Genomic DNA, 63,082 nt, shown 5'->3' with positions numbered 1-63,082 from the left:
CAACCAAGAATTGAAGTTATAGCCTGTGGTTAGTGGGTTTATGTTTATTGCCACATATTAAGTGTTTAATGTGGATTATGTACTTACATTCTAACGAGACACCCACCACATAGTGTAGGAGGGTGTGCATATAAGTATTGAAATCCAAGATCCTTTGTATCATCCATTCCCTCTTTATTAGTTATACTAGTTTTTTACGCGCATTACGCGATTGGGATAATGCCCAATATTTTTTTTTTTTAAATAAGTACTTTAAAGTATATCAAAGCAAGATTATATTTGAAATTGTTTATGCATAGATAATTGAATGTTAAATTTGCGTATTTAAATATGCAATTCTAAGTTACAAATGCAAGATAATATAGTCAAGATTGATTATAATTGTCAATAAAATAATTGTATAGGTATGGTTGAAATCAAATATGGGACATAAGAGAGAGCAAATAAAAATTAGGGCATAAAATATTAAATATATACTAATATTGAAGAGCTAACTTCTCATGCCAAACATGGACATTGCGACATATTTTTCCACTTCAATTTGTTGTGTGATTTGAATACTATTTTAAGCAACAAATCCCCAAGTAGTTAATATAATGGGAAAATTGTAAAAAATGCCCCTCTATAATATGCCAATTATCAATGTCACCCATAAATTATGAGTGGTGTAAATGTTGCCCCTCAATTATCAAAACGGTGCACATATAGCCCCTCCCGTAACGGACACGTAGTTCCCCGTTAGTGTATGACATCGTTAAGTTGGAGTAAATATGTAATTTAGTTGTTTTTTCCCTCCATTGATTCGAAGTACCAGCGATGGACAATGGTGGGGAACCACAGGTCTGTTACAAGAGGGGCTATATGTGCACCGTTTTGATAATTGAGGGACAACATTTACACCACTCATAATTTAGGGGTGACATTGATAATTGGCATATTATAAAGGGGCATTTTTTACAAATTTTCCTAATATAATTGGCTTAATTATATATTTTTTTAATATTTTTTATTTTTTAAAAACAATTATTATTATTATTATTATTATTATTATTATTATTATTATTATTATTATTATTATTATTATTATTATTATTATTATTATATATGTATACCTTAGGTCATTTTATATGTTAATCTAAACAGCAAATTTTGTCAAATATCTTTTTACCAACCATTGATATAATTCGCTGGTCAAATTCGCTAATATAATCTGCTAACACTAACCGCTAACTGCTGATTATCAAACAAGGATATTGCGAGGTAGTTCTCAATTCAATTTGTTGTGTGATTTGAATACTCTCTTTGTCCACAAATCTCATCAAGTAGTTAATTTGATTGACTTTATTAATTAATTACATTTTTTTAATTTTTTCATGTTATTAATAAAAAATTTGGTAAATAAATATATAGCATTATTTTGTATTATAACTTTGATATTTAATTAAAAAATAGTGCACAATAAATATAATAGACAATGTAGTGAATATGATGAGGATACGATATATCTGAATAATCAATAATGAGTCTGTACAAGAGTATATATAGTAGTGAATAGTAAACCTATTACAAGACGAATACTAATAATAATAGGTAACGAATACTAATGATGATAGAGTCCTAATACTCCCCCTCAAGCACAAGGTGGACTAGCAACAACATTGAGCTTGCCACATAGAGTAGAGAAACGCGGACCAGGGAGAGCTTTAGTGAACACATCAGCCAACTGATCCTTTGTAGAAATGAAGCTAACCTGCAACTCCTTCTTCGCCACTTTGTCACGAACAAAGTGGTAATCAATTTCCACATGCTTCGTACGAGCATGGAAAACCGGGTTGGAACAGAGATAAGTCGCACCCAAATTATCACACCAGAGAGTGGGAGGAGCAGCCAATGACACTCCAAGCTCGTGCAACAGAGAAACCAACCAGGTGACCTCCGCAGACACATCAGCCAGAGCCTTGTTTTCAGCCTCTGTAGACGAACGAGCAACCGTGCGTTGCTTCCGACAAGACCAGGAAATCAGATTGCCACCAAGAAAAACCGCAAAACCACTAGTAGACTTCCTGTCAGCTGGATCACCAGCCCAGTCCGAATCCGAAAAGGCATGAACCGCAACAGAGGAGGAAGGACGAATAAAAAGACCAAAGTGCAGAGTTCCTTTTACATACCGTAGAACACGCTTGAGCATAGCCCAATGCTCAGTGGTTGGAGAGTGCATATGCTGACAGACCCGATTCACGGCAAAAGAGAGATCCGGACGAGTAACAGTAAGATACTGTAGAGCCCCAGCAAGACTGCGATACTGCGTGGGATCTGCATATGGAACCACAGAATCAGAAGAAGGTCGGGACACAGGAACCGGAGTAGCCAACGGTTTACAGTCCACCATACCCGCACGGCTCAAAATATCTCGCATGTATCGCTGCTGAGAAAGAAACAAACCACCATCCTGGGAGACCGTCTCAATGCCAAGAAAAAAAGACGGAGCACCCATGTCACGAATCTTAAACTCCGAGGCTAAGTCAGTAAGAAGCCGAGTAACACACGAAGCATCAGACCCCATAACAAGGATATCATCAACATAGACAAGCAAATATAAACAGACAGAGTCACGAGTATAGATGAATAAAGAAACATCAGTCTTGGAGGGTGAAAAACCAACCGACACCAAGAAAGCATGCAACCTATTGAACCACGCTCGAGGAGCCTGCTTAAGACCATAGAGTGACCTCTGTAACAAACACACATCATCTGGCCGTGACTGGTCTTCATAACCGGGTGGCTGTCTCATGTAAACTGTCTCTGCAAGATTACCATTGAGGAAGGCGTTGTGAACATCCAACTGCCGAATGACCCAACCGCGAGAAATGGCTAAAGAGAGAAGAAGCCGCACGGTGGTGGGTTTGACAACAGGACTGAAAGTCTAAAAAAAGTCCTGCCCAGCGACTTGATTGAAACCCTTTGCGACCAATCGAGCCTTGTGCCGCTCAATCGTGCCATCGGCCTTGCGCTTCGTTCTGAACACCCATTTGCACCCCACAACATTCATGCTAGGTGACTAACCAGACGCCAAGTGTGATTCTGGAGCAAGGCATTAAACTCAAGATCCATGGCCTCACGCCACTCCGGATACCGAACTGCCTGAGAATAACAAGTCGGTTCAGGAACAGTCATAAGAGCCACATGCTGCGTCGGTCCTTGAGAACAGGTTGCCATAACATGAGACCGAGGTTGAACAGGCTTCGCCGTACGGCGGCCTCGCTTGGGCGCAGTAGGAGCACCCGAGACCGCCCCTTCCGGAGCCGTGGCAGTCACGGTGTGAGAATCTGAACAAGCTGCGGCAGCCCCGGAATCTGCGTCCAACTCCAGATGAGGATCAGGTCCAGTGGGACAAACATCGGAGCCAACACCAACCCGAACGGCACCAACACCCCACGGCTCAACTGGGCGAGAGCTAGAGACTTGAGAAGGCATAGAAGAAGCAAACGGATATACGGTCTCATCAAACCATACATGACGACAAATGAATACCTTGTTAGTAGCAGGATCTAAACAACGATAGCCACGAAACGAAGACGGATAACCAAGAAACACACACGGGGATGACCGATACTGCAACTTGTTACGATTGTATGGGCGTAACAGAGGATAACAGAGACAGCCAAACACACGCAAGAAGGAATAAGAAGGATTAGAATGATGCAAACGATAATGAGGACTGACATTGTCTAGAACTCGAGTAGGCATTTTATTGATGAGATAGACCGCAGTCTCAAAGGCATAATCCCAATATCGCTGTGGAACCGAAGCCTGAGCCAAGAGAGCCAAACCCGTTTCCACAAGGTGACGATGCCGACGCTCAACTCTACCATTCTGCTCATGGGTATAGGCACAAGATTGCCTATGATTGATACCCAAAGAGACAAAAGTACGGTGCAATCGTTTATACTCTCCCCCTAAATCAGATTGTATAGAGACAATCTTACGACCATATGAACACTCAACTAGTGACCGAAACTACTCGAAGATAGCATACACATCAGTTTTTAATCGCATAGGATAAAACCATACATAGCGTGTGTAGTCATCAACAAACAAAACAAAATAACGAAAACCATTGACAGAAAGAAAAGGCGCTGGGCCCCAAATATCAGTATAAATAAGCTCTAAAACATGAGACGTAGTAGTATTGACACGAGGCAAGGGAAACCGAGATGATTTCCCAAGCATACAAGCACGACACGACACCGAACTATTACTAAAACTAGAATCAATGGAACACGAATTCAAAATCTGCCGCAAGACATGAGGATGAGGGTGACCCAACCGACCATGCCAAACGTCAGAGGAGACACGCGAAGCCACTAACGCAGCGGGACTCGAACGAGAAACAGGCCAAGAATAGAGACCCCCCGAAGCCTGCCCTCTATACAGAACTTCCCTGGTTGAACGATCCTTCACAAAGAAACAATCAGGGTGAAATTCAAAGAAGACATTATTATCACGGGCAAACCGTTGTACAGATAATAAAGACGCAGAAAGCCCAGGAACAAAAAGAACATCAGACAACCGAAACAGTGTTTTAGAAGAGGCTACCAAAGACGAACCAGTATAAACAATAGGTAAACACTTACTGTCACCAACACGAAGATGATCCGGACCGTTATAAGAGACCGTCGAGGACATCAAAGACGGATCTGGGGTGGCATGGTTCGACGCACCAGTGTCGGGAAACCATTGATGAGTGCTAATCGAAGCCGCATCGTCCACAGGATACGCAACATGCGCTTTCGGCCCCGGAGCTCCATCGTACCGGCGAAAGCACGAAGCGGCCGAATAGCCCTCGCCGGAGCAGATCTGGCACTGGACAACCCCGGCACCGCCCGAACGGCCTCCACCTCACTGAGCCGCCATGGCGACCGGAGCAGCAGCAACATCACCAGCATCATCGGCACATATAAAAGCCTGCGAAACAAGAAAATCGGATAACTCGGGCAGAGACACCGGAGCACCCCTTGTGAGCGACGCCACCAAAGGACGATATTCGGACCGCAAGCCTCGGAATATATACATATTCTGATCCTCTAGCGTCACCGGACGGCCGGCAAGCGCTAAATCCTCGATAAGCACCTGCGCATGGCCAAGATAGTCCGGGATCGAAGCATCCCCCTGCCGCAATCCTTGCAACTCGCCCACCAACCGGAGGGCACGAACCCGTGTAGTCGAACCAAGAACCTGTTCGATTGCCAACCACAAATGCTGAGAAGTGGACTTACCGATTGCGAGGTGCATCATCTCGTCGGACAAGGATGAGATTAATAAGGAGAGCACTGCCTTATCTTGACGGAGCCATGCACTCCGAGCAGCGGAAGGCGAAGCCGACGAAGGCACGGCAGGAACGGCTCCCTCGGCAGGCGGCACGGCAAGCGCGGTGATCGGCGGACATACCGAAGTACCATCGACAAAACCCAACAACCCTTGGCCATCCAGGAACGGAAGAAGCTAAGTAGCCAAAACAAAAAATTGCGGGATGTCAACTTGATGGAGACGAAGTGATGCGCCGAAGAGAAAGACACCCCCGACTGCAGCGGTGCAACAAGCACGGCCTCGAAAACGGTCCGTTCAGAACTACCAACAGAGCCGTCATCAGATCCGAGGTGCGCCATGAGAGAGAGGAGAGAGAAACCTGCTAATACCAGATGAGGATACGATATATCTGAATAATCAATAATGAGTCCGTACAAGAGTATATATAGTAGTGAATAGTAAACCTATTACAAGACGAATACTAATAATAATAGGTAACGAATACTAATGATGATAGAGTCCTAATAAATATAATCAATTAATGAATTTGAATGTAAAGAATTTTTACATTGGAGAAATATAAAGACAATATAACTAATAAAGTTATTTCTCTTAATTAATTTATTGATAATGAATAATTTCTTTTTAATAAAGACATTGTAGGAACAATGTAGCGAATATAATCAATTGATGAATTTGAATGTAAAGAATTTTTATATTGGAGAAAAATAAATACAATATAACTAATGAAATTATTTCTCTTATTTATTTTTTTTTTTGAAAGTTACTGGTTCTATTACATTGTAGTATCTGTTCATATACTTTCTCAACCTACTGAAACACAAAGAACCAATAACGCCTCCACTAAGGCTCGAACTCATAATCTTCCAAATGGAAGTCCAACCCGGGTACCATTAGACCACATAGTCCGACCCTTATTTAATTTCTCTTATTTAATTTATTGATAATGAATACTTTTTTTTTTTTGAATAAAGACATTGTAGACACATAATTCTAAATTAAAGAAATGCATATGTATTATTTTTGTTGTAACTACTAAATTATTATTATTTAATTTAATAGGAGTAAAATAGAGTACTAATTATGCCAACTTTAATTGGGATGAGGTTCGAACCTAAGACCTTTCTTATTGAAATTAATGAGTAAGTTAACGGTGAACTAACAGAAATTAACGGAAAAGATAATATTTAACGGAAAAGTTAACGGATAATCATATTCATTAAGGATAAATTAGGAAATCATAAGGAAAAATTAAAATCTGATCAATCTGAGCCATTCATTTGATTAAAAAATTTGACCGCCATTTTTTCTACCCATTATAGGCCTATATAACTCTCTTGGGCCCTTATTAGTATATATATATAGTAGAAATTATCTTTCAAAAAACATCTACTTTGCAGTTGTAACTCTTCAATCCATAATTTTTGGCTCTTTATACCATTAGCCGGCCTCCATGGTGACATAGTGTGGACTCTGATCGATGTGGTTCTTAGATGGGTTTTGGCAGTGTGAATAGGGACGAGGATGGAAGTTTCATTGTGGCTAAAGGTATTCAGTTGAATGGAGTGTTTTATCCCAGGGAAGCAGAAGGAGCAGCCATCAGAGAAGTCTTAAGCTGGATTAAAAAGAAAAATCTTAATCCTTAGAGTTATTAAAAACCTATTGAGTGAGTTTACTCATGTGTTTTTATCTTTTGTCAAACGATCCGTGAACCGACCAGTCCAGACTATAGCTAGGTAGTCTGATCCGTTTCTAAGCTTAAGGATGTTGACATATCATGGTGTTGAGCAAATATCAATTAAGAAGAAAAGAGTGGAGTAAAAGATTACATCACATTCGAAACACTATAAATCTCACGTGTCATTTTATATTTACACACTTTACCAATCTATCCTTGCCATATCTTATACTCCATATTATTAATGTTTTAACGTATCTTGAAAATATTTATTTCCACTATAAAACTTTGCTTTTGTAAAATAAATTGATAAGTAGTCAACATACCCTTAACGGGAGTGTTGAAAATCTTACTTAAATTCTCTAATTAAGTATTTTAAGTTTTAACCGAGACCATCACCCGGTTGGACTCATCAAAGTCAATGAATCAAAATGGGCCGATGGTAGTTGAGCCAAGTTAGCCCAACATATAAATATTTAGTTGTTATACAGTGGACCATGGTGCACGTTGCTAGGTGCACCATGATCGTCAAATGAAACAGTAGTAGAATTAAAATGATATTCCAGTATTGTTATAATGAAATTAGTGTGTGTGGAAAATGAAACTAAAATACAAAGCTCATTCAACAACTTATATTGTCAAATGAAAATGTAATATAATTAAAATGATACTTTAGTATTGTTATAATGAAAATACAACTAAAATTCAGAGTCATAGAATAACACACACACACACACACACACACACACACACACACACACACATATATATATATATATATATATATTGTCAAATCAACCTAGAGACTTGAGTGTAATTAAAATAGTACTTTAATATTACTGTAATTAAACTAGTGTGTGGGGAAAGGAAACTACAAAATATAGCTCATGCAATATGTATATTGTCAAATGAAACTGTAGTAGAATTAAAATGATACTTTGATACGGTATTGCTATAATGAAACTAGTGTGTGTGGAAAATGAAACTAAAAAATAGAGCAATATTTTCAAATGAAACTGAAGTGTAATTAAAATGATACGTAGTACTTATTTCATGGACCACACTACTACATGCAGCATGGTGCACAGTAAAATTTGCAGGCCATAACTATAATACTCGGGAAATTTTACTATGGACCATGGTCTCCAAAATGGTGTCGTTTCTTTTAATAAAGATCTTAGATGATATAAAAAGCTTCAACAAATATTGGAAGCCCAAGTTCGTCTTTGTGTCTACCAGTCTATCTTTTCCTTTTCAAGTACCTTTGGGTGGGTACTTTTGCAAGCATAGGATCCCCGCGGACATGGTCGAGCTCGTTGACTACCTTAGGTTGTTTGTAGGCAATGAAGCCCTCATTAGCACTAGCACTTTGGTTACCGATGAGGCTTTGGCCAAGCTCGGTTTTAGAAAGGGTCCTCCTCCTCCTCCTTGGGTCGTAGTGACAGAGCCCTCTTTAGGGGAGGAGGATGACTCCGAGGATGACCTAGTCGTGCTACACGAGCCTCACTTCGAGCACTAGGGTTTGAACCTTGTTCAATCCCTTCTTCTCTTTGTGGCGTTATGTTTTGCGCTTAAATCTCATTTGTAATATTAATATATATGGTCGAGCCCTACGAGTCGTGTGCGGACATGGTTCACCGTTTGAAAGGTCGCGGTGCTGCCAAGAGACAAAAGACGGGTAAGAGTAGCCGAGCCCCTCTAGCAGCTCGAGTCCCTTCCTTGCCCTGGCCGGTGCCTTCATCTCTTCATGGATCTGGTGGTCTCCAACCATCTCGGTCGGAGACCCTGTTTCTTCTTCTTTTTTTTTTTTAATAATTCTTTTTTAAATTTAGATAATTGCATGTTGGTAACCTACCACTGCAGGTCACTTGGGAAAAGTTGCATGATTTTATAGTGTTCAGTGGCATAATTGCATTTTTTTTTTCATTCAGTGGTCTAATTGCATTGTCAGGTTACGTTTAGTGGTCAATTTGAACCTTATTCCTTTTATTTTGTATGTCGTTGTTGTCGAGCTTAGCCATTAGGTCGAAGTATCTATGCCTTGGACTCACAGCTCTTCCGTTCGGTGATAGGCGAGGTCGGACCTCGTATCGTCCCTAGGGCATTAGCGGTTTTAGGTCGAAGTCATTCGACATTGGCCCGGAGAGGCAGAGACCTTAACCGTGAGGTCGGTCGAGCCCATGGGGAGGTCGACCGAGACCGAGAGGTTGGCCGAACTTTGATCAAGTCCAACCTGCCCCTTTCCCTCTTTCAAATAGTAGTAAAATGAGAACTTGGCGAAGTTTTGCTACTTTATTATGAAAATAAACCTTAAGGGGTCGGACCACCTTACAAAATTATTTTACTGGTAGTATCAAAGCAATTGTTCTAAGTTCCACACCCTCTCTATTACTTTGCCTTTCGGTGTCTCCAATCCGTAGCTACCCGGGCGAACCACGGCAGTAACTACGTATGGACCTTCCCACTTCTTGGCGAACTTTCCCCCCTTCTTGAGGTTGACTTGCTTCTCATTTCCTAAGGACGTAGTCGCCGACCTGGAAGTGGCGGGGTCGAACTCGCTTGTCATGATATGCTTTGGCTTGGCGTTGGTAGTTTTCTATGTGAACCACCGCAGCTTCCCTCTTTTAATCAATTAGGTGGAAGTCGGCTATGTGGTGCTCATCGTTGAGTTCGGGGTCATATTCCTCGATTCGACGGGATGGTATTTCCACCTCGCACGGGGCACGGGCCTCAAACCTGTAGGACAGTGTGAGGGGGGTTTCACCTGTGGCCTTCCTTGGGGTGGTGCGATATGCCCATAAGATAGCATCTTGCTCTTCCACCTAATCTCCTCCGGCTACTTCTAAGTTTTTCTTTAAACCATCCCCTATGGTGCGGTTGTCGTTCTTTACTTGCCCGTTTGCTTGCAGGTAAGCGACCGTCACATGACTATGTACAATGCGCCATTGGTCACAAAATTGTTTGAATTTCTTACCTTCGAATTGACGTCCATTGCAAGAGATGATTTGCAATGGGACTCTAAAATGGCACAAGATGTTCTTGTACATAAACTGTTTACACATGGTGCTCGTGATACTGGCAAGGGGTTTCGCTTCCACCCATTTTGTGAAATAGTCAACGATGACGATGACGATGAGATACTTCCTTTTTCCTAACCCCATGGGTAGGGCCCCGACTATGTCGATGCCAAACCTTGAGAATGGAATTACCGAGCTGATTGGGGAGTAGGTTGCGGTGGGTCAGCCCGGGTCGACTTGGAACTATTGATAGGTCGAGCAACTCAGTGCATAGTCCGCACACTCCTTGTCCATGTTCGGCCAAAAATATCCATGAAGTATGGCCCTACGAGCCATGGTGTAGGCTCATTGGTGTGCTGAGCAAATACCTTCGTGTATCTCCTCTATGACCGAACTTGCTTCATCCGGGTACAAGCAACAGAGGAGGGAACCATTGTAGGAAATCTTGTAAAGGGTTTCACCAATTAGTATGTACGTTGGAGCTCTCCTTGTGACGGCCTTGGCTTTGGCCTTGTCCGCGGGTAGAGTACCTGTTTTCTTGTACTCCATGAGGTGGTCCAACCAGCAGGTAGGTCGCCTATGTATGGGGACGATCGGGTAAGCTTCCAGACTTGACTTCGTGAGATCCTCCATCCGAGCTATTTTGGAGATGTGTTATGGTGCTCCTAGGTTGAGTTTGGAGAGTATGTCCGTGTATACGTTTTGATCCCTTGGTACTTGCAAATTCTCGTAATGGACTAGCCGACTTAGGACTTGAAGCACCACATCACGGTACCGCCTCATCCTCTCCTCGTTAGCCTCAAACTCGCGTGTTACTTGGTCGACCACGAGCCTGCAATCACACCGCACCTTCAGTTTCTCTACTCTCATGCTTAATGCGAGTTGGAGACCGCATAGAAGTGCCTCGTACTCAGCTTCGTTGTTGGACAACTTGAAGTGGAAACGAAGGGCATAATAAGCTCGGAACTGCTCCGGGGTCACGATTACCACTCCACCTCCACACCCCTTGACACTTGAGGATCCATCCGTAGATAAGGTCCACCATTCCTCCTCCTCGCTTATGGCTTTTTCGGTGGCCTCCCGGGTGGTGCACTCAATTATGAAATCGATGAGCGCTCGCCCCTTGATTGCCAGTCCAGGCTTGAATTGGATGTCATATTGGCTTAGGTGCATGGACCATCTTACCAACTTGCTGGCCGACCTCGAGGCCCTCAACACTGCATTAAAGGGTTGATTGGTGAGGACGTGTACGGGGTGGGCTTGGAAGTAGTGGTTGAGCTTCTTGGTCGTGGCGTCTACTGTAAACATCGTCTTCTCCGTGGGTGAGTATATGAGTTCTGCACCTTGGAGGGTCGGCTAACATAGTATACGGGTCGTTGGGTCCCCGCGTCATCCGAGACCGGCATGGAACTGATCGCGGCCTGTGAGATTCCCAAGTACAAATATAAACCCCCCCCCTTTCTCCGATTTAGATAGTGGGGGTAGGGACATTAAGTAGGTCTTGAGGTCTTCGAAAGCCTTTTGGCACTCTTCTGACCATTCAAACCCCGTGCTCTTATCGAGGACCCCAAAGAAATGCTTAGACCACTCAGCCGACCTCGAGCGGAACCGACCAAAGGCCGTTAGTCGACCATTGAAGCGTTTGACCTCTCTGAGGGACCTTGGAGGTTCCATCTCCAATATGGCATTGACCTTGTCAGGGTTGGGCTCAATGCCCCTTTTGGAGACCCAGATATTTACCCCGTGGACTCTAAAGGTACACTTCTTAGGGTTTAAATGTAAATCAAACTGTTTCATTATGGAAAATACCTCAGAAAGGTCCTTCACGTGGGGGTGGGCCTCGGAGCTCTTCACTATCATGTTGTCGACGTAGGTCTCCATATTCCGACCAAGGACCCGCTTGAAGACCTTGGCGACCATCCTCGCGTACCTGGCACCCGAGTTTTGGAGCCCGAAGGCCATAACCCGGTAACAAAATAATCCTTCAGGGGTTATAAACATCGTCTTCTCTTCGTCCTCTTCGTGCATGAAGATTTGGTGGTACCCCTGAAAAATGTCTATGAAACTTATGAGTGCACAACCCAACGTCTCGTCCACAAGTTGATCCATATTGGGTAACGAGAAGGGGTCCATCGGGCACGCCTTGTTGAGGTCGGTGTAGTCCACACACATCCTCCAGGTAGGTGGCTTGGGCGCGAGGACCACATTCGCATGCCAATCGAGATACAAGACCTCTCTTATATGCTCAATTTTGAGGAGGGTGTTGACCTCCTTTTTCACGAACTCTCACCTCTCTGCGAAGAGGTACCTTTTTTGTTGTTGAACCGGCATAGCTGCGGAGTCTATCGCCAACTTCTGGGTGATGACCTCTCGATTGAGTCTTGGCATATCCTCGGGGCCCCATTCAAATACCTCATCGTAACTGCGGATGACCTCGATCATCGGACCTCTGAGGTCGGCTGGGAGCCTCGTTCCAACCTTTACCACCTTATCGGTTGGGCAAAGGTGTGGACCTGGAGGTCCCTCTTCTCGATTTGGTGGCAAGCCCTTAGGTAGCAGCTACGGTCCCCTCGAGCAACACCAACTCCTGTTGGGGTGGGGAATGCTGCATAGAGATTACACACCTAAGGTCTTCCAAGGCGGGTCGGCCAAGGATGATGTTATGGGCACAGTTGATCTTCACCACCACGAACTCTATCTCCCACCTTTTTACATGGGGTGGAGTGCCGACCTCTACTTCAAGGTTGATTGACCCCTCCGTCTCTATGGAGTCCCCCGTAAAGCTGGATAACGGGGTCTTTACTTGCCCTAGCTACTTCCTCGATAATCCCAACTTTGCGAAGGTGTCATAGTACATGACATTCAATGAGCTACCCGTACCCACCAACACTCGATGGATGATGACGTGGTTGATTTCCATCTTGATTACCAATGCATCGCAGTGGGGGAGAGTTCGTCCGGGGAGGTCATCATTGTTGAACGTGATGGGTTCCCTTCTCGACTTCTTGTCATGCGGGGGTCGGATGACTTCTCCTACAAAGAGGCTTCGTGCCCACCTCTTCCTTTCAGTCGGCATATCTCCCCCTTCTGGTCCACCAAAAATTACGTGGATCGCCTGCTTCTTTGGTGGGTTGTCAAACTTCGTCTCCTCTTCTTTTGTGAGCTGGCCGAGCTCCCTCTTGCGCGTTCCTGAGATGTATGGTCCGAGGCCACCCTTATTCTTCCAAATGTTACTAGGCCCTTGTCCCTTGTCCTTACCCTGGTCTTTTCACGAACTGACCAAGGTACCCCCATTGGATGACCTCCTCGATTTGCCTCTTGAGGACCATACATTCGTCAGTGTCGTGCCCTGGCTGACGATGGAACCGACAATATTTGTTGTGGTCGGCCTTAGGGGATATCTGCATACACTCCTCAGGATACTCTACAATGTCGATATCCTCCTCGTGGTCCAAGATGGTACTCACGGGTTGTGTCAATGGGGTTAAGTGTAACACCCCCAATTTTCATACGTCTGAGCCTAGTATTAAACATACCTTTAAAGGTAGAAAATGCGGAACAAAGCATCGGTAACATAAGTACTAATTACCCAACCATACAACCAAAAGGAGATGCTACTTCGTAGTCACCCACAATATGATAACTACACGGAAAAGTAACTACACATCAAAATCAAACGTTCATAAGGGGCCCACATAACCCATGCAATCTAGAGTCTAATATAAGCTCCAAAACATAACATAAGGCTCACATGCCTAAGTGTCAAGCACTGCAAAACATAGTAAAGGTAAATTGAACTGCTCATGTCTAACATCAAGATAAGTTTAAGAGGTTTGACAAAACATCTAGAACAAGAACCAAAACTCTATACTACGTCTAGCTCCGTCTAAACGCGCTCAGCAATCACCGGTTAAACCTGAAAGGGGTTAAGTAAAAGTATACAAAAGTAACCCGTTGGCACGAATGCTAAGTATAAACCACTCTATCCTGTAAAATACATATACATATAGATTTGAAAAATTGATGGTTTTACGCATAGCACATTTAAGCCAATCAAGATCATAGATTTAGGACAAATAGATTCACATGTATATAGAAATACATAAACATTAGTAATACTTATCCATAAGTATAAAGCTCACATGCACATGTAATTCATATACAAGCACTTATGTAATCATACTCAAGTTTATGAATATATTCACTACACACTTAACAAGATAGGATCCTCTTAAGAAAACAGTATTTCATAGATATATAGATAATAGTAATGGAGGGGTCATCATAATTCTCATGATTCACAATCGTCTCATCATACATCAATCTCATCGTATCATAACGGTGGGGAAGTAGGGACTTCACCATGCGTGATTGAACCTATCCTGGCTCAGGAATTCTCGACTGTCCTAACAACGACTCGCCCACATATCTCATAAGTAACAAGGAAACGGGATCGCTACCTTTAGTGTGCACACCCCCTAACTAGGATTCCAAGTGCAGCGAAATAACTCAAGCCCCAAAGCAAACCCAGAATGATTTCTACCAGGCCACTTTAATACATTCTTCCGGGAATTCTGAACCAGGTCTCATCATAACATATTTCCAGGAATTCTCAACTGGGTCTCATCATAATATATTTCTGGGAATTCTAAACCAGATCTCATTCCACCACAACATTTCAAGTAACTGGAAATCCGAGCACCATCTCCAAAATATAAGATTTTCCTCACATAATAGTATAACACAACATAGCATACAAGTGGCATAATATTTCAAAATGGGTTTCATTTAAAGCTAAGACCATATTCAAGCTACGAATCATGCTCGTGTTGAGAAAATAATTTTTTGTGCATGCAACACATAACACATAGCATCTTAGGACAAGTCCCTGAGTCTCACGGATCACCAAAGACCCGCAAAACACAAGGGGCAGACTCGCAACAGTGTGCACTGTGCCGCAAGCCCTATGCCGTGCGGGCTGGGCGACAGGCCTCGTGACACTTGCCGCCCACCCGCATGGCATGGCGAAGGCGGCAGGCCCCTTGCGGCCTGCCGCCTCGCCTGCCACTGGGCACGCAGGCCAGCCGGCAGGTCTCACGAGACCTGTGGCTGGGCCCACGCGCCTTCGGGTAGAGACGAGGCAGTAGCTTCGTTTAACCTGCTCTGTTCCCACCTATGGCATTTTGCCCTTCTCCAACCTAATGCATATCTCCAAAATATACAACCATAGTAAAACATCAACAATACAACATCTATCAACACATCTCACACATTAAACACTAGAATAATAACATTTCCCAATCTCAAATATCATCAACAACAACACAAACACATTATCAGAAAATGAGAGAAACTAAATAGGTTTTGGATGTCCATGGGTTATACCTCAAACTTGATGTTCCAAAAACTTGAATCCCTCCCTAAGCCGCAAAGATGGTTGTCTTCTACACCTCCTAGATCCCCATAACCAACCAAACCAAACAAATACATACAATGTATCATTCACATGCTCAAGAACAGACACACACACACACACACACACACACACACACACACACACATATATATATATATATATATATATATATATATATATATATATATATATATATATATATATATATATATATATATAACTACATCTATTTTAGCTAGAGAGGAGATGAGAGATGACGGAGAATCTCAGGAAATGGAAGAAGAGATGGAGAAATCTTACTCTAAGTGTTGTCTCTTGCCTCTTAGCTTTCTCAGTAGAAGGAAGATGAAACGAGAAGGGATTGAGAGGCAAGAGATGAAATAGTAAGTATTTATACGTAGGTCACAAAGCCCTAGGTCACTCATCAGATGACGACGACAGCTCACTAAGGGCATTTTAGGACATTTTGGATTTTTAACTCGAGTTATAATTTTGGGTCAAAAGTTGGGTTAAATTCGGGCGAGAATATAATATAATAGATATAGAAATAAGATAGGTTTATTTCGAAATTAAGTTTGGAACGAAAACTTAGCTATCAGGTTCATAGGTTCCTCTCAGATTAACTTTTGGTTTGACTTTTGGGTAAAAGAATATTTTTCCCCAAATTGAGTTTCGAAAACAAGGTATATGAATAAACTTTTGGATTTAATTATTCAACATAAAGGTTCTTGAATAATATTTTTAATTGTAAAATCAACTATTCAACTTAGGAACAAAATATTGGGAAAAGATTTTTACTAGTTTGTATAAAATATGCTCAATTTGGAAGAAAAATTTTGGGTTGAGACATTAAGCATCATAGTGGAGCTAGCCGAGGGGGCTCGCGCCGCGGCGGTCTTGGTGCGCGGCGGTCCTCTTGGGGTTGGGACGCCTTATCTTTCTAACTCTGTCCTTTCTCCCCCTCTTTCATCCTCCTCTCCGCCACCTCGGCGTTTGCAAATCTGGCCACACAGTCCATCAACTCCGTGTAAGTCTTCGGCGCGTACTGGATGAGGTCGCGGTGAAATGCACCAGACCTAAGGTTGTTTGTGAAGATTGGGATGACCGACTTGTCATCAAAGGGATGACCGACTTGTCATCAAATTTGGCAAACCCCATTGCCTCCCTCTTCCGCTTTGCTCAAGTACTCCGCCAGGGTTTCTGTGCTCTTTTACTTTAGGTAGCATAGGTCCGCGAATCGCTTCTTCCTTTGCATGTTGGTGGTAAAGTAAGATAAAAACCTCTTAGTTAGGGTGACGAATGTGGAGATGGACCCCTTCGGTAAAGATCCAAACCAATCATAGGCCTGGCCGTCCAAGGTCGTAAAGAAACCCCAACACATGATGGCGTCATTGGCTCTAGTTATTATCATGGCAGCTTTGTATCTGGTAAGGTGAGCTCGAGGGTTTGTCGACCCCGTGTAAGCGTTGATGGTCGGGAAGCGAAAGCCCTTAAGCAAGGGCTCGGCCATGATGTCATTGGTGAATGGCGTGTTTAAGGTATCTTGAGGCTCAGGCGATTCATCTCGTGCCTCGATCTTGTGTTGGAGCTCATCGATCCGTCTTCATAATTTAATTTTATAAATTCGGTTTTAAGAAATTTCAAAATAGCCATTTTTCACTCTATCAAAATTTTTGCGATGAAATCGGTGTTTGAATAAATTATTTTGAGTCTCTTTTAAAAAAAATTCAACACTGGAAATTATTTTAGATATAAAATCCTAAATCCTCGGGGGAATTTTGAGAAAGCCAAACTAAGTGGTTGTCTAGAAGTGATTTTGAGAAAATGCATCTTGACCGCAAAACTATTTTAAATCCCAAATTCTAGTCTTGGTCCATGAAGTTTGGTAGACCACAAAACTTCAAAACCTTTTGTTTGATACTTTCCCAAGCTAAGTCAAATTACCAAATTGCCCATCCACCAATCATTGTTGAGCTTCATAGGGTTTAGTGCCACTATAAAATGAGATGTTTTTAAGACTTAGCCTCTTGATTCCCAACCTTGTCTTCCCCACCAAGCTCTCTGCAAACTCAAAGAAGAAATCAAAGTATGTTTAAACATTTCCATCCATCCATTCATTCTTCTCCTAGCCTCTTGATTTCTAAGCTTCTATCTCTGAGTGTTTCGCTCCTAAGGCTTGTTGTATGGTTTGATTGAGGTGTTTAGGAGGAGAAGGGGGTAGTAGCTGACTTGGGAAGAATGAGGAATCCTAACAAGAAAAGAAACTACAAAAGGTATACCCCATGGACTCCCACCTCTTTTAATAGACTCTGTGAAGTCAAGTTTGATGATGAAATGCTTAGAAATGCTAATTTTGTTGTGTTTAAGCTAGTAAGTGATCTATTGTTGATCTATGATGTTTTGTTGAAGATTTGGGGGTGTTAGAATGTTAGAAAATGCAAAACAGATGAAAGATGAACTATCTGGTGCACAGGCAGTGTGCACCAGATAAAATCACGGAACTAGTCAACGGCCCTAGGCAGGGACCGTTGGCAAGCTCTGTGAAGAGGCGGCCCTAGGACACGACTCTTGGCTAGAGCCGTGACCCTAGCCCGCCGCTTAGCGGTTCTAGGCAGCGGGGCTATTCAAGCCCCACCATATGTACCGTTAGGCCACTCCAGTGCAGTGGTCGGGCCCTTTGTGGCTCAGCTACATGTTGTTTCAGACCGGGACTCGCAAGTCCTTGAGGCTCGGACACTTGGGATTGTCACAACGCACTAGTAGAATTTGACTTCATTAAATTTGGAGTAGAATTGAGTATTTTATAATAGAAAGTTTGTTGAACTAAACCATAGAAGTTGTCTGAGAACATTTACAGTGATAGAAAATGTGAAGTATTTGGTTTTAGTTATTTGAATGAGAAGCTTGATAATTGTTTGGTTGTTAGTTTGAGAAGTATGATCATAAATGTTAAATTGTGCTTGAATAGCATGTCTAAATATCCATTAAAGGGTTATTAAGAATTTTGCCAAGTATTTGAAGTTGGAGTATGTACAGTACATGAACCTTGTTTTACAATGAAGTTCAAATATTAAAGATGAAGTGTTTTATGAGTTTAAAGAGCATGTTTAATGTTTGATGAATGTTTGATAAGATGTTTTGCTAAGTGTTTAAGTGATGAGCATGAAATAACATAATGTTTACTTGACTTGTAATCAAAGGGAATTTGAGATATTTTATATCGTAAAGGGCATGTTTGGCATATCATGAATTAAAGTGCATAGGTGGCTCTAAGTAAGCCTAAATGTCCTTTCCAAAAACTTATATATATTATGGAAAATCATCTTCTAGTTACATTGAGAAGTTGCATGATATTTGATTTCAAATTTGCAAGAAAAGAGAAGTAATTGTGAAATTGTGTGCATGAGATTGCATAAATAGAATTGTTGCATAAGAGAGAAATGCATGAGATATATCTATATATATTTAGTGTGAGTAATCCGATGTTTTGGAGGCCCATTAGGACTATGTCCTTTCGGAAGAAAGGAGAAAGTAAAGAAAGAAATAGACATTGTGATCCTTTGTGAAGTAATGAGGTCGATATTTCTGAGTTACTAGGTTGGAAACTTCTCGCCAGGCTTGGAATCCTGGTCAGGGGGTGTGCACACTGATAGTTCGATACCTGATTCCACAGAGTTTGAGATAAGAATCAAGAGAGTGGTTCTGTGAACGAGATGAGTATTAGGCCGGTTAGATACCGAGCCTAGATAGGTTCCATTCACATCATGGTGAAGTTCCTACCTCACCCACGAGTAAAAGTACAGAGAGAAAGCGAGTCAATGAGACTCTAAAGAAAGAAAGAAAGCGAGTCAATGAGACTCTAAAGAAAGAAAGAAAGCAAGTCAATGAGACTCTAAAGAAAGAAAGAGAGCGAGTCAATGTGACTCTAAAGAAAGAAGAGAAAAACGAGTTATTGTGACTCTAAGAAACCTCGGTTGAGCAAGTACTCCTTGTTATCAAAGAAAGAGTGTATATGTATATCTATCTATACTAATACTAAGCATCATGTTCATCTTATTGCATGATTAAATGTTTTGCACGTGTTGCATGCTAGTAGTATAAGAAGTATGATATTATTGAGTTATATGATAGCATGAGATTGCTTATTGAGATATATGATAGCATGAGATTGCCTATTGAATTATATGATAGCATGAGATTGTTTATTGAGTTATATGTTAGCATGAGTTTGCTTATTGAGTTATATGATGGCACGAGAGTGCTTATTGTGTTATATGATAGCATGAGTTTGCTTATGGAGTTATATGATAGCATGAGATTGCTTAGTGAGTTATATGATATCATGAGTTTGCTTATTGAGATATATGTTAGCATGAGATTGCTTAAATAAGCTTAAGTATTTGATTAACTATCAAACAGATTGAGTAAGATTAGTCTATATCGCCATGATAAGATAAGTATTTGTGCAAGCATGATTTTACTAATAAGCTAAGTAAGTGAGAAAGTATACCTATTTGATAACTAGGTTGCAAGCATATAGAAAGTCAGTTGAACAAGTGTATTTATTGATTAAGTGATTGAGAAGACTTGATCTAAGTATGTGAAACTTGTTTTTTTTCAAAAGTATATATTGTAGTACTTTACATGGTTGAGTGGTGGTATACTTAGCTTCGTGCTAACGGGTTGTTTTTCTACTTGTTGTTTGTTAACCCCTTTCAGGTGGGCCCAGTTCATGAGAGCGACCGAGTTAGACTAGATTAGCGTAGTGAGCTAGTTGTAGTCTAAACTCTATTCCTTTTTGTTATTTTTTTTGAGGTTATGGTTGTAGACTTATCCTTTTGTTGGTGTTGAATACACCAGGGTTTCATTCCCCAAGTTTATTTTCTATATTAGTAAGTTAATAATGTTTAGATCCTTTTTTGCATGTGCAACCACCATGTATGGTGATTGTGGCGGTAACACATCTTAATGATGTTTAGCAGCTTTCTTTATGATATTAGTAATCCTTTTTAAGAATCATATCTGTTAATAAGGTTTAAGAAAAGTGGGGTGTTACAGTTATGGATAATATGCTTGTTATGTAATAACAAGGCAAGATTATGGATAATAGGTATGTTATGTCTCAATAGAACATGAATGAGTGTGTGTGAGGTGGGGGGGGGGGGGGGTCTCAACAGCCTAGGACCGCAACCGACGCCGCAAGACTCAGACAACGCGAGGACCTCGTCACTCGGGTGGCTGACCCTAGACAGGGTGGCTAACCTCGACCGAGGCGGTCTGCTTTGGCCGACCCCGTGGCCAAGCGCGGAGCTTGGCTATCCGAGTCGGCCAGGTCCGGGTCCAGTGCTCCGAACTTGGTCCGCTACATGTTGTCCCGCTCCGGGTCCATTTGTAATTATTCCATCATACCCAATTGATTTTTCATAGCAAATTATATCATGGATCAGAGTCTACCTTACAGTGTAGACTATGGTCCAAAATGAAATTTAAAATATGTATATTCAGTTAACATAGTATGTACATGTCAATGAATTGACGGTACATAATGTGTTAATTGTATTATATACACATTTTATGAGTTGAAAGTATATAATTTATTAATTGAAGATATGTACCCCATAATATATTATCTACCTATACATAATTTGAATTTTAACCTTCTCCCAGCTCTATGTAACCAATCACAACTCTATCTGATCTCTTCTAAATAATAAACAAATGACATAGTTTCGATATGTTTTTTGTCCCCAAAGTAATAGTCTCACGGTTAAAAGATCAATAGGCCACTCTTGGTGAGAATTAAACTTAAAATTTTGTGGTTACCAAGTTAACAATCCTACAAACTTGATTGACATTGCTCTAAATCAATTGTTATACAATGGACTATGGTCCACACATCACTGTGTGAACCATGATTCTTGAATGAAACTGTAGTAGAATTAAAATGATACTTTAGTGTTAGTATCATTAAACTAGCTTAATTATTTTCAAAAAAAAAAAAAAAAAAAATAGCTTAATTAGTGTGTGTAGAAAATGAAACAAAACAAAATAGAGCACATTATTGTCAAATAAAACTGTAGTATAATTAAAATGATAATTTAGTATTACTATAATGAAACTAGTGTGCGTGGAAAATAAAAATAAATCTAGAGCCATGCAATACATATATTGTCAAATGACCTGAAGTGCAATTAAAATAATACTTCGACATTACTATAAGAGTTAATTCCACTAGAGGTCCCTTGTTTTTGGTAGCAATTCCAAATTTAGTTCCAGACTATTATTTTTGTCATATAACATCCCAGACTATTATTTGTTGTACATTTTTAGTCTTTCTCAGGACTTTTCCTATTATTAGTAAGGTCATTTTTGTCTCTTCATATTTTTCTTTTGTTATTTTTTCGGTTTCAACCGGTTTAATAGGTTGAGGACTTTACTAAAAAATCGATTGAAAAATATGTTTACTAAAAATCATAGATTACCTACCGTCCTAAACCGGTTGAAACCGAAAAAAATAACAAAAGAAAAAAATGCTCTTACTAAAAATAAGAAAAGTCATGAGAAGTACTAAAAGTGTCTAAAAAGTAAAAATTAATAGTCTGGGATGTTAAATGGTCAAAGTGATAGTTTGGGACTAAATTTGGAATTGTCATCAAAGACAAATAACCTCTGGTGGAATTAACTCTTACTATATATAATTAAACTAGTGTAAGTGGAAAATGATACAAAAAATTGAGCTCAAGCAATAATATATATTATCATCAAACGAAACTATAGTAGAATTAAAATTTCGTTCAAAAAAAATAATAGAATTAAAATTATATTTTACTATTGCTATAGTGAAACTAGTGTGAGGGGAAAATAAAACTAAAAAATATAGCAATATTATCAAATGAAACTAAGTGTAATTAAAATGATACATAATTCATGATCCACGCTCCTACATAGACCATGGTCCACAGTAACAATTGTTATACCATGGACTAGGATTAATATTGCATTGTGAACATGATACAAAAACTTTGTACCTTCAATTAACAAAATATCAAGAAAAAAATATAAACGTTTCATAATTACTTGATAATATATTTACAAAATATCAAGAAAAAACGTTTAAAATTTTTTGAGCAATAAAGATAATTATAATAGATTTCCCTACGTACCACTAGCAACCCCGCACAATATAAATATATAATCTCAAATTAAAGTCTCTCTCTCCCTCCATCTCCATGCAGGTGCTCTGATCCTCTATCTGTTATAAGGTTAAATTTTCTATTTCCCTCCCAAAACACTTCTCTTTAATTCAATCTCTTTTTTTAAACTCTCTCTCTCTCTCTCTCTCTCTCGTATTTTATACGTTTCTATATATAAACACCCAAACAGATCAGAAGCGGTAGGGGGCAATGGAGCATTATAATCCAAGAAGCGTGGAAGAAGTTTTCAAAGAATTCAAGGGTCGAAGGACTGCCTTACTCACAGCTCTCACTAAGGGTACGTATTACTTAAATCAAAAGAGACCATTATTACTTCATTTCAATTCATTCTACCACTTAATAAAGGAATTGAATGGGGTTTTTCTTCATGCATTTTTCCAGATTTTGATGAAGTTTATAGGCAGTGTAACACTCCAGGTAAAGCTTTCTTTTTCTCTTCTTGTTCATGCTATGTTCTTTGAAATAATCTTTTCTTTTCTTGATGAACAAACATTCACGTTCTTGATTATATGTTTTAGTAATTTGGCTCTTCAGATTTGCATATGATCGGTAATTCCTTCAATATATATATATATATATATATATATATATATATATATATATATATATATATATATATTATAATGCATGCATGCATGGAAATTAAGAATTGAAATGTGTTAAGTTTGGGGTTGTAATTGCAGCTCAGAATTGGAAGCTTTGCCTTATTGGACATCCGGGGGAACGATGGGAAGTGAATTTAGCAGAAGAAGAAATGGATGCAATGCTTCCTCAACCCCTTAGGGGCATTAACTTTGGTCAAGAAAGAATGGAGAAAAGGGAGTGGCTCACTATGGTTGCAATTCATAGTGACATATGGCTACTTCGTGTTGCATTCAATTTTAGTTCAAGATCTGGCCATAACAAAGCTGATAGGTATTTTTTTTTTTTTTAAAAAAATTGTTTTATATTGAAAAGGGAAAGATCGAATTGAATGAAGTAATTTGATAAATTTTCACTGATCTGATGTTACAGGAATCGACTTTTCGATATGATAAATAAACTCCCTACAATTTTAGAAGTTGTGTCCGGGAAAGAAAAGGAAATAGTGTGTGGAGAATGCAATGAGGGGTATATAGTAGGTGACTTGTGGAAACAGTGTTTTGAATGCGAAAGCTCTTTCCATTTGATGAAATGCCTCAAATTCAACAAGGATAAGCGTCGTCATCAGCAATTTGTATGTTCTTCGTGTGCACTCGAACCATTAGCCAAAAGTGCCGCAGGGGAATCCACAAAAATGGGAAAATTTTGAAGTATATACACAAAAATATATAGGAGAATATTTTAGTATACTGATATCCATACAAATATATATGGAAGTTGTAGTAGTAGAAATTTTCTATTCAGAGAATATTGTCTGATTTTTTAGAACACTTTGTATAGAGATAGACAAACTTGTGCGTTGAATATCTGCCATTGCTCTAGCATGGTTCTGGTCTAGTTCCTTGGTTGGATTAAAGACACTTTCATGCATCAGTTCTGGATTTATATATCTTGATATATATGGAGGAGAAATGTTAGAAATTTATATAGTAATGGAGATTAATGTTTTGGATGGATTACCATGAAAATTTAATTAAATAATATTTAGAGTTCTGGGGTTATAAATATTATTTTAGTTTAGTAGAAAGTTATTTGGAGAATATGATTAATACATACGGTTGAAATCGAAAAGTACTCAATTCCAGAATCGAGAGGTTAATATCCGTGAGGCGTTGATTTTGAATTGTAATTTCCGAGAGGTTAAATTAACCATTCGGATGATGAGTTGGTTTGCCTACATTCGGTTGGCTAAAGGTAATAACTCGGATGGGTTGTGTGCTAATTCAAGAATTGGTATGGATTGTGTTCTAATTTAAGAATTCGGATGTATTATTTACATGCATGCATTCGGATGGGTTGAATACATTCACATAGCCCTCGGATGGCTTATGCACATCAACAATTCGGTTCAGACGGTTTGTATGATTCGTATGTAAGATTTTCCCTAATAATATATATTGTATATTATATACTAGTAATTCACCCGCGCGATGCACAGGAAAAAACTTATGTTATTATAAATATAAATAAAAAATAAAAAAAATAAAATATTTTAAATTGTTTAATATAATAATATTTTTGAGCTTCCATTGATTAAGTATTTTTATTTTTATAGAATACAAAATTAAAATTAAAATTAAAATTAAAATTTTGTATGGTTAATATAATCTCTATTTATGTGCATATTCAAATAAACTTATAGAGACAATTTACATAATTACATTGATTTATTCTTAATTGTATTTCATCTATATTATAATTTTCACAATACGAATACTAACTAGGATAATTACATTTGGATAGCAAATTTCAAATTTTGTATGAGTAAATTTAAACTCTAATTGAACACATTTTTTATATGATTATATAATATATAGCTATTTTATTTTTCAAATGTTGTGTATTTTTTATTTTTTATTTTTTTATAATAAAGGATGTTGTGGCATTATTGTAACATTAATTACTTCCCAAACCATATAGCTTTATTATAGTTAAGATTAGGGCCTTAATTAAGTGGTGTAAGTTGACTAGGCTTATTAAGTGGTCTGGTTGGACTGAATAACTAGAAGTTGTTAGTCAACCAGACTCTGTGTCTAATATAATCCTGGATTGATGGGATACAGAATGATTGATGTTAGCACATTCAGTTACGGTACTCAGACTGCTCAGATACCAATACATCATCTAGGGTTCTGAGTCAAGTCTGAGGCAAAACATGGCTAACGGTCTACCGTTGAGAGGCAACACAACATGAACATCAACTATGGCTGGAGATACACGGCTATCGCTTCTGCTCATACGAGGTCAGATCTCTCGTATACTATTGTTCAGTATTAGTTAGACTATTTAGATCTAACATCGTATAGTACATTCGGATGGATTTTGTACATTAATAAATCGGTTGGGCAATGTGCAATTTAACATTCAGTTGGTTATTCCGATTAATATTCGAGTTAATTATCGAAATGGTCCCTTGACTATAGTAAAATTATCAATTTGGTCCTTGACTAATTTTTTTGACCAATTAAGTCTCCCAATTTTAAAAATCTTAACCAATTTGGTCCTTCATTTATTTTGCCGTTAGACATCCGTTAAATTGAGACCAAATTGATAAATTCACTATAGTCAAGGGACCATTTCAGTAATTAACTTTATGGGTGGGTAATTCGGTTCGGTAACATACCGAACAACCGACCGGTAATGAATTCTTGTGTATCGAACGGTTCGGTAAATAATCGAACCGAACCGAACCGAACCGAATTTTTTGGTAAAAAAAAACTGAATCGAACCGAATACCGTTTTGATTTTTTAAAATATTATAATAATAATAATAATAATAATAATAATAATAATAATAATAATAATAATAATAATAATAAAACAAACGAATTGTTCGGTAATAATAATAATAATAATTTTTACTTGCTTTTTTGAAGGTCAACCAATGGGTTGTATTCATAGATAAACTGAAATAGAGTCAGGTGGGACATCGTCCCAGTACATCGCAGCAGAAAGCATAAAAGGTGTAGTAGCTAAGGTATGGGCTAATAAGTTCTGCAATCTAGGAATAAAAATAACAGAGCAAGAATTAAAAGCATACATATAAATTCTGCAACTATCTATGGCATAGCCAGTGTATGAACGAGATGGGTTGTCCGGTGCGGATAGGTAGCACTGTAACGTATGACAATCCGTATATAGCTGTATAGATTGTTCACCTCGGGCCCTTAGCCAAGAGAGAACCTCTTTACATGCAAACGCTTCGACCATAAGTGGGGAAAAACAACTCAGAATAGGCGCGCTGAAGGCCGCTATAAAATGATCGTTGGCATCGAGTAGGACCGCCCCGACCGTAGCCGAGTTTGTTCCCTGGTGATACCCGGCATCCACATAACACTTCCTCGGCCTTACTATATTCGGTTGGCAATGGCGTGAGGCAGCATGTGGTGTGGCGGAATTTGGTTCGTCGCATGGTGACTCGGCAGTGGCGGTGCTGTAATAGTGTGGCCGTGAGACTGCCTTTAACACCCCCGATTTTCAACAACTTTTAAAACCAAATTAAAGCTTAGAAAAGGGATAAAGTCTATTTATTAAGATTAAACAAGGCGGAAGGTAACTAAACAAACCGGAAGGTGCTATGCCACACCTATATCAAACATAGGTGCACAGGCAGATACTACAACCACAGCAGTCTAACAACTCAACTACTTAGGCTCACAGGCCTCAACAACTATTGAAGGAAGAGATTAAACTATCTACAGGCCACTAGCGCGCTCTCCAAAGCTACCCAACCTGTAAAGCAACAAATAGAATTGGGACGACGCCCGATCAGCGAATAATGCTGGTAACCCACCAATACATGTGAAATATCATACATAGATAATATATACATTTGTAAAGCCTTTTGCGAAACGGAATACATATATATAAGTTCAAAACCAAGAGTAGGAGTCAACACAAGACTCAAAAACTCACAACAAGATAAGGGAACTCATCCCAAGACCACAAAGGACAACAACAACTCACAAGGACGGCTCAAGGTATAATCTATCATCACACAATAGATTAACACCCGACATGCACAACTCAAGAGAATAAGGACACAACCAATGGCAACACATGCCTAGGCAACACATGCCTTTGTGACAACACATGTCACAAATAGAGAAACTCAACAACGGCTACACAAGTCTTCATGATATCACCCATCACGAATTGATATGCCTTCTTTATGCCTGGTTCCAACCTTATGGCTACCCCCAACCTTATGTCTAGTTCCAACCTTTACCTCCAGGACCCCTGTACACCAAGTCCAACCTTTTCCCTCCGAGGACCGTCGTCCCCATCCGCCAACGACCGCCAACAAAACCACCCCAATTCATAGTACACGAGGGTACCGATCACACACACGGCAACACATGCCACCCAAGAAATACGTGAACCTTACACAAAGGTCACAAACTCCATAATCGCGTCATGGCCACCACGAGGACCACTGCCGTACGTTGGTGACTAGTGTCTCATACCACTAATCGTGCAATCCAGGTACAGCCACACACACCATTCCACAACAGGAATCAATCAACGGATAATAACGAAGATATGAAACCGTACTCAATCAAGGAATCAGGGCCGTATTTTAAATTTATGTGGTCCTGTTCTATTAAATAAATGTGGCCCTACCAAAATCACAAATTTTAAAATTAATGTATGCAAGTTTCGAACCTTTGACCTCTAAGTTAAAATACAATAAATACACATTCTTACCATCTCTTCATTAAACCTTTTAAATTCAATTGAAAACTTTTAATATTTATTTCTAAACTAGCTAGGTAAAAATTAAATATTGGATTTCTAAAATTTGGGGCCCCTCTAAAATTGGGGGCCCTGTGCGGTAGCCCAGCTTGCACAGGCTAAAATCCGGCCCTGCAAGGAATGGATCACAGTCCAACAACAACGATGATTAACACAAGTCATCATCAACCAATAGGAAGGTACAAACAACACACATGCTAGCATTTAAACACCGAACTAGCATGCTCATCAAACGGGTAAACCGAAAGTAGTTCCGAAGAACACACAAGACTCTTCACGGTTCAACGAAACACAATGTTGAACACTTAGCACGATTCAAGACACCAAAACCTACATGGATTCCTACCATATAGTTCTAGACATACGAAACATCAAGAAGACGCTCAAATAGTTCCACAAAAGAACAACGGGAAGTCAAAAGACCAAATACCGAGTCAAAAAAATCACGGGAAACAAATCCCCAAACAACACCATGATGTTCCCCGCGGGTGGACCCACGGGTAGGCCCCTATCCGTGGTTCCACCCGCGGGTACCAACACCCACAAGCCACGTTCCCCGCGGGTGGGGCGGCGGGTAGGCCACTGTCCGCCGTTCCGCCCGCAGGTACACTACCTGTACAAAAATAATCCCTTCGGGGATTTTCAACTCCGAGCTCAAATTCAAGTCCAAAACATGCCAAATCTCACCAAATACAACAAAATGACTTGAATCAAAGGAATAGCCAAGCAATGGCATACAAGAACCCTAAACACAAACTCTAGATATGCATTTTCACAAGACAATGCATAAACACTCACATTTCATAGCAAAACACATGTAGAATCTAAGAAATCATCATATAGGTAAGCAAAATAGATTTTGTAGAGCATGGGTTACCTCATTCGCTTAACATTCAAAAACAACGCCAACATAGGCTAGGCTCAACACAAAAACCAAGCTACCGGAAACCTGTGGATTAAACCAGATCTCCAACTAATTAACATGAGTACTATACAAAACTAACTATACTCATAAGGGGAATTAAACCCTAGATCTTTCTTTAATTACCCACAAGCTCAACCAACCAAACTAAACATATTATTGTTAATTAATCACAATTATTAAAGCAAAAGCTAAGCTAGACAACTAAGCATTAAAAAGACTAATAAACAAAACTAAATTATTAATCTTATGGGATTTGAACCCTAGACAACCTCTAATACTAAACACCCCCTTACCACTACACAAAGCTACAACTTAATAACTTTACTTAACAACAAACTAACTAAGCTAATCTAAACAGCATCAACCAAAGGGGACCAGCAGCTTACCATCTTCTCTTCTTCGTTTCTTCATGCAAGGCCGCGGGTGGAACACGGGTGTTGCCACCACCCGTGTCTGCTCTGCTTCACCGGAGCTACCACGACGCCGGAGGAGGAACTCATCGGAGGTGCTGTTGCTCTGCTCGAAGGGAGAAAGATCACCGCCCCATGCTCCGTTCCGTCGCCGCCGATCCACCATCCACACTGCCTCTGCCCGACTTCCATCGTCCAAGAGAAAAGAGGGGGCTGCCACTGCTCTGCCCACGCCGAGACTGCTCGCCGACCGGAGGAGCCAAGAGAGCATCACCGTCGCTTCTTCGTCGGAGCTCTTCCCGGATCACCGCCGCGTCAAAAACAGAGAGAAAGATCACATCTTTGCCTTGCGTTGTCCAAGTCGGTGTGCTCTGCCCGAGATTACAGCTTGCCGGAGACCGAAGGGTAAGCAAAGGAGAAGAAGAGTTGTGGTTGTTGTTGATGATGGTTGGTGTTGCTTCTTCTAACCGCAAGGAAAGGAAGGAGAGGAGGTTGAGATGATGGTTGTCGGAAAAAGGGTCACGGTAAGGGTTGGCTTTGTCTTGGCCTAAATGAAAGAAAGAGGACGGAGGGAAGGGTGCCGGTTGTTCGTTCACGCCAAAGCCGAGAGGGAGAGGGAGGGTGATGGGAGTTGTTTGGCTGCCGGATGATTGTAAAAGAAAGGATACAATACATTACACACACACAAGAGATGGTAGGGTTAACTTCTTGGATGGGTTGGGTTAGGAAGTTGAGTTGGGTAACATAGGTTGGACTTAAACACTTTAGGCTCACAAAATATTAATACTTATATTTATACATATATATGGGCTCAACTTGGATATCACTAATAGCTCTCCATAGGAAGGTTTTCCATTTGGGTGGAATTTTTAACTTCCATAGAGTGGTCCAATTGTTAAATGCTCCATCATTATTATTCTCATAATTTCCAATAATGCATCTATAGCCATTCTTGACAGAGTAACAACAATTCAGATCCCCATACCAATACCACATATCATCATAATTTGGAGAGATCCGAATTTTTAGGATTTTAGGTATATCAACTGGCAGGAAAATATCAGTGAGAATATGTTGGTCCCATGAACCAGTATCCTGGTCAATTAACCTCTCAACCCTTGCTCCAGCTAACTGTGGCGGCATCTCAGTTTGAATCATAGGATTCTGTTCATCCTGTAGCCAAAGGTGCTCCCAGATTAAGGTAGATTTTCCATTTCCAACTCGCCGTCTTACCCCACTGCATATTAAATTCTTAGCTACCATAATACTGCGCCAGCAATAGCTGGGATTATTTCCTAGATATGCCTCAGAAAATATATCCTTAGGATAGTATCTGGCCTTATAAATGCGCGACACCAACGAATCAGTGTTAGTAAGCAACCTCAATGCCTGCTTACTTAGCATTGCCAAATTGAAAGCCCTCAGATCCTTGAACCCAGGCCCCCATATTTTTTCGGGATGCATAATCTATCCCAAGCCTTCTAGTGAATTTCCCGGTAAATTCCTGATCCCCACCAATAGCGGTTCATTACCCTTTCAATGGCTGTGCAGACGGATGTAGGTAGTAAGAAAACACTCATTGAAAAGGTAGGCATGGCTTGAGCTACACTTTTCAATAAAATTTCCTTATTACCAGCTTGAGATAACAACTTCTTGTTCCATGAACCAATTCTCTGCCTGATCTTATCTTCAATATAAGCAAATGCTGCCTTTTTATTCCTTCCCACAAATGAGGGCAGACCAAGATACTTCCCAAAATTGGGAGCTGGGTTTACCTCTAAAATTTGTGCCACAATATCCCTCTCATCCTGCCCTGTGTTTTTACTGTAGCAAATACTTGATTTATGGTAGTTGACCTTCTGCCCAGACAAGGTCTCATATACGGATAAACAATCTTTAATTGCAGTGGCTTCCTGCACATTTGCTTTGAAAAAGAGAAGGTTGTCATCAGCAAAAAATAAATGAGAGATAGGAGGAGCACCTCTAGCTACTCTGCATCCATGTATTAAACCATTCATCTGTGCCTGCTCAGTAATACTGAAAGCCCTTCTGCACAAATAATGAATAAGTAAGGGGATAAAGGGTCCCCCTGTCTTAGCCCACGAGTGGGTGTCACCGGAGTACTACGAGTGCCATTAACCAAGAAATTATATGATACTGTAGTCACACACAGCATAATTAATTCCACCCATCTACCATCAAATCCCAGAGTTAGTAACATTTTATGGAGAAAGGATCATTCCATACGGTCGTAGGCTTTTGCCATATCAAGTTTGAGAGCACCCCAGCCAACAACCGCACACTGCTTCCTATTCAAATAGTGTCCCACGTCAGCTGCTATGAGTATATTATCTGTGATCAATCTACTAGGTATAAAAGTACTCTGAGACTCGGAAATAATAGTCTGCATCAAAGGTTTCATTCTATGGGTAATCATCTTGGCCATAATTCTGTAGATTACATTGCTCAAAGCTATTGGTCTAAGATCAGAGACCACCTTAGGGATATCTTTCTTAGGTATCAACACCACATCCGTATTATTCAAATCATCAGGAAAAGAGCGGGTATTTAGACAATTAATTATGAACTCCGAAACATCCTTCCCCACTACATCCCAGAAGTATTGATAGAATCCAGGGTTCATAGTCATACCATCAGGGTCAGGCGCCTTATCAGGGAACATAGCAAAGAGAGCATCCTTAACTTCATTCATCTCAAAGGGTCTTAGTAACGAGTTATTTTGTGTCTGGGTGACTCGTGATATTACATTATCAAACAAAGTATTATCACTCACAGGGTTTCCTGTTTTGAAGATTCCATCAAAATACTCTAAGATAATATCTTTCATATCCTCCCCTTCCATCCACTCCCCATTATCATTCATAAGTTTAAAGATTGTATTCTTTTTCTTACGGTGAGAGGCATACCTGTGGTAGAACTTTGTATTGGCATCCGCATCCTTAAGCCAGTGTTGTTTGGCCCGTTGTTTCCAGAAGGTATCCTCCTGGATCTCCATGTGACTCAGAACCTCCTCCAGGCGCTGGAACTCAGTTAGGGAAGCTGGGTCCGTGCGCCCTCTGAGACGGAATTGGTCCTTCCGTAACTGTGCAATTTTCTCCCCATACTTATGATAACGATCACCTCCTCATCGGACCAAATGATTACCACAATGTGTTATGCAATCTTGGACCCCTTCTGACCTTCCTTCTTCCCATGATTTCTCCACCACATCCCTACATCCTTCATCATGTAACTAGGCCATCTCAAAGCGAAACCTCCTCCTTCCCTCACCCCATCTACCAAGATTGCGGATTTCTAACAAGAGTGGTGAGTGATCAGACTCCTTTGTCAACAGATTAACTACTCTTGCTTCAGGCACAACACTACACCAATCATTTGTTGCTAGGACCTTGTCTAGCCTTTCCTCAATCCAATTTGGCGTCCCTTTGCTCTTCTCCCACGTAAACTGATATCCACTCATAGGCAGTTGAGACAAACGACATTGCTCAATAGTCTCCCCAAACCCGCGAAGAAGACTATTCGGATGCGGATTACCTCTTCTTTTCTCATATTGGTAAAGAAGATCATTAAAATCACCCACCATCACCCACGGTAGGGTTGATTGCGGTGCTAGTGACTTCAACAACTCCCATGCCTCTGTACGCCTATTACGTTCTGAATAGCCATAATAACACGTCATACGCCACTTCGGAAAACCAGTCATAGTCACCTCAATATCAATATAATTTTTAGAATAACTAATAAGCCTTGTTGTGTTATTCTTCCGCCACAACAAAGCGAGACCTCCCTTTAATCGAACACTATCAATATTAAAAAGACCATCAAAACCAAGATCAACACGAATACGTTCAGCATGTATCCGTCCTACCTTAGTTTCCATTAAAAAAATAAAATCGGGCTTCTTACGCGACACAAGGTCCTTCACTTCACGAACTGTTCGTGGATTGCCCAAGCCACGACAGTTCCAGCTGAGGATACTCATGATGACGGGCGGGTCTGGGAACCAGTACCCGCCATGGACAAGTTTTTTGGAACAACCTCAGTCATTGAAACATCCTCCTCACCCTCATCTACATGTACCACATCCCCCCCCCCCCCCCCCCCCTTCTCGACGTCTCTTCATCGAAGCCAACACAAACGGCTCAAGCCCCCGCCGGCTAGAATTCGAATCCACCGTAGTGGTGGCAGACGGTCCTCCCGGCAGTACAGAAGCCATGGTCGCCGCCACTTGCACTGGCTTACCATCCTTATCCAACAACCACGGCGCCCCTACTTTTCTTGGTCCCCTGCGGTGTCCGGCACGAAGTTCATCAGAATAGGGATACTTATCCAACGGAATAGCCGCTTCCCGGGCCTTCAAAGAGTACTTATGCAAGTGCCCCATCATACCACAGAAAAAACAGAAGTTATGCAATCTTTCATACTTAAAGCTTACCCAACAGGTCGTCTTATCACGTTTTAAGAGTTTCATACGGCGTTTGAGTGGCTTTGTAACCGGTATGGAAACCCTAATACGGTAGAACGTCTTCCTGGGCGCATTTGCGAATCGGTCATCAATCTTAATGAAGCTCCCTAGGAAGTTACCAACCTGCTCTAGCATCATATCTGACGTATACCCTAACGGAAACTCATGGACCTAAACCCACATATCAACAGTATCCAGCGGTACCGTAATCGGTATCACACCATCCTGGACTTGTTTGCAAACCAGTATGTGATTTTCAAACGACCACGGACCACCATCAAGAACAAGCTGCATATCGGTCTCGTGATAAAAAATAAACAAGAATAGGCCAGGTTGTATCTCAGTGACCTGAACCCCCCTGACTGGCTGCCATACCGAGGCCATAACCTGGCTCATGTATTCCACTTTGATGATTTTTGAAGTCAAAAACCTTCCTACCAGACACCACGTCGGACTGTCCGGCTCTCCGCTACCCTTCTCAACCTGTTTCACCGGTTCGGTTCGGTTTTTTACTGAACAATTCGGTTCGGTTTAATTTTTTACCGAACCATTCGGTATACAAGAATCCATTACCGTTCGGTTGTTCGGTATATTACCGAACCGAACGGTTTGGTTCGATACAATTCCGTTCGAAAGAACTGAACCAAATTGCCTACCCCTAAAGTTAATTACTGAAATGGTCCCTTGACTATAGCGAAATTACCAATTTGGTCATAAGTTAATGGATTTTTAACAGCAAAACAAACGGATGACCAAATTGGTTAAGCTTTTTAAAGTTTGTAGACTTAATTTGTCAAAAATAATAATCAAGAACCAAATTGGTAATTTTATTATAGTCAATAGACCATTTCGGTAATTAACTCTTAATATTCGGGTGAATTATATATGTACAGTACGTGGTTAATGACTTAATGCAACCTTTTTGCATTAAGGGGCGTTTGGTTCATGTTATATAACATAACCAAGGTAATGTGACATTCCAAAGCTAATATTCCTATATTTCGTTCATATTATCGGAGCGAATCAAACATTCTCTCCACATAGGATTTTGAAGGGAATGTGATTCCCTTACATTTCTTAGGTTATGTAAGATAACCTTGATATTTATACATTTTGCCATTTTAATTCTAATTATTAAAAATATATATTTTATTATTATTATTATATTATTATATTATATTATATATATTTTTTGTAATTATATATTTTTTATTTTATTACGTTATGTTAGAATATAAAATAATTTTGTTTATCAAGTTCATGATTTTAGTTAATATTTTAAAATCATGTAATTATATATGATACCATTATCTTATTAATTTATTTTAATTTTTAAATTTATTAAAATATATAAAATAAATAAATAAATAAATATATATATATATGTTCTAAACCAAACATGATTATATTACATACCTCAATTTTAACCAAACATAGGAATCTAACATTCGTAGGAATCTCACATTCCCAGCAACCATTTTGCATGAAATTCATAATATATGAATGTACATTTTTATTACGAAAATGTACATGTTGTACATGATTTACGAAATTATATTTTTCCATGACTGATATATCATTCAAATATATCTTTAGTAAGTTGGAGTTTTATATATATTGTCGATTGTCGATAACTTCCATGTAACATCTCCTAACAGTCAAAATATTTCGTTAGTTATATTTTGCACACTTTCGTTAGAAAATTTTGCGTTTGATCGATATGATATGCTATGCATGAAAACAATAAAGCAGTAAGTAAAGAGATATGGAGAGAGAGATTTTATAGTGGTTCGGCTGTTAACGAAGCCTACTCCACTCTTCTTTCACAACTTGTGAAATGGTTTGCACTATCACTCATAGTACAAACTACTTCAAACTAGCTTTCTTGATGACTAAGCTGGACAATCACTTGATAGGTTTTTCAACTCCACGAGTTTACTCCGCCTCTCTCAACTTCTTCCTAAATTGAGATGTTGGAAAGATAGTCTGGTGTTTCTCCAACTGGTTGAAGTCTTGTCTTGATGTCTGAATGGATCTTCGCTTGAAAAAATGCAAGACTTCTTAAGTTGTGAAGTATGGAGATGGATGAGCTTTTTGAAAAACTTCACATAAACACTGGTTGTGAAAAGCTTTTGAGAGATGAATAACTGTTTGAAGAGCTTTTCTTTTGATAGTAAGAGTAGAATAACCAGCACCTTCTTCAATGACGAAGAGAGGTATTTATAGGTGGAAAAATTCATCCGTTGGAGAGAGATGAAGATTTCAAACCTAATAACCAGTGTGTATTAACTAGCGGGCATCAGCATTTAATGCACTTGTACTATGTAGCTGTTGGAGCCAAAAGTATCATGACTTTTGTCCTTGTTCTCTAACAAGATGGTACAAATCTATTAATGCTTCTTGTCTTTTGTGAAGATCATTCCCAGGACACTTTTTGTCCGAATGATTTGTCCATCTGAGTCATAGACAACATTCTCATTGCTTCACTTAAATGAATTGAAGGTTGTCTTCTACAAGTCTGTCTTTTGACTTGTTCACTCGGAGACGTTGGTCGAAAGATTGACTTTATCTTTCGTCCTTTCTCTTTGACAAGAGATCCTTTTTGTCAAAAGAGGTCTATCCGAGACTTGCTCAATCCATCTTTCGCCTGGAAGCAGCTTTCGATCACCTTGTCACCTTCATGTCTTTATGTAGACCTATTATTCTAGACTCAAGAAGGATTCGTACACTTTATGATGTGAATCAATCGTTGAGTTACAATAACTCTCGTTTGTCACAAGAGACCTATCTTATGAAAAGAAAAGTAAGGGTTTACAATCCTAAACAGTTTGGTATCATCAAAATCTAATTACACTTGTTCCTGACAATAAGCTCACAGCTACACAAACTACTCTTTACAACATCTATCTTGAGATTGGTACGTACAAGCTATACTCGCTGTTGTAGTGACCTCTGAACCGTTGAAACCAATCTGAGCCAACTCCAATCAGTAGAACATAATAGATGATGAATGAATATTTAACCAAGTAATCAATTTGGAAAGTTTCCTCTATATTATCTCAAGACGATTCAGCAATCTGTAGAAGAACTCCATGCTTTATATAATAAATCCAAAAGCCCTAAACTTTCTAAAAGAAGATGCTATTCATACGCCACTTTCAACTTTCAGCCATTCCTTACTTTTCCTATTCAATTTAATGCACACCACTCCTTTTTCATTTCACATGCAATTCCAACGCCACAAAAAATACCATGCATAATCACTTAATTAGCTACACTAATTAATCAAGACCATATATATACCATCTTCAATTCTGAATAGCATTACGGACCAATTGCTTGAAGGCTTTCAATTGATTTACTCTGTACCATGTTCACACTTTTGATAGATGATGGTCCATGGTTCATATAATAATTTTAAAATAAATTCTAATTATTTTGACAATTAAATTAATCAATATAAAAGAGTTTTAATGTGTATCATTTATACACCAACAATCAACTTGTACTTGTAATAGTCTGATTATCTAGTGGAAAGTTCATTCTATTTTACTTAAAGTTTACTTATGTTTACTCTAGGAATTATCTAAGTGTTAAACTCAAATTATGCGCTAAAAATTAATGAAAAAGTTAAAATGTACAAAGTTTATTTAAATCAACCAGAAGAAATGAGTATATATAGGTTTTGATTTTGATGATACCAAACAAGTTAGAAAATTAGGTCTCAAAAATTTTATTTTAATTATAGAGCTATATGTTCATAATTTTCGATGTTCATATATCCAATTATAGAACTTTGTATTCACAAATCACATAACTATATGTTCATAATTTGATAACTATACAGTTTAAAAAATATGAATTTACAGTACATAAATTATGAATCTACAGTACATAAATTATGAATCTGCAGTATAGAAATTATGAATCTACTGTATTTAAATTATGAATCTACGATTTAGAAATTATAAATCTACAGTATATATTTTATGAATTTACAATATAGAAATTATGAATCTACAACCATGCCCACCTTACAAGGTGGGCATGGTTCCACATCATAACGCTCCTAAATATGTAGTACCAAATTAGATTTCTAACGAGACACCCACCACATAGAGTAGGAGGGTGTGCATATAAGTATTGAAATCCAAAATCCTTTGTATCATCCATTCCCTCTTTAGTTATAAATCATCTTTCTAAAAACATCTACTTTGCAGCTGTAACTCTACAATCCATAATTTTCAGCTCCTTATTACACCATTAACCTCCATGGTGACATACTGTGTGACTAGGGAGGAGAATGTAAGTTTCATAATGTATACCCTGGTCTGAAACGAAATTGAAATTGTGTACATTTAGTTAACATAGTATGTACATGTCAATAAACTGAAGATACATAATGTGTTAAATAATATTATATACATAATTTATGAACTGAAAGTACATAATTTATTAATTGAAGGTGTATTCTATAATATGTTCACTACATATACATAATTTGAATTTCGTGGTCCGTAGTATAACTGTATAACAATTGATTTTTAACCTTACCTCACGTCTATGTAACCTATCACAACTCTATATATCTCTTCTAAATCAATAAAAGAATGACATAGTTTTGATATGTTTTTTGTCCCCAAAGTAGTGGTCTCAGAGATAGAAGATCAATAGACCGCTCCCAATGAAAATTAAACTTAAAATTTTGTGGTTATCAAGTTAATTAACAACCCAACAAACTTGATTGGGGAAAAATACTTCTCTTTTTTAAAATTAAAGTCCCTCTCCATGCAGGTGCTCTGATCCTTATAAGGTCAAATTTTCTATTTCCCTCCCAAAACACTTGTCTTTTTTAGAACTCTGTGTGTCTCTCTCTCGTATTGTATACGTTTCTGTATATAAACACCCAAACAGATCAGAAGCGGTAGAGGGCAATGGAGCATTATAATCCAAGAAACGTGGAAGAAGTTTTCAAAGAATTCAAGGGTCGAAGGACTGCCTTACTCACAGCTCTCACTACAGGTACTTAATTACTGCTCCATATTGCATGTTTAATTACATACTTTAATCAAAAGAAACCATTTTTACTTAATAAAGGAATTGAATGAGGTTTTTCGATCTTTATGCGTTTTTCCAGATTTTGATGAAGTTTATAGGCGGTGTGACATCCCAGGTAAAGCTTTCTTTTTTCTCTTCTTGTGCAAGATATATATATACATGCTATATATATATGTTCTTTGAAATAATCTTTTCTTTTCTTGATGAACAAACATTCACGTTCTTGATTATATTTTTCAGTAATTAGCCAGGCTCTTCAGATTTGCGTATATATGATAATTCCTTTTATATATATATATATATATATATATATATATATATATATATATATATATATATATATATATATATATATATATATATATATATATATATATATATATATAATGCATGGATGGATGGAAAGAATTGAAATGTGTTAAGTTTGGGGTTGTAATTGCAGGTCGGAATGGGAAGCTTTTCCTTATGGGACATCCAGGTGAAGAATGGGAAGTGAATTTTGCAGGAAGAGGAATGCATGGAGAGCTTCCTCAACCCCATAGCGGCATTAACTTTGCTCGAGAAAGAATGGAGAAAAGGGAGTGGCTCACTATGCTTGCAATTCACAGTGACATATGGCTACTTGCTGTTGCATTCTCTTTTAGTTCAAGTCTTGGCCATGACAAAGCTGATAAGTATGTTTTTGATATATTGAAAAGGGAAAGAATTGAATGAAGTAATTTGATAAATTTTCATTGCTCTATCAATCTGCTGTTACAGGACTCGTCTTTTCAATATGATAAATGAACTTCCTACCATTTTAGAAGTTGTGTCTGGGAAAGCTGTGGAACCACCAAAACACAACCCAAAGCTGCTCAATGATGACACCCAGCAGCCAAAGGTATAGGATTTGAACAAGTATAAGTGATGAAATCTTAGCTTTTTGTCTTAATTTGAGTATATATGTATGTATGTATGTTTGGTTTGGATTTCAGAGAAAATGGTCAACACCACAGCCAAGAAATTGGAAAGACGAGGCAATAGTGCGTGGAAAATCATTGCTTCGGCCGAGTGGTCCAGCAGCCCCCGCGATGGCTTCCTCTCAGGCCCGGGTCTTTCCCGTTCAGTTTGAGGATCCTTCAACACTACTGGCTTCTCATAGGCAGATTGCAGCTTCTCTTCAGGCTACCATTACTGGTCTGGAGAATCTCTTGGGTACCCACTTGAATGAAATAGCACGATTGGAAGGGATGGCTCGAATTCTTGCCAACAACCGCACCTCGGATTCTCACAATGATGCTTCCACTGACTCGGACTAGCCCTCTCTATTATGATGTTCGCCATTCATTGTCAATTTGTTTGTTCTTTCCATTTGATGAAATGCCTCAAGTTCACCAAGGATAAGAATATTTTAGAAACATGCTGTTGAAGTTTTCTGTCAAATCAAACTGTGTTTTTTTTGGAAGTTTTCTATTCAGAGAATATTGTTTGATTTTTGAAAGCACTTTCACATTCACTTTTAAATTTCAGACCGCTTTGTTATAGGATTATATGTTCATAATTTTATTACTATATGTTAATAACTGTACATTCATAACTCCATAACTGTACGTTCATAACTCTATAATTGTACATTCATAACTCCATAACTGTACATTCATAACTCCATAACTGTACATTCATAACTCCATAATTGTACATTCATAATTTTCGAAGCTCTATGTTCACAATTTTAGAGCTCTATCTTCATAATTTTATCACTATATGTTCATAATTGTAAGTTCATAATGTCAGAGCTCTTTGTTCATAATTCGATCAATAACTGTACATTCATAATTCCATAACTGTAGATTCATAACTCCATAACTGTAGATTCATAACTCTATAACTGTACATTCATAACTCCATAACTGTACATTCATAATCTTCGAAGCTCTATATTCACAATTTTAAAGCTCCATGGTCATAACTTTATCATTTTATGTTCATAATTGTAAGTTCATAATGTTAGAGTTCTGTGTTCATAATTTCATAATTGTATAACTGTACATTCATAACGGCATAACTGTACATTCATAACGTCATAATTGTACATTCATAATCCAAAAAAAAAAAAAAATAACGCCGTTAACGGCAAAACACGCGCGATTTTTTTTTTTAACTAAATGACGCGTTTTTTTTGAAAAACGACGTCGTTTTGGGCCCGTGTCCACAATGAATTGTGGACACGGGTCCAGGGCATAATTTGCCATAAATATTTCAGCGCATAACTATAATACACGGCAAATTTTACATAACAGTGTGACCATGGTCCAAAACGGTGTTATTTCTTTTAATGAAAAGAAACGGCACATGTTCCGTGTAACTAGTTCTGTTTGTATAACATATTGTGTTTCATTTTATGTACATTGTAGTTTCATTTCAGCCCAATTAAAGTTTCATTTTGTTTCAACTACAATTTCATTTGACATTATACATACAGGAGCTAGTGAGACCTGTTATTGAATTTCATTTTATACAGATTGTAGTCTTATTACAATAACTAAATTATAACTTAGTTCAGCTATGATTACATTGGACAATATACTTTCAAATATGTGAAACTGCAATTCAGTTTTATTTTATATACACTGCAGATTCATTTCAACACAACTAAAGTATCATTTTGATATAACTATAGTTTCATTTGACAATATACAATTAATATGTGAGACATGTTATTCAATTTCTTTTTATACATATTGTAGTTTCATTTCCGGAAAACTAAAATATCATTTCAATTCAACTATAGTTTCATTTGATAATATAAACAAGAGTAAAAGATATTTTTGGTCCTAGACTTATAGTGGCACGGACAATTTTAGTCCTCCTTAAAAAAATTAGACAATTTATGGACACTGTTATTGTGATGAGGACAATTTTAGTCCTCCGTCAATATTTCCGTTAGATGCCCCGTTTGAGAGGGGGTAATTTCGTCTTTTCAATTGTCTGATTTCGTCAATCTTGTTCGAGTTCACTCTACACATCTGTGCTTCGAGTTCAATCTTCTTCCTCATCAGTTCTTCGTCATCTCCTTCGCTCTCGTGTTTCGACGTTTGATCATCATAGTCGATTCATCTCATCACAACTCTCTCAGTTTACTTGTCAGCCAAAGTATTCTAATTTTTATTTTTTAGCTATAAATTACGCGTTAGCTATGGAAATCCAATTATCACATCGAACCCTAGGATTTTAATTCTCTCTAATGCCTTCTTCTTTGCATTTTAATTCAAATTTCGTTAGCAATTTATCTATTATATTCCGTAGTTTATTTCAATATGTATTTCAGTTTTCTGATTCGGTTCCTGCTAATTTTTCCATCGGTTTGAACTTTGTCGTCAATTTTGATTTCTAATGCTGATGATCGAGGCTCGTGGGGCATGCAAGAAGTGTGGGCGAGTTGGGCACCTAACATATCAGTGTAGAGACTTCTTGACTGTTAAGGAGGACAGTGGTAAAGACAAGGATGAGAAGGGAATCGAGGCAGCGGTTTTGTCTAGGTTGGAGAAGTGGAAGGGGAACAGAGATAAGAAGGGTACTCGAAGAAGATTGACGAAATTATCCCCTCTGAAATTGAAAGAGAAATTGCTGAGAAGTACGACTCTGAAATTGAAAGAGCAATTGCTGAGAAGTACGACTCTGAAATTGAAAGAGCAATTGCTGAGAAGTATGGGAAGAACTCGAAGAAGATTGACGAAATTACCCCCTCTCAAACAGGGCATTTAACGGGAATATTGAAGGAGGACTAAAATTGTCCTCGTCACCATAAGAGTGTTCACAAATTGTCTGATTTTTTTTAAGAAGGACTAAAATTGTCTGTGCCACAATAAGAGTGTCCACAAATTGTCTGATTTGTTTAAGGACCAAAATTGTCCGTGCCACTATAAGTCTAGGATCAAAACTGTCTTTTACTCTATAAACAAAATATGCAAGACAAATTATTCAATTTCGTTTTAGTAATTTCATTTTATTTTGAACACACCAAAAATAAGTGATTTGTTAAAATTTAACGACGATTGTTTCTTTTACTTGTAATAGTCTAATTATCTAGTGGAAAGTTCATTCTATTTTACTTAAAGTTTACTTATGTTTACTCTATGAATTATATATCTAAGTGTTAAACTCAAATTATGCCCTAATTAAAAATCAATGGAAAAGTTAAAATTGACAAAGTGTATTTAAATCAAGGGTATAGGTTTTTGGCATCATTAAAAAAAAAAAAGGAGGAAATTAATAGGAACGTTGTATTTTAGATTTTGATAATACTCAGGAAAAGTTATACGTACTTAGGAATGAACTATATTACCCTAAAATGGCCCGTTTGGTTCACGGAATAGGCCGGGAATGGTATAACATTTCCAGCACGTTTGGTTCACGGAATGAATTTGGAGGGAATAGAAATGCTATTCCACAGGGAATGGAATAGGTAAGGAATAGAATATGAATTGTATTATGTTGTTTGGTTGGCTGAAGGAATAGACTTTAGTAATTGTATTCCAGTGTTTAGTTGATTAAAGGAATAGAAATGGAATAGGTTTTAAAGACATAAATACCCTTATACAAAATAATAATAATAATAATAATAATAATAATAATAATAATAATAATAATAATAATAATAATAATAATGAATATGATTATAATGAGAACTCAGAGATTCAATTCAATTAACCAACAGATAGGATTACACGAGAGTATATCTCAGTCTACTTCTAACTACTCCTATCTAATAGGATACAGACAGTAGACTTATTCTAGCCATAGAAAACTAACATAGGTTATATAAATTAAATACAATTAATAACAATAATACTCACACACCCCCTCAAGCACACGGTGTGAGCTGCACAACGTTGAGCTTGTCTCGCAGAGCTATAAACCTGGGCCCGGGCAGCGGCTTGGTGAAGACATCAGCCAGCTGATCTTTAGTCGAAACAAAATTGACCACAAAGTCCCCGCTGGCCACCTTATCACGGACGAAATGATAGTCGATTTCGACATGCTTCGTCCTGGCGTGAAAAAACTGGATTAGCACATAGATATGTTGCGCCTAAATTGTCACACCAGAGAGTGGACGGCTGCCCCGTGTGTAGACCCAGCTCACGGAGAAGAGAGACGACCCAAGTTACTTCCGCAGCGACATCGGCTAGGGCCTTATATTCGGCTTCGGTCGAAGAACGAGCGACAGTCCGTTGCTTCCTGGATAACCATGAGACGAGATTATTCCCTAAGAACACTGCATATCCGCTAGTACTCTTCCTGTCAATAGGGCAGCCAGCCCAATCCGAGTCGGAGTAGGCATGTATGGCAGTAGTCGGGGAAGAACTGAGACGGAGTCCATAATCCAAAGTGCCCTTAATATACCGTAACACCCGTTTTACCATGCCCCAGTGATCAACGGTTTGCGTATGCATAAACTGACACAACCGATTCACTGCGTATGAGAGGTTAGGACGAGAAATGGTGAGGTACTGCAAAGCCCCTACAATCCGACGGTATTGTGTGGGATTATCGAACGGCTCATCAGACGGAGTAACAGACTGTGTCGTGGATGCAGGTGTTGCGAGTTGCTTGCAGTCAACCATACCAGCTCGGTTCAATAGATCAGACATATAACGTCGCTAGGATAGAACCATACCGCCTTGAGTATCCACGGTCTCAATGCCTAAGAAAAACCCTGGCTTGCCAAGATCTCTGATCTTGAACGCAGTAGCAAGTCGGCATAACAGAGAGTTGACTAATGTCGCGCTACTCTCCATCATGATTATGTCATCTACATACACAAGGAGGAAAACCTGACACCTATCCAAGCTGTAGTAGAACAGAGAAACATCCGTCTTCGATGCACTGAACCCCGTGGTAAGTAAGAAGTCGTGCAGTCTTTTGAACCATGCCCGGGGAGCCTGTTTCAGTCCGTAGAGAGATCGTTGCAAGTGACAAACATGATCGGGATGAGCCGGGTCCTCGTAACCGGGAGGTTGATTCATATACACTGTTTCGACTAGATGACCATTTAAAAAAGCGTTGTGCACATCCAGCTGCCGGAGGGTCCATTTATGGGTGATGGCCAACGAGAAAAGAAGCCTTACAGTTGTGGGTTTGACTACTGGACTGTAGGTGTCGAAGAAGTCTTCCCCTGCTACCTGATTAAACCCTTTCGCCACAAGGCGAGCCTTGTACCGTTCTATAGAGCCATCCGCGGTACGCTTGGTGCGGAATACCCACTTACATCCTATTATGTTCATCGTAGGATCCGGTGGGACTAAGCGCCAGGTGTTGTTATGCAGTAAGGCATTAAATTCCTGATCCATCGCATCCCGCCACTGTGGATGTCCAACTGCTTGGGAGTAACAAGTTGGATCAGTGGTGATTGCAGTCAAAGCATGAAACTCTTCATGAGTCCCGTGTGTCATGCGACGTAGACGCATACCATGTTCCCGTTCTTGCAGCTGTGCCCGTCCCCGACCCCGACCCCGAGGCCGGCCCCGTCCCCGAGAAACCGGGACAGCGGGCTCAATGGCCAATGGCGGTATTTCTTGAGCTTTTTGCTGGGGGTCGACGTCATGCGGTGTAGGAGTGTTGGCACTGACCGCTTGGCCAATGTGACCAGGTATTACGGGACTAGCTGCCTAAGGTATTGGCTGAGGCTCAACTGCTTGTGGTGATGAACCTGTGGCAAAGGGAAAAGTAGACTCGTCAAACCGCACGTGGCGACAGATATAAGTCTTCCCACTAGTTAAGTCCATGCATCTATATCCTCGGAAGGAGGGAGGATACCCCAGGAATACACAAGGTGTTGAACGAAACTCTATTTTATGACGGTTGTAAGGCCTTAGGTGTGGGTAACACAAGCATCCGAAGACACGGAGAAATTGATATGGGGGTAACTTTTTGTATAGTCGGTAATATGGACTCTCGAACTGTAAGGCTGAAGAAGGTAGGTAATTTATTAGGCATGCGGCTGTTTCAAACGCATGATCCCAGTAGTGTTGTGGGACAGCTGACTGGGCGAAAAGAGCCAAGCCCGTTTCGACAATGTGTCGGTTACGGCGCTCAACCCTCCCATTTTGTTCATGCGTGTAAGCACATGATTGGCGATGATTAATCCCAAGGGTTTGCAATGTGGTATGCAATTTGCGGTACTCACCCCCTAGATCTGACTGTATAGACTTGATAGAGCGCGAGAACTGTCGCTCTACCAACACACGAAACAGATCAAACATTTTATAAATGTCTGATTTTACCCTTAATGGATAAAACCAGCAATAGCGTGAATGATCGTCAACAAACAAAAGGAAATAGCGGTAACCGCTAGACGAGACAACTGGTGCAGGACCCCAGATGTCTGTATACACCAAATCTAGTACATTTTTGCTGGACTCACTTATCCTATCTAATTGAAAACGAGAGGACTTACCAAGATGGCAAGCCTTACAAGACCCGAAACTACTTTTATCATGAGAAACTGAACAATGCTGTAATATTTTATTTTGCACAAGGCTATGCGGGTGACCAAGTCTGGCATGCCAGGTTGTGGGTGTTGCCCGGGAACTGACGAACGCAAATTGACTCCGAGACACAGGAAGCTTGTACAGACCTCCAGAAGTCGGGCCTTTAAGAAGCGCCACCTGGGTTTTGGAATCCTTCACAATAAAGTAGCTGTCATGAAATTCAAAAAATACACTATTTTCTTTAGCGAATTTTTGAACGGACAATAAAGGAACAGTTAATTTTGGGACATGTAATACATCAGATAGGAATAATTGTTTGGAAACAGTGGGGATTGATGCATGGCCAACATGTGAGATAACTAAACCTGTACCGTTTCCCACCCGGAGCGTATCCGGACCATTATACTCCTCCGGGGCTGTTATCATGCCGCCATCTGGGGTGGCATGAGCCGTGGCACCCGTGTCAGGATACCATGTTTCGGCCGAGACGGATGTGCCCGGGGCCTCGCCGGACACTGCAACATTGGCCTGCGTGGGCGGTTGAGTCGTGTACCGTTTATAACAGTAAACGGCAGTATGACCCTGCGCCCTGCAAATTTGGCATCGTGGGACCCCGCGTTGATTTCGGCCACCCCTCTGATTTCTGCCGCCTCTGCCGCCTCGCCACTGGGACTGCCGACCACCGCCACCTTCTGCACTGCTCGGAGCGAAGCCGCTGGACTGGGGGCGTCCTCCGCGACCTCGACCAGAATAAAAAGCAGCTAGCGCTGCACTGCCAGTCTCCGGAAAATCGTCCGCCAAGATGAAATCAGCGGCCTGGAGATGATCAGCAAGGTGTGGCAGCGAGACAGGCGCATGAGCGGTAAGGGACGCCGCGTACACGCGATACTCCGGCCTCAGACCACGCAGAACATATAGATTTTGTTCGGCCATGGAGAGAGGTTGTCCGGCTTGCGCGAGTGCTTCCACCAAAAGCTCGGCTCGGTCGAGATAATCGCCCGGGGTGGAGTTACCTTGTCGGAGGGCTTGAAACTGCCCCAGCAAGCTCAGGCAACGAGCTTGCGTGTTGGAGCCGAGGGCGGTGCAGATTGATCGCCAAACATCAGCAGCGGTATCCCGACCAACCGCGAGATGCAAAACCTCGTCCGACATCGAGGATATCAACAATGGAAGGATCGATTGATCCTGTAACGTCCATGACTTATACGCCGGATTGGGAACGGTAGTCGTAGTCGTGGTGCCGGTGCCGGAATCGCCAGACACGGTGGTGAGAGTGGCGGGCGGGCATGGGTTGGTTCCATCCACAAAACCAATTAAATCTTGACCTCTAAGGAATGGTAATAACTGAGTTCTCCAAAATAGGAAATTCCTAGAGGTTAGTTTCATAGAAATAAAATGGTGAGCTCCGGCGAGGGGGTTGGAACTCGCCGGAGATGGCCCGCCGGCGGCAGAGGGGGTACGGTCGGAAGAACCTGACGACATGGGTAGGGAGGGGGAAACGTTTGGGTGGTGGAGGATCGTTGTTTAGGCTGATACCAAATGAGAACTCAGAGATTTAATTCAATTAACCAACAGATAGGATTACACGAGAGTATATCTCAGTCTACTTCTAACTACTCCTATCTAATAGGATACAGACAGTAGACTTATTCTAGCCATAGAAAACTAACATAGGTTATATAAATTAAATACAATTAATAACAATAATACTCACAATTATGATATACTGAATGTTATATATATTGGTGAGCTGTCGTAGGCTCCCAAATTAAAACCTTACAAACGTAGTAGCGGAAGTAAGGATCGATCCCACGAGGAGTAACTAGTTTAACTTTTGTGCTCAATTAAAGGTAGGGGGGTTTGGAATTTGATGAGAATAAAGATTAAATAAAAGAGAATTTAAATAAACAAGAGATTAAATGAATCGAATAAAGCAACGAAAATAATATATTGAAAGCACTTATAATAGAAAACCTTGGTTAGTAAAGATCCACCACCGGAATTTAACACTGATCATTGATTAATAAAGTAATTATTATGTAGCTGAATATTTGTCGTGAAATTATTTCATTTCTGTTTTCCCTTAGTTGTAGGTAAATAAAGCACAAGCGGTTTAATTACCCCTAACTACTAAATAACCTAAGACAAGCGCTATAGATTTAATTTAATAGCAGCAATAGGAACTAGGAAAATCGACAAACTAAATAACACAAGCACAAGCGGTTGCATTTAATTTAGGAAAATATTCTTCCTGAAATCAATTATCACTAAGCCGTCAATAATTAACCTCAGTTGCTACTGAATATTAGAATAATTTGTAGCACAACATCTAATATAGCAAATAATTATATCAAATAACTTAGAAGAATATTTAATACCCAAATGCATAAAAATTATATAATAAAATAAATAAATAATCTTACAGCGTAATGAATCCGGGGCTTCAATTTACTAAACCAAATTAAAAGAAATTAGCCACGAATGGACATTGATAACAACCTTAGAAAATAGTCGAGAGGGGAAGAATAAACATTCAACAAATGAAATTCTTTTACTATTTATACAATTCTTGATTTATTTTCTTCCACTAACTTCCTATGTTTGCGCCATGATGAATCTTCGGACAAGCTTCGCTCGAACTACAGAATTGGTCTTCATCCTTTTATTTCGTTGCTTCATACATGTGCTGCGTAGGGGAAGAAACAATAAAGTAAAGGTTTAACATATTACTTGCATGTATGCTAGGTTGATTTGAGTTTGGAAACTTATTTAAATAATATATATAATGCATATGTATATACTAGTACGTAACATGAACTAATTATAAATAATATGTATAAATATATTATATATTATATATTATATATAAAATGATCTAATTATTAGATAATACTAAATAATTAATGCAAAATTATTATAAAGATGTACGTAAAATAAGAGTGTAAAATATGTCTATCAAATTCCCCCACACTAAAACATTTGCTTGTCCCCAAGCAAAAATATTATTTGTGAAGTAAATTATAAAATGAAATTCCCAAAACTCACAACATATCATGAACAACAATCTGAAGCACCCTGCAATTAATAAGATAGCACCCCTGTCTGAAAATTGAGAAAACTAAATAAGTAAGCCCTCACAGGAATATCACTCATCACTCAAGTGTTTGATGGGTATAAATTTCACTCAAGTTCATTCCTATAAAATTGCTCTACCATAGGTTTGCATATCTTCTCAATCACCACTACAAGAGTCATGCATGACACAAATCATAAGGACTTTCCACAGGTTGTAATGGGGCTAGGGTTAAGGTAGGGAATATTTAGGAAAGTAGCTTAAACAAAAGCTTTCAAACTAGAGGAGCAAATAAATACAAATAATCCAAGATACTTGCTCAACACCAAGTATAGAATGCTTCCTCAGTATTACCAGAATTTCCCTTTCATTTATTTAGAAGTAACTTCAACTCAAAATCAATTGCTGATTCTTTCTCATTTTCTCATAAATTTTCAGCAATATTTTTCTTTTTCAAACATATATTCTCCATTTTTCCATTTTTTCATTTTTTTCAATTTCCATATTTTTTTTTTTGGAATCATGAATTGTCTTCGTTTTCTTTTTCATAGAAGACCAGTGACAAATCGGCAATGAAGATACAACCCACCTCATTCCCCATCATATTAACACAAGAAAGTGACCTCCCCCACACTTCTTCCTCTTCAAGATTTGCTCCACTAGTTATTCAGCTGGGTGAAGGCATTATTTTTAGATATAAAAGGCTTGTAATGTGGTTCAAAATAAAGAAAAGAATGGCCATAAAGCTCAAAGTGGTTAACAAGGGGAAATAAATCATTGGACAAACCGGTTATTTGGCTAGTGAGGCTCAAGATCAAATAATGGCCTTAATCACACTTGAATCATGCATGGTCTAATTAGCTTTAAAAGAGAATCAAGGCAAGTTCTAGAGAAACAAAATTATGGAAGAAATCACACAATAGAAAGAAAATAAGACCGAAGTGTCAGTCAATGGCTCAAAACACTCGCATGTTTATTGCTTACTTAATATAGCCACTACATATCAAACAAGAAATACTAACAAACTAATCACATTTTGCCAAACTATTTATTCAATTACATTATGAATTTCAGGAAAGGAAAATATAATTTTTTTTTCAAAATAATACTTATTTTGCATAAAATACTAGTAAAATATTTGTGAAAATTTTTGAAAATTTTGACACAAGCAAACAATTAATAATAAACGTAAATCCCCTCCCCCACACTAATTACCAACATTGTCCCCAATGTTGAATAAAAAAGCACAGAAAAAGGTTATTAAATGTAACATAAAGATTAAGAAAAAAAAATAATAGAACAAACTCCCCTTCTAGTTGTTCAGACTATTCAAAATAGTTGGGATCTTCAAGAAGTATGTCGGCAACATATTCAACTTGAGCCCCTTCATGGTAAGGTTTAAGCCGATGGCCATTAACCTTGAATATCTTTGAAGTCTATAAACTTTGAATCTCTATCGCCCCATGAGGAAAAAATATTAGTGATAATAAATGGACCAACCCAACGAGAACGTAACTTACCTGGGAATAGCCGAAGACGTGACTGGAAGAGGAGGACTTTTTGTCCAATTGAAAATTCCTTTCTCAAAAGCATCTTGTCATGGAATGCTTTTGTCTTTTCTTTGTAGATTCTTGAATTCTCGTAGGCCTCATTGCGAATCTCCTCCAACTCAGAAAGTTGCAACTTCCGGTGTAGGCCACTTTCATCAATGTTCACATTAAAGCTCTTGACAGCCCAATAGGCTCTGTGCTCCAACTCAACGGGAAGGTGACAAGCTTTCCCAAACACAATGCGATAAGGGGACATACCATTAGGTGTTTTGTATGCGGTTCTATACGCCCACAATGCATCATCTAATCGCAAACTCCAATCCTTTCTGTTTGGGTTGACTGTTTTCTCAAGGATTGACTTCACCTCTCGGTTGGATACCTCTGCCTGCCCATTAGTCTGTGGGTGGTAGGCAGTTGACACCTTATGGGTGACATGGTACTTCTTAAGCAATGCTTCGATGGTGCGATTACAAAAGTGAGTACCCTGATCACTTATTATAGCTCTTGGGATGCCAAACCTGGAAAAGATATTAGATTTGATAAAATCTGCAACAGCTTTAGAGTCATCAGTCCTGGTGGCTTTAGCTTCCACCCACTTCGAAACATAGTCAACAGCAAGTAAAATATAGACAAAACCAAAAGAGACAGGAAATGGGCCCATAAAATCAATACCCCAAACATCAAAGACCTCACAAAATAGGACCGGAGTTTGTGGCATTTCATTTCTCCGGGATAAATTACCGGACTTTTGGCAAGCATCACAACACTTGCAAAATGAGTATGAATCTTTAAATAAAGTTGGCCAATAAAACCCAGACTCCAACACTTTCCTTGCTGTTCTCTTAGCACCAAAGTGACCGCCACAAGCATAAGAATGACAAAAGGCAAGGATTGAGGCAATTTCTGTATCAGGTACACACCGCCTTACCACTTGGTCAGCACAATGTTTCCAGAGGTACGGTTCATCCCATACATAGTACTTGGCATTACTCCTGATTTTATCTTTTTGGGCTTTAGATGAATTATGAGGAAACTTGTTGGCAACCAAAAAGTTGACTAAGTTAGCATACCAAGGTAAAACCACAGTCGCAGCCAATAAGTGCTCATCAGGGAATGCTTCTTGCAGCGGAGGTTCAGGTTCAATGTGTACCAACCGACTCAAATGGTCGGCCACAAGATTCTCTGACCCCTTCTTATCTTTGATCTCCACATCAAACTCACTTAAGAGGAGTATCCATCTTATCAATCTTGGTTTGGCTTCCTGCTTTTTCATCAAGTAGCGAAGAGCTGCATGATCAGAATAAACTATAACTTTGGTGCCCAGCAAATAGGGCCTAAATTTTTCTAAAGCAAAAACAATGGCTAAAAGTTCTTTTTCTGTAGTAGAATAGCTTTTCTGAGCATCATTTAAAGTCCTAGAAGCATAATAAATAACATGGGACGATTTCCCGATCCTTTGGCCCAACACAGCCCCTACTGCGTGATCACTTGCATCACACATAATCTCAAATGGGTAGTTCCAGTTAGGTGGCTGAATGATCGGCGTAGACGTCAACAACTCCTTCAATTCGTCAAATGCTCCCTTACATTCTTTGTCAAACTCAAAGGATGTCTCTTTCTGCAACAGTTTGCACAAAGGTAGGGCTAGTTTTGAGAAGTCTTTGATAAACCTTCGATAAAAACCTGCATGTCCAAGAAAAGAGCGGACTTCCCGCACACTAGTGGGATACGGCAAAGATTCTATAATATCAACTTTAGCTTTATCAACCTCAATCCCACTAGATGAAATAACATGCCCCAAAACATTACCTCGATCAACCATAAAATGACACTTTTCAGAATTTAACACAAGATTACTCTCTATGCATCTTTTCAAAATAAGTGAAAGGTTATGTAAGCAGGAGTCAAAAGAGTCGCCATAAACTGTAAAATCATCCATGAAAACTTCAATCATATGCCCAACATAATCAGAAAATATGCTAACCATACACCTCTGAAAGGTACCCGGGGCATTACAGAGGCCAAACGGCATGCGTCGATATGCAAAAGTGCCGAAGGGACATGTAAAAGTCGTCTTTTCCTGGTCTTCCGGAGCGATTGCAATCTGGAAATAACCTGAATAACCATCAAGAAAACAAAAATAAGAGCGACCGGCTAACCTTTCTAGCATTTGGTCAATGAACGGTAAAGGGAAGTGATCTTTTCTTGTAACAGCATTCAACTTCCTATAGTCTATACAGACCCGCCACCCATTTTGAATACGAGTGGGTACAAGTTCATCATTTTGGTTTCTAACAACTGTAATCCCTATTTTCTTAGGAACCACTTGAGTTGGGCTAACCCAATTGCTGTCTGAAATAGGATAGATTATCCCAGCTCCAAGGAGTTTGAGGACCTCTTCCTTGACTACTTCCATCATGGGCGGGTTTAGCCTTCTTTGTAGTTGGCGAGATGGCTTTGCTTCTTCCTCTAGAAGAATTCAGTGCATGCAAGTGGATGGACTTATCCCTTTGATATCTGCAATTGTCCACCCAATGGCAGATTTGTGTTCTTTTAGCACTTGGACAAGTTTTTCCTCTTCTATTGCAGAGAGTTTAGTTGAAATTATGACTGGCAATGTTTTATTTTCTCCTAAGAAAGCATATTTAAGGTGGTTAGGAAGAGGCTTCAATTCAGGGATAGGTGCCTGCACGACAGATGGTAACAATTTTTTGATAGAGACAGGTAAAGCCATATAAGAAACATTATTTTGTTGGTGCAATTTAGGACAATGATTCAATGATGCAGTAACTTCATGTAAATTATCACTCAGAGAAAACTCATTATTTCCTTTTTCAAGGTGTTCACAAATAACAACTTCTAATTTATCTTCACCATTAAATTCAAAAACTTCTTCAACCAATGAATCAATAATATCAACAGAATAAGCAGAGTTATCACCCCCAGGGTGTTTCATAGCATCATAAATATTGAATGTAACAACATTACCATCAAATTCCATAGTAAGTGTACCACTGTGAATATCAATTTTTGTTTTTGCAGTTTTTAAAAATGGTCTTCCTAACAGAATAGGTGCAGAATGATCATTATTTTCCATATCTAGCACATAGAAATCAGTAGGGAAGATTAAATTATTAACTTGCAACAATACATCTTCAATTACTCCCTTGGGGTATGCATTAGACCTATCAGCCAATTGGATAACTACACTAGTTTCATTCAAAGGTCCAAGTTTTAAAGAAGCATACACTGAATATGGCATAACATTAATAGATGCTCCTAAGTCTAGCATGGCTTTCTCAAGTTTAGTATCGCCTATCATACAAGGAATAGTAAACATACCTGGATCCTTGCATTTTTCAGGAAGCTTGCTTTGAATCACAGCAGAAACATTCTTACCCATTAGCACTTTCTCACCCTTTTTTGACTTTTGTGTCCTTTTTGTTGTACACAACTCCTTTAAGAATTTAGCATATCTAGGAACTTGTTTTATTGCATCAAGTAATGGAATATTCACTTCACAATTTTTGAAAGTTTCATATAACTCTTCATCTTTCGTTCCTTTTATAGATTCTGACAAAGCTTGCGGGAATGGGGGAACTGGTTCATAATTAGAAAGATTGGGAGACTTACCTTGAGAATTTTCATTGTTGCTAGTTCCCTCTTTTTCTTGGTTCACTGACGGAGTATTGATCGCAGGGCCTTCAATTTCCTTACCACTCCGCAACACAATTGCACTTGCATTTTCTCCTGGATTAACCACCGTTTGAGAGGGTAGTTTGCCAGAACTCTGTGCTTCTAACCGACTTACCGTAGTTGCTAGTTGACCCATCTGTCTTTCTAAGTTTTGAATACTAGCATTTGTTTCTTGAATACTAACTCTTGTCCCTTGTTGGAATAGTTGTGTTTCTTGTTGAAACTGCAAAGTGTTAGTAGCAGGAGATTTAACAATATCTTCTAGATTCATACCTGAGCTAGAGCTTTGGACCGGCTGTTGTCTTGCAGGAAATGGTTGTCTATACTGCTGAAAATTGGAACGATTCTGAACAAACAGGTTCCCTTGTGAGTTCCCATAGCTAAGGTTTTGGTGATCCCTCCATCCAGGATTATATGTATTGGAAAACGGATCATACTTACCTTGAGGTTGTCCAGGAAAACCTCCAGTCATGTCGACTTGTTCAATAGGTTCTTCTTGAAGAGTTGGGCAGGCATCAGTTTGGTGCCCAACTACCGAGCAAATTCCACATGCTTTTATAGTTTGCATATTGCATACATCTAATTGATGAACAAGAGTAGTTAAACCAGTAATTTGTTGTTCAAGAGCAGAAATATTTACCTCATTCACTTGCTTAGACGGTTGGACAAGTCTATTGCCAAACTGTTGAGAATTTGCTGCCATATTTGCAATTAGAGTTCTCGCAGCGTCCGGTGTCTTGTCAACTAAAGCACCACCGCTTGCGGCATCAATCATGCTTCTATCCATTGGGAAGAGTCCTTCATAAAAGTATTGAATGAGTAATTGATCACTGATTTGATGGTGTGGGCAGCTTGCACAAAGCTTTTTGAAACGCTCCCAATATTCATACAATGACTCTCCATTGTTTTGCCTTATACCACAGATTTCCTTTCTAATGTTGGCCGCCCTTGAAGCTGGGAAATATTTTTCAAGGAACGCTGCTTTCAGGTTATTCCATGTGGTGATGCTCCCGGAAGGTAGATAGAATAGCCAATCCATCGCTGAATCTTTCAACGAGAAGGGAAAAGCTCTCAACTTGATTTGTTCTTCAGTAACCCCTGCGGGTTTCGTACTTGAACACACCTCATGGAATTCCTTTAAGTGTTTGTGAGGATCTTCACCTGCAAGTCCATGAAAAGAAGGCAAAAGATGAATTAATCCAGACTTTAGTTCGAATTGCACATTGGCATCCAGAGCAGGGAAAATGATGCATAATGGTTGTTGATCTAGATTTGGAGCTCCAAGCTCTTTTAAAGTATGATTTTGAGCCATGGGTTCCTCTTCTAAATCAGAATTGGCAAAAGGTTGGGGATCAGTAGCCAGATCACTAAGCTCCAATTTCCTCAAAGCTTGTTTCTTCCACCTGCGTACAGTTCTTTCAATTTCTGGATCGTACGGCAAGATTTTTTTATTAGCAGATCGAGTTATAGGCATAAAAAAAGAGGAAATATATTGCAGCATTTATGTAAAAGTAACGAAAGGAAAGATTTTTTAAAATTTTTTTTCCTTGGGGCAAATGAAAAACAAATAAACAAATAAAGAAATAAATAATTAAATAAACACAAAATAAGCTAGAAAATCTCCCCGGCAACGGAGCCAAAATTTGGTGAGCTGTCGTAGGCTCCCAAATTAAAACCTTACAAACGTAGTAGCGGAAGTAAGGATCGATCCCACGAGGAGTAACTAGTTTAACTTTTGTGCTCAATTAAAGGTAGGGGGGTTTGGAATTTGATGAGAATAAAGATTAAATAAAAGAGAATTTAAATAAACAAGAGATTAAATGAATCGAATAAAGCAACGAACACTACAAGAAAAATGCACATAGACAACGGTTAATAACCGTTGTCGTAGGGGTATAATTTCTGTTGTTGAAGCCGGTGTTGTTGTAAGTCCCGCGTATAGACAATGGTTTTTTAACCGTTGTCTTTTGTAGAAACAACGGTTAAATAACCGTTGTTTATTAAGTGTTGTTGAAGCCGGTGTTGTTGTAAGTCACGCACATAGACAACGGTTAATAACCGTTGTCTTTTCTAGAAACAACAACGCTTTTTAACCGTTGTCTATTAAGTGTTGTTGAAGTCGGTGTTGTTGTAAGTCACGCACATAGACAACGGTTAATAACCGTTGTCTTTTCTAGAAACGACAACGGTTTTTTAACTGTTGTCTATTAAGTGTTGTTGAAACCGGTGTTGTTAAAAGTCACGCACATAGACAACGGTTAATAACCGTTGTCTTTTCTAGAAAAGACAACAGTTTTTGACCCGTTGTCTATTCAGTGTTGTTGAAACTAGTGTTGTTAAAAGTCACGCACATAGACAACGGTTAAAAACCATTGTCTTTTCTCTAAAACACAACGTTTTTTGAACCGTTGTCTATTTACTGTTGTTGAAATCGGTGTTGTTAAAAGTAATGCATATAGACAACGGTTTTTAACCGTTGTCTTTTCTTTAAAAAACAACGGTTATAAACTGTTGTTTATTGTGTGTTGTTGAAACCGCCGTTGTTAAAAGTCACGCTCATAAACTGTTGTCTTTTATAAAAAAGACAACAGCTTTAAACTGTTGTCTATTGTAAAATAGACCGTTGTCTCAACGGTTTTAAACCGTTTTTAACCTGCTTAAATTTTAATCATATAAAAAAATCAATTTATCTATTCGTCATCACCAAGTGTAGTTACATAATTTTGCACAATCTAAGGTTCAAATTAAAATACAAAAGAACTAATTAACAAGTGTAAATACTTCCATGACCAATTCAAATCGAATCACCATTCAAGTCATAATACTACAAAAAATAATTCCACAAACCGAAGCTAAATGATCACAACGTTCTAATCATCAAATCATACATACTCTATCTTTGGATCAACTGAAGCTTCATATCTTTGGATGGTTTCCTAGACTTGAGCTTTTCAACAAACTGGGGAAAAACAACATTAACAAATGGGAGAGATCAGAATTGCAGCACACATTCAAGAAAGCACAACTATGGGGAGAGGATGTGGTCCAATATTTTGAAACAAAATAAAAGTGATCAAGGAGCAAAATTATGACAATGCTAAGTACAAATGCACAAGGCAGACAATAGATGGTGGTGGTTCCAACTAATTGGCTTATGAAACGATGAGAACAATCCTTTAGTTGCTCTTTGGATATGCTCTCCATCCCCACACTCCTCTACAACAGATTTGATCCATATTAACACTTCCCGTCATAATTACAAACAAGTGAGTAGAATATAAGCAATGAATCATCTTGCAGGTGTAAAAATGTTAATGCATTACAAAAATAAAGAAATATAATGAACATTAAAGGGAATAGTGAAATCACCTGATTCACCAAACCATGGAGGGGTCCATGAGAGGACAGGTACACATGAAGAGGAGTGGCAACAAGTATATGCACGCCCCTCTCAAGCTCTCAACAAAGTGATTGGCATGTCAAAGGTGAAACTAAACAAAAATTTCAACTTTAGCTTAACAATTCTTAAAATATCAAGAGCAAAAAATGATGGACAATTCTTAACATATCCTATTTATGTAATGGATTAAATGGGTTGTCTTTGATAAATCTATGTGACCTATTAACACGTTCATCTTACAAAAGGTTTTATTAAATGAAGATATTAGAAAGAATAGGACATGTTGATTTATGTATGCTCCACCATAGGCAACAACCCACCACAATCAAATCCCAAACTCTCCCTCATGACGTCTCCTTAAACCAATATATAAGCAGCAAAAATGGCACCACAAACTAACCTTGATTAAAAACTATACAAGCAAAACATGGGTCTCAGGGCTCTGACCTTAACGCCTCCACAGAATGGCATTTTCACAAACACTGGGTGTGCACACAAGCTCTCAACTTGTAGCAGCGTTCCCAGCAGAAGAAGCCTCAAGAAATCTTTCGTGGTTTCAGCCAAGAAAGAGAAGAGCGATGAAGAACCCGCCCAGAGGAAGCAATCTTTGTTCAGTAGTGTGACGGAAGCCCGCGATTTTTCCCAGGTTAGATCCGCCAAAGATGCCGAGCTTCTTGAAGATGCTAGGGAAGCCACTCAATCCGGTTGGAGGCGGGGACGGCGTCGGAGGTTGGACGCGGCAAGAGCACGGTCGGCGGAGAGCACTGGGCTGACAGCGGAGATGGCAGAGATGGCGGTGTCTGAGGAGAATGGCGATCGGCGGAGAGCACTAGGTTTGCAAAGAGAGAATGTCTGAGAATGGCGGTAGGCGAAAATTTTGTCTTAAAAACTAAAACGTTTGACGGGAAAATTTCTCCAGCTTAAGTGTTCTGACTAAAAATTTGTAGAGGGAAACAATTGAATTGAAGGAATTATTTTGATTTTGCAAAGAGGAAAATAATATAACATATACTATATACTATATACTAATATAATTAGAAAAATAATGAAATTTTATTTTAATTTTATAATAAGCTTTCATTTTTTCAAAATTAAATAAGTATATTCATACCAGGACTATGTGGTCTAATGGTACCCGGATTGAACTTCCATTTGGAAGGTTGTGAGATCGAGCCAGTAGCATTCAAAATAATAATAATAATAAGTATATTCATGATTTTATAGGGACCGGATCCACCATAAAAATATTAGCTTTATTACCCGGGTCGCTAGACCCAAAATAGTACCGGCGAGTATATATATACAAAACGCGAGATTCATAATTTCTATACTGTAGATTCATAAAATCTTTACTTTAGATTCATAATTTCTAAATCGTAGATTCATAATTTAAATAGAGTAGATTCATAATTTAAATACATTAGATTCATAATTTCTATACAATAGATTCATAACTTCTATATTGCAGATTTCATAATTTATGTATTGTTGATTCATAATTTCTAAACTGTATAGTTATCAAATTATGAACATATAGTCTTATGATTTGTGAATACAGAGTTCAACAATTGGGAATATGAACATCATATCGAAAATTATGAATATAGAGTTCTGTAATTGTGAATATATATAGAGTTCAATCATTATGAATATGAATTTCAAAAATTATGAATATATAGTGTGGTAATCATGAACATAGAACAGTGTGCACCATGCATGGTGCACACGGTTGCACAGCATAATTTGCCCTTTATTACCCAGACAGCTGGTGGCCCAATTATTACAAAGATCGCGGTTAAAGAAATGGGCAATAGCTTACTGTACGATATCAACTACTCTTTCATATCCATTCTCCACGTGTCCCATGCATGCCGGAATACCCCTCCACACCATACCGCACCATTCGGAACACCACACCGCACCGCCGGGGCCGTTCTAGGCCATGTCGGACCGGCGCGACCGCATAGGGCCCCCAATTTTTGGGGGCCCAATTTTTTTAAAAAAATATTATAGATTTAATCTATTATTTTTTATACTTGATAATTATTATTATTATTATTATTTTGAATTCATAGATTGGTCTTAATTGTAATTGAAAATAAAACTTTAATGAATTGAAATTGAAATTTTGGTGAATAATTTTATATTTAAATATGAACGAAAATAGAACTATTAAATTAATTTTTGAACAATCGTTTAGCTTAGTTTGTTATGGCTTGATGGGTGTAACACTTTAGTAAACAAGAGTTGGTGTGGCTTGGTGGGTTTAGCTTTGTTTGTTATGCTAGAGGTCTTGGGGGCATCCTTAACATATTTTATACAATCATTGTCTTGGTTCTCAGAGACAACACAGAAGCAAACTGGTTATATCCTAGATGTTGCGCTTGAATACATAAGTGTTGGTGTGGCTTGGTGGGTTTAGCTTAGTTTGTTATGTTAGAGGTCATATGTTTGACTTTTGTTGTTAACATCCTTGTTTATATTTTATACAACTGTTGTCTTTTATAAAATAATGATGCGCAAAGACAATGGTTTTTTAAAGACAATGGTTTTTTATAACCATTGTCTTTGTAGTGTTGTGTATTTAAATACGCTTAAAGACAACACACCAACGACAACGGTAAAAAAACCGTTGTCCTTTAAATAAAAAAGAGCGTGCAAAGACAACGGTTTTTAAAAACCGTTGTCTTTGTAGTGTTGTGTATTCGAGTGCGCTTAAAGACAACACACCAACGACAACGGTTAAATAAAACCGTTGTCTTTTTTTTTTAAAAAAAAAAAAAAAAAAAAAAAAAAGAGCGCACAAAGACAACGGTTTTAAACAACCGTTGTCTTTCTAGTGTTGTGTATTCCAGTGCGCTTAAAGACAACACACCAACGACAACGGTTAAAAAAACCGTTGTCTTTTAAAAAAAAAACGCACATAGACAACAGTTTTAAAAAACCGTTGTCGTTGTGGTGTTGTCTTTTCACAAAATGCACAAAGACAACACACTTACAACAACGGTTAAGTAAAAACCGTTGTCTTTGACAAAAGTGTTGCATCAAAGACAACGGTTTTGGACCAAACTGTTGTCTTTTATACAAAAGACAACACTTTTCTTAAAAACTGTTGTCTTTCTAGTGTTGTCTATGTGCATTTTTCTTGTAGTGGAAAATAATATATTGAAAGCACTTATAATAGAAAACCTTGGTTAGTAAAGATCCACCATCGGAATTTAACACTGATCATTGATTAATAAAGTAATTATTATGTAGCTGAATATTTGTCGTGAAATTATTTCATTTCTGTTTTCCCTTAGTTGTAGGTAAATAAAGCACAAGCGGTTTAATTACCCCTAACTACTAAATAACCTAAGACAAGCGCTATAGATTTAATTTAATAGCAGCAATAGGAACTAGGAAAATCGACAAACTAAATAACACAAGCCCAAGCGGTTGCATTTAATTTAGGAAAATATTCTTCCTGAAATCATTTATCACTAAGCCGTCAATAATTAACCTCAGTTGCTACTGAATATTAGAATAATTTGTAGCACAACATTATCTAATATAGCAAATAATTATATCAAATAACTTAGAAGAATATTTAATACCCAAATGCATAAAAATTATATAATAAAATAAATAAATAATCTTACAGCGTAATGAATCCGGGGCTTCAATTTACTAAACCAAATTAAAAGAAATTAGCCACGAATGGACATTGATAACAACCTTAAAAATTAGTCGAGAGGGAAAGAATGAACATTCAACAAATGAAATTCTTTTACTATTTATACAATTCTTGATTTATTTTCTTCCACTAACATCCTATGTTTGCGCCATGATGAATCTTCGGACAAGCTTCGCTCGAACTACAGAATTGGTCTTCATCCTTTTATTTCGTTGCTTCATACATGTGCTGCGTAGGGGAAGAAACAATAAAGTAAAGGTTTAACATATTACTTGCATGTATGCTAGGTTGATTTGAGTTTGGAAACTTATTTAAATAATATATATAAATATATAATGCATATGTATATACTAGTACGTAACATGAACTAATTATAAATAATATGTATAAATATATTATATATTATATATTATATATAAAAAGATCTAATTATTAGATAATACTAAATAATTAATGCAAAATTATTATAAAGATGTACGTAAAATAAGAGTGTAAAATATGTCTATCATATATATATATATATATATATATATATATATATATATATATATATATATATATATATATATATATATATATATATATATATATATATACATATATATGCAAGTGTGTGTGAGAGAGAGAATAATAATAATAATAATAATAATAATAATAATAATAATAATAATAATTATTATTATTATTATTATTATTATTATTATTATTATTATTATTATTATTATTATACAAGTATATATTTATATTTATATTTATATTTATTTTCCACTTATCCCACATCGGTTGGAGAAGTAAGGAATGGAGCCTTGAGTCTCCTATAAAAGGAGCCTCAAGGCTCCATAATTTCAATTGCAATGCTCATTTGCTAGACAAGCTTGCAATGCCCATCCGCTAGGCATGCAGATTGGCAGGCTACTTAATTTAGGAGCCAATGCTCCATAATTAAGGAGTCTTATACAGTTATAATTTTTTTTATTTACACACACACACACACACACATATATATATATATATATATATATATATATATATATATATATAAAATGTCAACGGTGTTTTGAGAAAATACTTTTTTTTCTCAAAATGTCAATTGCAAACGCTGCAAAATGTGTGTGTTTGTGTATATATATATATATATATATATATATATATATATATATATATATATATATATATATATATATATATATATATATATTTAAATAGTTTATTTAAATATAAATAAATAAATAAATAAAATATAAATAGTTTATTTAAATATATTTAAATATTTAAATATAAATATATAT

General features: G+C 38.5%; 7 protein-coding genes across 7 annotated transcripts; 4 read left to right on the top strand and 3 right to left on the bottom strand.

Moving 5' to 3' along the window:
• The first annotated feature begins 22,842 nt into the window (after window positions 1–22,842).
• LOC109183162 (PHD finger protein ALFIN-LIKE 3-like) lies at window positions 22,843–23,944 on the top strand. The gene is made up of 4 exons (XM_019333348.1): window positions 22,843–22,930; window positions 23,035–23,070; window positions 23,337–23,568; window positions 23,668–23,944. Exons 1-4 carry the CDS (start codon window positions 22,843–22,845, stop codon window positions 23,942–23,944), a joined length of 633 nt encoding a protein of 210 aa, XP_019188893.1.
• A 6,221-nt stretch (window positions 23,945–30,165) lies between these two features.
• Window positions 30,166–30,849, bottom strand: LOC109183161. Its single transcript, XM_019333347.1, has one exon. The coding sequence runs from the start codon at window positions 30,847–30,849 to the stop codon at window positions 30,166–30,168; it is 684 nt and encodes a 227-aa protein (XP_019188892.1).
• A 17-nt stretch (window positions 30,850–30,866) lies between these two features.
• LOC109183160 lies at window positions 30,867–31,403 on the bottom strand. Its single transcript, XM_019333346.1, has 2 exons — window positions 31,019–31,403; window positions 30,867–30,928 (listed from the first exon to the last, which is right to left on the bottom strand). The coding sequence occupies exons 1-2, from the start codon at window positions 31,401–31,403 to the stop codon at window positions 30,867–30,869; spliced, it is 447 nt and encodes a 148-aa protein (XP_019188891.1).
• Window positions 31,404–38,805: 7,402 nt separating this feature from the next.
• On the top strand, window positions 38,806–39,644 carry LOC109183159 (PHD finger protein ALFIN-LIKE 4-like). The gene is made up of 3 exons (XM_019333345.1): window positions 38,806–38,893; window positions 39,009–39,044; window positions 39,372–39,644. Exons 1-3 carry the CDS (start codon window positions 38,806–38,808, stop codon window positions 39,641–39,643), a joined length of 396 nt encoding a protein of 131 aa, XP_019188890.1. The 3' UTR covers window position 39,644.
• Window positions 39,645–39,694: 50 nt separating this feature from the next.
• LOC109183140 lies at window positions 39,695–40,314 on the top strand. The gene is made up of 2 exons (XM_019333327.1): window positions 39,695–39,809; window positions 39,904–40,314. Exons 1-2 carry the CDS (start codon window positions 39,705–39,707, stop codon window positions 40,225–40,227), a joined length of 429 nt encoding a protein of 142 aa, XP_019188872.1. The 5' UTR covers window positions 39,695–39,704; the 3' UTR covers window positions 40,228–40,314.
• A 1,987-nt stretch (window positions 40,315–42,301) lies between these two features.
• On the top strand, window positions 42,302–42,696 carry LOC109183158 (CAX-interacting protein 4-like). The gene is made up of 2 exons (XM_019333343.1): window positions 42,302–42,482; window positions 42,530–42,696. Exons 1-2 carry the CDS (start codon window positions 42,302–42,304, stop codon window positions 42,694–42,696), a joined length of 348 nt encoding a protein of 115 aa, XP_019188888.1.
• A 1,076-nt stretch (window positions 42,697–43,772) lies between these two features.
• LOC109183157 (uncharacterized mitochondrial protein AtMg00810-like) lies at window positions 43,773–44,559 on the bottom strand. Its single transcript, XM_019333342.1, has 2 exons — window positions 44,077–44,559; window positions 43,773–43,970 (listed from the first exon to the last, which is right to left on the bottom strand). The coding sequence occupies exons 1-2, from the start codon at window positions 44,557–44,559 to the stop codon at window positions 43,773–43,775; spliced, it is 681 nt and encodes a 226-aa protein (XP_019188887.1).
• Between the last annotated feature and the right edge of the window lie 18,523 nt (window positions 44,560–63,082).

This window comes from Ipomoea nil, unplaced genomic scaffold (genome assembly GCF_001879475.1).
Source record: "Ipomoea nil cultivar Tokyo-kokei standard unplaced genomic scaffold, Asagao_1.1 scaffold1101, whole genome shotgun sequence".
NCBI classification, from domain to species: Eukaryota; Viridiplantae; Streptophyta; class Magnoliopsida; order Solanales; family Convolvulaceae; genus Ipomoea; species Ipomoea nil.
This window is presented reverse-complemented; position numbering and strand designations above follow the sequence as displayed.

What these genes read in the sequence shown, in the direction of transcription:
- LOC109183159 (XM_019333345.1), top strand. Translation starts at nt 38,806, where the DNA reads ATGGAGCATTATAATCCAAGAAACGTGGAAGAAGTTTTCAAAGAATTC. An exon ending in ACTCACAGCTCTCACTACAG is followed by an intron (nt 38,894 to 39,008) that starts GTACTTAATTAC and finishes GCGTTTTTCCAG; the next exon opens with ATTTTGATGAAGTTTATAGG. An exon ending in TAGGCGGTGTGACATCCCAG is followed by an intron (nt 39,045 to 39,371) that starts GTAAAGCTTTCT and finishes TTGTAATTGCAG; the next exon opens with GTCGGAATGGGAAGCTTTTC.
- LOC109183158 (XM_019333343.1), top strand. Translation starts at nt 42,302, where the DNA reads ATGCTGATGATCGAGGCTCGTGGGGCATGCAAGAAGTGTGGGCGAGTT. An exon ending in GGGGAACAGAGATAAGAAGG is followed by an intron (nt 42,483 to 42,529) that starts GTACTCGAAGAA and finishes AAATTGAAAGAG; the next exon opens with AAATTGCTGAGAAGTACGAC.
- LOC109183140 (XM_019333327.1), top strand. Translation starts at nt 39,705, where the DNA reads ATGATAAATGAACTTCCTACCATTTTAGAAGTTGTGTCTGGGAAAGCT. An exon ending in ATGACACCCAGCAGCCAAAG is followed by an intron (nt 39,810 to 39,903) that starts GTATAGGATTTG and finishes TTTGGATTTCAG; the next exon opens with AGAAAATGGTCAACACCACA.
- LOC109183161 (XM_019333347.1), bottom strand. Translation starts at nt 30,849, where the DNA reads ATGCATCCCGAAAAAATATGGGGGCCTGGGTTCAAGGATCTGAGGGCT.
- LOC109183157 (XM_019333342.1), bottom strand. Translation starts at nt 44,559, where the DNA reads ATGTCTGATCTATTGAACCGAGCTGGTATGGTTGACTGCAAGCAACTC. An exon ending in TAGCCGATGTCGCTGCGGAA is followed by an intron (nt 43,971 to 44,076) that starts GTAACTTGGGTC and finishes GTGCTAATCCAG; the next exon opens with TTTTTTCACGCCAGGACGAA.
- LOC109183160 (XM_019333346.1), bottom strand. Translation starts at nt 31,403, where the DNA reads ATGAATGGTTTAATACATGGATGCAGAGTAGCTAGAGGTGCTCCTCCT. An exon ending in GAAGTTGTTATCTCAAGCTG is followed by an intron (nt 30,929 to 31,018) that starts GTAATAAGGAAA and finishes CCGTCTGCACAG; the next exon opens with CCATTGAAAGGGTAATGAAC.
- LOC109183162 (XM_019333348.1), top strand. Translation starts at nt 22,843, where the DNA reads ATGGAGCATTATAATCCAAGAAGCGTGGAAGAAGTTTTCAAAGAATTC. An exon ending in TAGGCAGTGTAACACTCCAG is followed by an intron (nt 23,071 to 23,336) that starts GTAAAGCTTTCT and finishes TTGTAATTGCAG; the next exon opens with CTCAGAATTGGAAGCTTTGC. An exon ending in GGCCATAACAAAGCTGATAG is followed by an intron (nt 23,569 to 23,667) that starts GTATTTTTTTTT and finishes CTGATGTTACAG; the next exon opens with GAATCGACTTTTCGATATGA.